Here is a 72089-nt window from a genome sequence, read left to right as displayed (position 1 = left end):
GTGGATTTTGAGGCTAGTGTGATACATACACACTTTTGCACACCATGCTACGACTTCAGATCCACATAATTACAATGACCCTCATTATATGTATGTCACTTATGCATGGCTACGTTTGTTTCATATTTTCATAGAGACTGCTTGTAAGTAGCACCCATACACACTTTCGTGGTTGTCATAAATAATGTTGTGTTCTATTGTGTTTGTAGGAGCTGTGCTTGCTTGCTTTTGGTGTGAGTTTACTAGGTATACTGTTTCCTTATGGCAGTTGCATCTGTGTGTTGTGTAGTGTGTGTGTGCTTTTCTCATGTTTATAACAACTTTCTCTGGGTAATTTGCTTTTCATTTTTAGGTCTCGGACTAGGCAGCGCATGCGCTGCATCATCGAGAGATGCTGTATACAGTATAGTGGGGGAAGCTCCGCCCACTTTCCGTCCATGTTTATAATTGGCTTTAATCAGAAATGCTGTATTCTGATTTTTTTCTGGCTTGTTTGTCCCTCCTCCTGTTGGCCATGTCGTCATTTTAAACCTTATATTACTATCAGCCCCTTTACTTTGCAAACTCTTTAGTTTCTCTGCCCCCCCTTCCCTCCCACAGTCTGTAACTTCTCTGGCCACCCCACCTCACCCACTCCCGCTCATGCCGTCTTGGAGTCACGCACTTTTGTTTATAATGCAATAGGGCTCGCGTAATACGAGTCCTATTGCATTTAGAAATGCTTGTTTTCTCTTCTGATTGGCTGGCTGAGTCCGCACTTTATTTTGCCTGACCTGTCCAGCCGGCTAGATTGTGCATGCGTCGTCCAGCAGACGCTAAACAGCAAGTTAGATTGTCAGATACTCGTCCTGAGGCACCGACATCTGTGCACAACAGCACCAACTCAAATACATGTGATGACATGACAATGTAGTCATGTCCAAGCTAAGACCAAAGTAACCAGCAATCTATATCGACATGCATACTTTTATGGACGACTCCAAATACCATGTGAGCATTAGCAAAGGCATATTCCATATATGCATTGATTGCTGTCCTAATGAGTACACGCATGAAGGTGCAGTTACTCCCACAGACATGCATGCACTCATGCGCTTGAGCAGACATCTGAAGCTAACACATGGGAGAGACAGGGAAAGAAGAACACAAGTGTGCAAACATGACGCCAGGGTCCTGTTTGCCGCTCTTCCACTCATTCTCAAGTGCACGCAGAATAACGCACACACAGGGCAGCCTGGACAGACCCGCTCAGGTACTCGCTTCACCGTACCTGAGGTAGCCATGTCACACAAGCACTGTCATTGCGCATACCTGAGTCTAGCATTGCCTTGGTGGCTGCTCAGTGGACTCTGAATGAGTCCAGTCTACCCTCGACGTACATGAAGTATATCTAAAGCGTGGTGCCCGGGTCGAGACAGGGATGAGGGGCAGCAAGCAGTGGGCTCCATTGTTGACTGTGTTGATTGATTTGGGCGTGCTGCACATAACAAAAGAAATGCGTAGCCGCCATTCTGGAACCTGAGACATGCCTTGTGCTTGAAAAAATAACACAAAGCGTGTCTTAAAATGAAGGTGCTTTAAAGAGTATATATTATGGCGTGAGCAGCGTTAATAGCGCGGCCATCATTCTTGAATCAAAAAACATAACATAAGTTAAAGCGCGGCCGCGCAGCGTAAAAAAATATATGCGATTGCAGGAAAGCATGTTGCAGGATAGTTAAAGCAGGGTAAATGAGTTTCTAATGCTGGCTACAGATTATGTTAGAGGTATTGGTATATATTGGCACCTAAGAAGCAAGAGCAGCTTTAGAACATGTGTGCTAGAGGTAGCATAGCATGTTGCTCCTATGTGGGAGACTGTGACCTGCATTGGTAATTGGGAGAAGTCTGTGGTTGGCTTTTGTGCAGGTGCAGAAACACTGCTCAATAGTATGCATTCTACCCCTGGAGTGCGACAGATAGTGCAAATCCTATGCAAGAAGGCACTTGGTGGAAACAAGGCTACATTTACATGCTTACTTCAAATTTAAGGGGTGCCTCATTTAATTCAGCCATCCCGCTTACATTCTAAAACCTGTCTTCAGGTTTGGGTTTAACATGTCTTTATGGTACAGGAATTCTGGAGGCACCACTTTCATAGCATAATTCTGCATACTAGAATAGGACGTTCGGGGCCGAAATTGAAAGCAAAATCAGCAATACCAAAAATGTTCAAACCAGACACAGGCCGCAAGAGGACAGAGGTGTCTTGAATCAAGCCTTAGCTGGGAGAAGCTGACAAGAAGCCTAACTTGCGAACCCCTGAACAGTAAAGTGCAGCCACATTCTAGGAAATGTTTCACTGAGCAGAAATGGGGGCAATGAGGTTTCGTCACAGTTGCCCCCTTCAGTGGAGGGTCCTAGGAGTACAGCTCTTGCGACACGCTTCTTCTTCCCATCTATGACACGTGAACCTTGGAGGCCTCCAATCCTTAATAAACAGCAAGCAGGTGCTGTGGGTGCTGTGCAGTGCTTAATTTGAGCCTGCGGTTTCCGGTGCTCAGCACCGGCACTTAATTGGTTTATGGTGCTCGGCACCAGCACTTAATTGATAACACCACACTTAGGACAGTCTGCCATATGGCTGTGCTGCTCACCTTATTTAGAGATGAGCAGAACAATGGTTGTTTATGAATACAGTATACATTAAAATGACTAATATCTGCCTCCTCAGCCATTCTTTTACCTTTGGGGACCTGGAGTAATCTGATCTGTCGCACCTGAAGTAAGAGAGAGATGGTTAGTAGTTGTTTTGGCAGCGATGACAGGGATTTTGGGCGGTGCAAGCTGCAGTGGCCTCCTGGTCAGGGACCTGGCACTTATTAGTTACAAATTAAGCACTGCTGTGAAAAGGTTATTTTAGCATGCTCTTGATGTCAGAAAATACGGTATGAACCTTAAAGACAACGAGTCTTTAGTGCTTCTACTACACACTGGGAATTTGTAGGTAGTTGGCTTCAAAGAGGAACATCATCTTATCCCATTTATAGCGCAGCATCCCACATCCTTTCAAAAATAATTTTCTCAAATTGCATTTCTGGAAATCAAAATAGAGGTACGGCGCTTCATTGTCTTTCATGTGCCACTCTGCTAACTTCTATTTTCCTCCAGTTGTTTGTCTTAAGCATTGAAATATAGGAGATTCTATTCATTTGATTTACTTGCAGAAGATTGAGGAAAACGTGACTTCTGTTGGTGCTGTGATTGGTGTTTATCTGCAATGTTTCTGTCCCTGTGATCCGTTCACAGTGAATTCTCTGATTTAATTCACTGCACTGTGCCTGGTTACCAATGTACTCCACTGTAATAGGACTTCTGTACTTCGCAGCAGTGTGCGTGGTGTCTAATCTACTTGACTGCAGTGTTCATTGTGTCTGGTGTACTTGACTGCAGTGTATTCAGTCCCTATGCTGTTAGCTGCAGTGCTCTGTGCACTCATTGGAGCAAGCTTTGTGCCTAATGAATTACTCTGCAGAATGTTTGCTTTGTGTGACTAATACTCTTCACTGCAGCGTGTTTAATGCTGCACAGTGCTCTATAAGAGCAGGAAGAGGTGTGGCGCCGCGGCCAGGGTGACTGACTCCCGAATCTGGGGATCACGGTTCGATCCCCGGCACCGGCAGCAGATTAGCCCAGCACCATGTGACTCTGGGCAATAGCTTGCTTAATCTTCCCGACGGCCCCCAGCGCCTAGAGACCCTTACGGGTGATTGTGCGCTTTACAAATGTAGATTATTATAATCAATGCCTACTATGCTTATTATACCAGGTGCAGGGCGGATATTTTTTTTCTAGTACACCTGAACGTCAGTTGCTAAGGTTTCAGATTGCTTACGTGAGATCATTTCAAAATTCTATGGGAGCATGTGGCTTGCAGTACTTTTCCTGAATGTTCTCAAGATTTCCGATGTGTGTTAGGAGCACCTGGATGATTTCTTGAAAATGACTGAAACCAGGGGTAATTGGTAGTGAAAATTAGAAAGAGCCCTAAAAGCCTTTACGGGAACAGGGGTTGGTGGGTAAATGCTGCATTCACTAAAAAGTTAGATTAACTGCATCTAACAAAAATGGAATGCAGTGCCAGTCCACTAGTACATGCCTTTTTGTTGTTGGAACATAACGTTTCTGTGACCACAATTGTGCATTCACTGAGCCAATAGCTCTGGCTAAACACTTATAAGATCCCAAAGGCGACGCTGGCACAAAACACATGATGACCCTTGGGCAGGATCTTTACCTGTTTCGCTCCTTATATTAAAACTTCGTTGTCAACACGTTGCATGACATGCTTTCCTGCAACATTCAATGTGCCATGCCGTCTTTTAATTTCCAATCAGCCTGGGAAAATGGTGGCCGCTTCATTGAAAGGAAATAAGTCTCGCATTTACAAGAGTTTGGCCTATCGACATTGTAAATGAAAATGCTTTTTATTTATGTGTTAATTTAAAAAAACATAAATAAAAGGCATTGCCATTTACAATGCCAATAGCTTAAACTCTGATAAATCCGAGACCTATTGCATTGCAAATGCTTGTTATTTTCTGTGTACTGCAGATATAAATGCTGTGAGCTGATTGTTACATGTTTGTTTGTTAGTTATTGTGGTGTCTGCTGCTCCGGACCTTTCTATAGACATGGCTCGTCTAAAGAAAGGGTCATGGCCTCTATTAACGCGAAGCGCAGTATGGGGTGTTTTACCAAAAAAAGCATTTGTTTGTCAATTTGAAAAATATGCTTTTTTTGTAGAAGCGCAAAAGCATTTGTCAATTTGACAAACAAATGCTTTCTTATGTAAAAACGCCCCGTACTGCGCTTTCACTTTAATAGCGGCAGTGGACTTTTCCTTAGAAACGGCTCATCTAAAGAGAGGGGTAGGCCTCTATTAACATGAAAGGGAAGAATGGGCTGCTTGTAAACAACAAGCATTTGCAATGCAATAAGTCTCGCATTTTAGAAACTTTGACCCATCGGTTTTGTAAATGACAATACCTTTTATTTTTGCATGTGTTTTTTAAACACATAAATTAATGCCATTGTCATTTACAATGCCAATAGGTAAAAATCTCGCAAAAGACCTATTGCATTGCAAATGCTTGTTAAGTTGAACTTTTAGGAGGCAAAAAATAACATATTTCACTGTTTTGTTCAATATTTTCTGCGGCCTGTGCTTAAAAATACAGGCCAGGCCAGTTAAAAACAGTAAAGTGGTAATTGCATTCACAGATAGGCACAAATCATGTTCCAATAATAGGAAAGCAGTCTTGTTTTCAGTTAGCTTATATGTGACATTTCCATGTTGGAGGTGGGCTTATACATGACATTACATTGTATGTGTGACATTGTGAGTCAACACTCCCTGTTATACTGCCACAAATAATGGTGGACACAACCTGCATTTATCTTCATGTAAGGGACACCTGTATTGCAAAGAAAAGCTCCTGCTACCGGATGCGGGTAAGTTTTATTTATTTGTCCCAAGCAAAATGTAATATCCTTTCTAACTGACATCCCATTCAAAACATCCACTTATTCTCAACATTTCAAGTTCCATATCGGACACACATAGCACACTACACTCTGCATTCCACAGTCACCACTTCATATACCAACATACCACACATCTTCCCTCTTAACAAATAAAATAATAAATCACACAATTGCATACATTTCCTTTCCACACAAACCAAATTAACACAAAACACAATCTCGTTACTGAACTGCCATTCTATAACATCTTTGCAGTCTACCTCCAACATAAGTTTCATTTTTGTAAGCAATTCACAGAATTACCACCACTGACACGCACCACAGTTCCCTTTATCAAACCTAACTCCTGGTCATCAATGAATGAATGAATGAATGAATGAATGAATGAAAGTATTTGTAAAGCGCGCGATGGCCAAACGGCTTCCTGGCGCTGGGAGCTCTAAAGAACCGGGCAGAACAGAAAAACATTATTCTGCTCATTGCTTCCTCTATGCTCGGTAGGTAACACGTGTAGGAAAGTAGTATCTGCTTCTTATGGTTACCCCCACTTTTTGCTGATGTCACACTATTTTTTACCTACTCTGACTCGGATCCTACTATCCAGGACCCCAGTCTATCTGCTTTTTCCTGTAAATCGATATGCATGTACTTTAGGTACACTCCAGATTGGATTCTGGGGTACCTTTATCAGTCCCTAGTATATGGTACAACATGTACCCAGGGCATAAGTACCCAAGAGACCTCCCATGGGCTGAAGCATGTATTATGCCACCCCTGAGAGTCCATCCAAATTGACACGGCCAGCCCGCTACAGCAGACTGTATAAGCTGGTGCTTGCACCACTTACTTAAGATGTAGGTTCACTATATCTATTTAAATCACTACACTTAAATACCTATCAGTCACCCCTATGGCAGGCCTTAACAGTCCTGAAGGTAGGGTGCTGGGTTTTACGTGAGAGGGTGCCCCAGCATGTGGAGAGCCATTTTGCAGCCTTCGGAGACCATTCTCCGGGGTTGTCTGTGATGCAGCCAAACATATATGTTTAAGTGCATTATAACATCGGTGTAAATGCTAACTTTTAAAAGGCTGCTTAGAAACATGTTGTGTTTGTTGTCAAACACTTTAGAATCATACCTCCATGCCAGTAACTGGAGTGGGAGGTATGATTCCACCCTTCTGAAGGGACATATGTGGGTCTCCGGTATACCCTGTACAAGCTTTCTCGATCTGGGCAGCCCAAAATGGATGCTGCCAGCCACAGACATGATTCTGCTCTCCTGCTGCTGAGCCAAGCTCGTGCAGAGGAAGGCATGACAATAGGCATCCTGTCACAGGGAGGTGTAACCACCTCCAAGACAGGATTTAGTGTATTGGGGCTGGGTGGGTGCACTCTGTGTAACCACCTCCAAGACAGGATTTAGTGTATTGGGGCTGGGTGGGTGCACTCTTAGAGTGCCAGAAAGTCCACACTGGGGGCACATTTGGTGTCCCTCTGCATAGTCCAGCTCATACCAGTTCTAGGAGACATTTGCTCCTGCTCTGGCACAAAACTGGACAAAGGACATGGGTGTAGCCACCCCTCTGTGCTGCCCCTTCCCTAGGAGGGTCCACAGAATCTTTCCAACCTCTTCCCGTGGGTATAAAGTGGGATACCTGGCTACAGGACTTTAGATTTTACCTGGACAAGATTCTGTTAAGAAGAAACCAAGTACTTCGACTGCCTGCATGACACTGGACGACTAAAGAATATCCCTTGGAGTAAAGGAGTTACTTCCCTGCAAAGGCAGGCACCTAAATGCATCTGACCGGTTTGCTTCTCCCGAGCTCCTGAGGACTCCGAAGATTTCAGCAACACAGGAGGTGGGTTTCCGAAGGTCCCTGAGGTCGATCTACCCTCTCAGCGATAATGAGACCAGTATCCCTCGTGGGACCATGCAACTCGAACCCCTGTACAGGTGTACATTTGCAGTTGCAAATGCTTAGTGACTATTCCCGAGCCTGTGCTTTGGACTCCTTGTAGTCCTGACCCCGAGCAACAATTTCACCAAAGATGTCTGGCCTCCACTCCACGAGTGTCCTGTGGGCTGCTGCTTTGCCGGCTTGCTTGAGGTCTCCTCGCAATCCCTGGACCGGTGACCTGTGGGTCATGGCGAGGGTCACCTTGCTCATTCTTGGGCTTACCTGGTTGCTCCAGACGTGCCCTGTTTCTCCATCGCTTGGGGAGTCCCCTGGACCTTGCTGGTCCACATCGTAACCTGTTTCCTCTGATCGCATGGGTTGAATTTTTCATGGTTTCTTGGTGCTTCAGCCGGACATCGACTCCTCAGCTCTCGACATTCTTCATGGGGCAGCTCACCTCCAGACTCTGATTGTCCTCGATTTCTCCAGGTCCCCGTGGCTGCAGAGTCAAGCAACCCTTCTTCAGTCCTGAAGCACTTGACATTGTTGGGCATTCGACTACCGAGCCCCTGGTCCCCTGAAGTGACCACGACTCTGTCCCCTCTGCTTTCAGGTTCTTCTCACCTTGAATACAGGCTTGGATTCCACCAGACTTTCTTCACCCTCCTGGCAGCAGGACTTCTTTGCAGCTCTCCATTGAAAACGACAAAGGTTTATGACACCACTTGACCCCTATGCACCCGGCTCCTCTGGAATAGGTAACATGGGTACTTCGGTACTCACTGGTGGGTTGGCCTTAGAACCTCCTAAGTTCCAAAGGGTTTGCTTGAAGTCCTCTTAGAAGTGTCCTTAACTTGCAAATTTCCAACTGTGACTTTCCCACAGAGTTGTACGGAGCACGGGTCTGTGTTTCCTCACTGCACCCATCCTCCTTGGGCTTCCTGTGTCACTCCTCTGGGCGGTTCCTTGGGGTCTCTGCGATTCTACGTGCATTAGGCACTGTGTCTAGTTAAGACGTTGTTGTTATACCATTTGTTTAGTAGATGGTTCAGTCTCCCCCTGGATCCCGCTGTTTGTGTCGCTATTCACAAATGTTCTATTGATTTAGTATTGTGTGCTTATGCCCTAGTCCTGTGTAGAGACTAGTAGAGAGTGTTATATTAATAAATACATATTTTTATATAAACACTGTGTGGTTCTTTCATTTAATCATTTATGAGGTGATATTCTGGTAAAACAAGCAGCTTTACATTCCTTCGAGATTAAGCTGGACGGCTACTCTCCATAGCTACCACTAGGATATTCTTTGACCTCAGACATCATAAGGGTCGTGTGGCCTGGTACAAGGTGCCCACTTAACTAGTGGACAGCATATACCAACCCACCTTCTCACAACACCTCCTTCTCTTGCACACTGAAACTCTAGACAATTTCCAGTCACAACCATCCTGAACTCTAACAGATGATTTCATCACTTCAGTTACGTTTTGAGGATAAGGCCAACTTGAACATCCTTTTGCTACACTAAGTTTCTTAATTCTCACTGACTGTTCAAAGCACACCTTTCTGCCAGTCCTTTGCTCAGCACTGAAACTCTGTTTCATTCTTTCTTGATACCTCGTCATCTCGCTCAAATCCACATCATTAGCAAACTCTTTTTTCCTGTCCTGGCGCTGAATTAACCATTATGGCACCAACTTGGTAACTGGATCTCTTCCTCTCAGTGATTCAAATAGTGCCTTGTCAATCACCACATTAAGAGTCACCATGGAAGACAACAACGTTGCTTGCAAAGTCTTTCAATAGCACAATCTAGAATTCAGTGCCAACTGAATTGACTCCTTTGCTACTTGGTTGAATTGCTGAACTTGACTGTCCAACCGTGTGCAGGCCATAGCTGGTGACCGCGTATGCCAAAGAGTTTCCCCTTGAAGATATTCTCTGCTGCACCGATTAGGCTGTCTGCATGTGAGCTGGCCAGTTGGCAGTCCCATATGAAGATATTTGCTGTTGCACCGATCTACCTGTTCCCCCATGTGCTGCACAAAGTTGCTAACGCTGTTTGTTAGAAGAGGTTGCCGCTGTAATGCACTATATGCCATGGTAGAAGGCCATTGCCTTGCATATTGTGTGACTGAAGATCAGTGCATGCTGACCTGTGCTTCTTGAGCGCCTTCTGAAGCATCAGAAGCAGAGCGACTGACTGTCCGTGATCAGCCAGCGGGATCAGAGGAACTTACTGCATCATCTAAGGAATGCCATGAATGACCAGCCATCTTCCTTGCAGCAACGAAACTAGTGCTCATCATGTTTTGCCTCGCCCTCAAAATACCATCCCACACAATGGCCAAAACACGACAAAGTAGGAGACATGAAACACAACACATAGAAAGGGGTTTCACTTAACAAAATGTAAAGACTCTGGGGCATATTACCAACAACTAGCGATAATTTTTGTCTCTAACTTGTTTAGAGACAAAAATTATCGCCGCACATCGGCTATTTTTATCGCAGATAAACCTTGCTATTAGCAAGGTTTATCGCAAATGCGATAAAAAACGGCCGCAATGCATGAATATCGCTGAAAAGTCAGCGATATTCATGCATTATCGAGCAAATGCTCTTAGCCATGTTATCCACCTCCCATTGGATAACATGGTGAAGAACTGCTCAGGGCAGGTGTTAGCTTTTGGAGATATTCGCGCTTAGCGCGAATATCTCCAAAAGTTGGTAATAGGAGATAGCGATGTTAGCGACTGTTTCCAGTCGCTAACATCTTGGCACGCCCACTTTGCATGTCATTAGTGATAAATATCACTGACATGCAAAGCGGGGCCCAAGATGGTCGCTATCTCCTATTAGCTGTCACTAACTGGTGTTAGCGACAGCTTGGTAATAGGGAGATAATTTTATCTCCGCTTTCTTGGCTTTTAAAGCCAAAAAAGCGGAGATAAACCCCTTGATAATATACCCCTCTATTTTTAGAATAAGGCTAAGGGTTTTATTTATGCAATGCTCTCTGACAGAAAGGCTTTCCCAGATGTCAATGAATAGCATTCAAATGAATATAGAGATATATATTTATATGCAAGCAATAATAACACACTTGGTAAATGCAACAGTTAAATGCAAGGATAACAATATTAATAAATAAGCAGTAAATAGTACTGGACATCCTGCAAGAAATCAGAAAGATATATATATATATATATACATCAAATGATTACTTTGGATGTGCACTCTGACACACTCACACATCACAAAGAAAACACCTCAAATGACTACAGCCACTCAAACCACGCATCACAGTGGCACTAGTCAGAAACAAATCATCTCACCCAGTCGTTCAGTCGACGTCCTTGCCAATTCAAGCTGGAGGAGCCCGTTAACTGCCAGGCAATGGACTCTCGATCGGGACTCAAGTTTTGTTCGTCATATGACAGTATGTCTACTGCAAAAGTGAGCTCCTAAGCTGGCTGCCAAGATTCTCTGGCTTTATACAGACCCTCCAGGATTTCGCGATTTCTCGGTTTCGAAATCGGCACTTTTGTAAAAATGCCGTGACTTTACAAAAGTGCACTTTTTTTTAGTGGACCAGGTTTGATCGGTAAATAAAAGGCGGAAAAGTATTTGAGTGCTGTTGCAGGCTGAAGCACTTCTCTCTGTACTGGCCTGAATCTTCCTCAGCTCTGCCTTGTTCTACCCTTTCCTCTTACTCACACGTTATCCTCACTCTTCCGCTTTCCCGTACAGTGGCTCCACTTCCCTTCCTTATACCATCTCTTATACTTGACAACAGAATGTGAGCCGGGAATTCTGCTCAGATCCACATGCAAATCAGATAAAAGAGCTTTGTGGACTGATTAGTTCTCCTACTATTCAGTTTTATGCAACTTGCAGGTCACTGGTTGTAAACCGCGTTCACGGATGCATTCTCTCCTCTTTTTGTGGTGGGAACATTGAGTGCCACTGATTTGTGATAAGCTATAACATCCATACTACTATTATAAATAGAGAGCTGAAACCTTTGAGGCAGGTAAGCTCAAGAAGTACAGCACCAATCACTACACCCAATACAGCATTGTAAAGGGGAGTTGCAGCAGATGGACATAGGCTATACAGCTGCCCACCATATACATCACAAATGTGAAAGAACCTTAGGGGTAAAGTAGTCCCTTGTGGGCGTTGGCGCTGTGCTGTCAGCGATGGGCGTGTCAAAGAAGACTTCACATTTAGTCCTTTGTGGGCGTCAGCGTTGGGCCTGGCTAAAAAACAACAAAAACAAATGGGCGCGGCTTTCACAAGCGCACCATTCACTGGGCGCGCCATTCACGCTCCATTACGTGTGGGCGTCAGCGTTGTCAGAGGGGCCTGGCTAAATAAAAAAATAAAAATGAGCGCGGCTTCGCCATTCACGTGCCATTACTGCTAGCGGAGGATGAAGCGAGGCAGCGTACCAGCCAAAATAAGACAGTGCACTATTTGGAATTATTCCGGGGCTCAGGCGGGGCATAAAAACTGTCACAATACTAGCGTCAATGACACAAGCCAAGCCCTCGCAAGCACAGCTTTCACAAGCGCACCATTCACTGGGCGCGCCATTCACGCTCCATTACATGTGGGCGTCAGCTTTGTCAGAGGGGCCTGGCTAAATAAAAAATAAAAAATTGGGTGCGGCTTTCGCCATTCACGCGCCATTACTGCCAGCGGAGGATGAAGCGAGGCAGCGTGCCAGCCAAAATAAGAGACTTCACTATTTAAAATTATTCCGGGGCTCAGGCGGGGCATAAAAGCTGCCACAATACTAGCGTCAATTACACACGCCAAGCCCTCGCAAGCACGCTGTCACGCAGGGCACTGGCAGCGTACACAGATTCACGTCTAAGAGAACGATCTTGGCGATTCCATAAGCAAGCCACTCCACAACACCCACAGGCTGCAAAGGTTACCGCTGGGGACGCACCGATCAGGAACGCTCTTCAAATACGGTACAGCTAAGGAGGCACTTATCTCGAAAACGTTCTTACAAACAGTGCAGGCAGAAGAGGACAAACACATTCAACAAACATTACAAATGTGCAAGATCAATGGTAAACAACGCATAAAATTCGTCTTGCCTTTTCCAACACTTAGGTAATGCTGCACAACTTACACTTTGCCTTTCTGCAATAACTACAAAGAAATTGGTTTTACACACACACTTGCTCACCCGTTAATTGAAAATTACGTATGGGACAGGGAGCGGTTTGTACATCATGTGCCTTATGGTGCATAACTGTTGTGCCACTTCAGCCATTCATACCTACGCATTAGCCACTTTCAAACGCTGCCTGCTAAAGCCTTTCATAAACACACTTGCTCACACCTTCATTGAAAATGACGTATAACACACAGAGACGATTGTAAGGGATGTGCCTTATGGATGCATAACTATTGTGACACTTATGCTATTAAAACATCACCATTACACACTTTCAAACGGTGCCTGCTATAAGCTTTCATACACAGACTTTGTCATGTGCCTTATGGATGCATAACTATTGGGACACTTCAGCCATTTCAACGTCAGCATTACCCAGTTTCAAACGCTGCTCCATCCACATTCAAATGAAACAAAAAATGTTGTATACCGTGAAATATTACAATAAATTGTGATTACTATTACAAGCATTGCACACATTACATTTCATCCCTGGACAACGTCGGGACGGGTTGCTAGTTAATTTTATATTCGTATAAAATGGACCATAAATCCCAAAATGTAAACAAAAAAATCATGACCTGGATGAGCTACTTACAAAAAGGACCTGGAAAACCCTGAGAACTCTAACTTTAAAGCGAGCCCCGTGGCAGGACCACTATTTATTTGTGGGTGAGGTAGGTATCTGTGCCCTCCCCCAATGTATACAGACTGTGCGTGAATGAACATATTTAGAGTACCTTGGATAGTTTTGCAGCCAATTATTTCCACCCTTGTGTGTATGCACAATGCGAAAAGTGGTAAGTTAATGTTGCATACTTAACCCAATGTGACAGTTCCGAATGAGTGTATTTTTAGAACCTTAGCATACAGAAGTGAACCATGTCGAGGGTAGTGAGCCAAAATCTATTTTCTAATTTCCATCTATTTCAGAATTCTTGCTATGTTTTTTTTTTTAAACAAAACCAGGAGCCACAATTTCCACCCCTGCAGTAAGACACGTTCTAAGGGAGGAGTGAGATCATGATGGCCCTAAGAACGGGTTAATGTAGAATAGGTAACACCATGAAGAAAGGCATGGATATAGAATGGTGGGAGAGCAGCAACACTGAGTACAACCAGGGACAAACTTGAGCTGAGTGAGGTCGCTGTGGGCTAAAACACCTCCCGGGGGCTGAAGTTAATGTCAGACTCTCCAGGATTTTGCGAGAATGAATGATTATGAGTAAAATAAAGTGCCACAAAAATGCCGCTAAATTTCCATATTTGTGCCGCTAAATTTCCATTTTTGTGCCGCTAAATTTGCTAATCCATGCCGCTAAATCCTGGGGGTCTGTTGAGACTTCAAAACATACTAGATGGTCCGAGAGTCTTTCCTTCCGCGCCAAGGAAACTTACTGGAATTGGCCACATTCCAGACAAGCATCCAGAGGCAAAAGGAGTTCGCACGTTCCCTCTACATTCTCACATGTTCCAGCCTTTATCTTAACAAAGCTTACGAAAGCCTTCTAGAGTACATTAAATAATCTCTCACAAAACAACCTTGAACGTGATTAACCCAAACAACTTGCAAACACTCTGGGGGAATGTCTGTGCTCGCAGAAAAGATCAAGCAAGGCAGAATTCAGGATGACATGAGGCCATGTCACAGCCAATAGTAAGAACTTCATAATACTTCCCAATGTACAACACAATGCACATTTGTGCACCATTGCCTATAGCATCACATACTTCCTCTCTCAATGTACAACACCTTGCACATTTGTGCACCACTGCCTATAGCATCACATACTTCATCTTTCGATGTACAACACAATGCACATGTGTGCACCAGTGCTCATAACACTGCCATTCAAGACAAAAAAGTACATTCCACACTTCTCTCTCTCTTATGCTTTCAAATGCACATCCCACACGTTCTGTTCTTGGAAAGGCTGTTCTATTCAGTGACAGCTCCCACTGTAAGATTGCAAGATTACAAGAAAGAAACCTTCAAGGGAAACAAGGCATGTGCAGGATGCCTTACATTCAGGGTAGGGTAAAATGAAACACCAAAAGACAATTAAAATGATGGTAGTCAAAGGTCATCACGTGGTGCCAAACCATAAGAGTGCCTCTAGCACTATACATCACCGGCATCTGCTCCCGTCCTTTGTGACACTGGAGTTCTGAACATTCCTGGGGTCTTTCATATTGCAACACCACTGGGAGAGGGAAGACTGATTGGGGGCCTTAGAGCCGGGGCGAACTTGTCTGCCTCATAGCACTATGGCGCAAGAACCTCTTGGACTTCTGGAAAGCCATACTAGAACTTCGAAGACTCAGACTTGTAACTGAAGCTAATCTGATTGGGAGTACAGGGTGCAAGTGCTCCATGGGCCATTTCCAATTTACACCAGTAAGAAAATAAGACCAGTTTTTATGCACAAAGCCTGCATGCATAACAATGGAGAACACAGGATTGGGAATAATCCTCATCACCATGCCCATAGATCAGATGAAGGGTCTATGTAGGGACAGAGAGGTCCCTGATGACTTCATTAGGGATCAGTTTGAGACACTGCATGAAAGGGAAGAGGCTGTAGTAGACGCTGGGGAGAGAACCATAGTAGGAATGCAGAAGAGCGCTGTGGTGTCAGGTTCTCGTGTCCCCTTAGCACAAGTCTGTCGCAGAGCGTGTCCCCTTTCCAGAATGTCCCCCACTCACACTCTTTAATTTCTAGGGTACCACTGTCACTGTTTCCAGGAGTAAATTCCTTTGGCAGGTTAAGTATAGCACAGACCCTGAACTTGCTATTGGCTCTTCAGAAGGAAGCTAAAGCTAATTAGCAGGAGAAGGCCAGGGAGTTTGAGTGGGAGAGGCTGAGGTTAGCTCACTGAAACATGAGGAGTGGAGGCTGGAGAGCCAGGAGGAATGGGCTCTGAAATAGAAATTAAAAGAAAGAGAATAGAGCAGGAGGAAAGGGAAAAATAAAGGGAAAGAGCTGGAGAGGGAAAGAATAGCCCTTGAGAAGGAGAAGTGACTCTAGCTCCAGTTTAAGCCAGGTTGTGGTCAAAAATCCAGGAGAGCTTGTTCACGTGTATGAGAAAGGCCAGCAGATCTTGGAATGGTTTGTGAGCTTTGAGATTGTTTGTAAGGTGCAGGCCTTGAATGAGATGTCTAAGGCAGCGGCCTTAAAGGGGTGCATGCCTCTGGATGTGACAGCCATCATTGGAAGGATACCTGTGGCAGACTAGATGGTCTATGAGTGAAAGAAGGAAGCTCTGATTCAAAGGTTTTGTCTGGAGGCAGCTCAGTCCCTTCACAGGCTCAAAGAGTGCGGATGTGGTTCCATATGACACCTGGATAAATGGTGTATTATGGGATTGGAATAGATCGGTGAGTGGGATGGAGGCCAAAGATTTTCAGTCCCATAGCCAGTTGATGGTGACAGAGCCACTCAAACAGGAGTGCTCTTCCCTATTTAAGCAATACCTGTCACATATAACAGGGATCCAGAGCACCTTGCAATGTTGACTGACAAGTAATTAGCTAAGAGTGGATCACAAGGACCTAGAACAGACAATTTCTAAACCCAAGGCAGAGAACTCTTCACAGACTGTTCCAAACCGGAGGGTAAGGTCTAGGGTAATCGCATGGAACCCTAGGATGGCCCAGAAGCATGGGACTGGTAATGGTGTGCCAGAGAAGAAGCATCATGAAAAGGGAGGAGTGGAAGTCTTGCTATAAGTGCCACCTTGTGGGACACTAGAAGAGGGACTGTCAGGTGAAAAATCCTGTACCAGCTGCATCCATGATAGCAAATTTGCTACACATGAGTAAAGGAACCCAAAAAGGCCTAGTTGCCCTCAACCTAGTGGCTATGGATATCTAGGAAAGGGACTCAGATGTTCTGAAGCACATTCATCTTAACACAATGGGGTTTGTGAAAGATGTTAGTATAAATAGGAGGAAAGTACTTCCCTGAGAGGTACTGAGCTTTCCGCACTATGGTGGAACGGAAGTATCTTAAGCCTGAGGAGATTCTCCATAATATCAAGGATACAAGTGTGGTAGCCAGTGGGAAGGACATGGAGTACCCACTTGCCCGCGTTTAGATTGAGCTCAAGGACAAGGCATCCATGGTCATTTCTGGGATAAAGGAAAAGCAAGTTGCTGGATATCTCTTGGGCAATGATTTGCTTGCCACTGGCTTGGGCCAGGATCAGAAGCCTATATGGCTTGGACCATTTCAGCTGTGTTGACCAAAGAACAGGCTGCACATCAGTCTCACAATGATGCTGGATCCGTTCTCGATTTACATGGACCATGACAAGGTAGTTTGCATGAAAGGGCAGACTTCAGTAAGGCAGGGGATCTGGAGGTCATTGCTTCTGCATCAAAAAACAAAGAGCCAGAGGGTGTACATAACACACAACAAAAAACAGTTCATCGCTGAGAACCTCACGCAGCCCTTGGCGCTATTTCGGCGCGGCATGAAACATTGGCGCTCATTACCGCTCACATTACTAGGGAGGCCAGCCCTCTTTAAAATGATGGCACTCCCTAGATTCTTATATGCACTCCAGAATACACCGTTCCCAGTCGCTCCAGCGTATTTTGCAGCGGTAAACGCTGAAGTGAACAGTCTGCTGTGGGACAGAAAAACAGCCCGTTTAGCCATGCATAAACTTACAAAGAGCTGGTACGACGGCGCCATCGTCCTCCCCAATATAAAAATATATTATTGGGCTTCGCAGCTCATCGTAATAAATCAATGCCTTCATGCACCTCAAGACGACCCAGCATACCGCATGGATAGACACCTCCTCGAGACTGAAGGGATTATGGGGGCACTATATAACAAGGTCAAAAGGAACACTCTCACAGGTCCAACTGCACACACTATCCAAATCTGGTTCGAGGTGCAGCGTGCGCTGGGCTGGCAGGGGGTAATAACGCAGGCCACGCCATTATGGGACACAAAAAGGTTAGGTACACTATGCAAAACCAAAGGATTTTGGGAGTGGAATCTGATGGGAATCTCAAAGTTGGGAGACATGTGAAAAGAAAGGCGAAATAGTCACATTTGCCCAGCTACATGTCACATATGGACTGACGCAGACAGAAACCTTCCGTTACATGGAGATGAGACATGCACTCATGGCAATAATTCCACCGGGTACGCAACTCGTAGAAGTGTCACCGCTGGAGAAAAGACTCCTGGCAGATCATCTGAACAAAAATAGCCATCTCCCAAACCTACTGAAAAAAATATATATTCAACCGGACACCACTGCAGCCATTAAGGCCAAATGGGAATCAGATGTGGGCGAGTTAGACGACACAGATTGGCAAGAGGCATTAGCGTCCCCAAAGGAGGTAGCGATATCGTCCAAACTCAAGTTGGTACAATTAAAAATCTTACATCGCACTTACTATACACAAACACTTCTACACAACTTTGCCAGGACAGCACACCGCTCTGCCTAAGGCAGTGTGGCGCATCAGGCACACTCCTCCAGATGCTATAGCTGTGTAAAGAGATTGCGCATTACTGGAGGGCGGTTATCTCGCAAGTTACGACTGTTACGGTTCTACCAGAACCAAAAAGATGCCTCCTTAATGTATTTGAGCCCACGGATCTCAACCACACGACACAGGACTGGGTGACACTAGGCATGATGTTGGCCACGCGGAATATTGCTCAATGCTGGGGATCCCGACAGACTCCTACCCTTCACCAATGGTTTCAAGACATGGACAATGCAATGATAGTGGAGAAATCAGTCTATATTCACAGAGGATGCCCCAAAAACCGGACGCGGGTGTTGGGAAGGTGAAATACTTACCGAGGGAATGTATGTGAACCCCCGCACGAGGGATCATTGTCAGGGAATAACGAGACCAAAACAGAAAGAAGATGCAAGGTACCGTGAATCTTTGTTGCCCGCTAGCTAGAAACAGCGCAGAACATTCACTGCTGTTGATGTCAGCTATTCAACTACCATATAGCTTTTTGGAACTTTGTGTATGCACCACCAAATCCTACTGTACTGTACTAAATTGTTTTTGTTACTCACAAAATGTCAATAAAAACGTTAAAAAAACAAAAACAAAGACCCGCTGCTACTAATGTAGGTTCCTAGGGCATGGAAATACCACAAATGAGAAAACAGCCCCTAGGCAACTATAGGTCTATGAGAACTTTCAAACCTAGCGAAACAGCAACATGATATTAGGGACTCAGTGTACACAAAAACACTGTTAAAAGTTCATTCATTTAATACAAAATTCTTTAGAAATCATTCTGGTACATTTAACACCAGTTTCCAAATGTAGACCCATGACAATATTTTAACGTGAATGACAAAATACAAAAGCAAATATTGACATGTAAAGGAAAATCAAGGGAAGGATAACATTGATGTATTTTCAAAGAACATTTTGCATCTATGAAATAAGAAGAATAATCAAATAACTATATGGTGGATTTTATAATACATGCTCAAAAACTGATTTATATCCAGGGAATGGGCAGGATAATCAGGTGGCTACGTGATGGATCTTCTACGCGCGCGTCATCATTATCAACAGAGCAGTCATTGTTGCAACATGCTTGCCGCATATAACACAAACCGGGACGGCCACGTTTATATGCAAAAGATTTCAACAGCAGTATATACACAGCATGTTCACAAAGAATTTGGGACCCTCTCTATGGTTACTTAAATTGACCGGGGATAAGAGAGGACAGGATATAGATTCAAGTAAAATTTAAAAAAAATGAAAAATACTTTTGATACAAATATGAAAAAAGAAATAAAATGCAAAAATGAAATAAGAAAAATACTTCTGTCGTACCTGTAATCATTTTGAAGGGTTTTGATTTAATGTTGTGAGATTATGCCATATGAAGATTTATAATTTGACCACGGGGGATCCCTACTAGTATTAGTATACACAGCATGTTGCCTACAACCCCTTTGGGCTGGCCACATTTATTCTCAAGTGTCAGATGGCAAGGGCGGTGAGCAGTGATGCATTCTCATGCTGGCAGCCCATAGAAAGACTAAGGGCCCGATGTAGGTAACACCTTTTTACCGATTCTTAAATACCGATTTTTACCGAATCGGTATATAAGAAAAGAGAGATGATATGTAGGTAAAAAATCGGAAATACACATTCAAACCTATGGGCCCGGATGCCCATAGGAATGAATTGAAGTTACCGAATCGGTATTTACCGAATCAGTAAATACCGAATCGGTAAATACCGAGTCGGGGATACAAAATATCAGGCAGTTGAAGTATCAACCAATCAGGTGCCTCCACTACGCCCCTCAGCCAACCAACAAAGCAATCTACCAATCCTGTGCATCCACCCTACCCCACAACCAGGAAGTGGCCACACCCATGCAGGTGCAGAGTACCTGATCACACAGGAGAGCAGTTACACAGAGACAGGCTGTTGTGAAACTGAGCTCTGCAGGACAAACAAATGGATCCCCAAGACTCCCAGAGGGAAGGTGGAGATAGGAAGAGGAAGATGAAGTTTAGCACAGGTGAACTTCAGGTGCTGGTGGAGGAGGTTGTCAAGCACTACCCCAAAATCTTCGGAAAGCAGTCTCTGCAGGTACCTGAGGCTGTGAAGAGGAACACCTGGCTGGGGATCCAAACCAAAGTCAATGCTATAGGAGTGACAACCAGGGAAGTGGACGATCTCAAGAAGAGATGGTATGATCTAAGGATCATAACCAAGAAAAAATTGGCAGCAAGGAGTAAAGAGGCCAATGCTACAGGTGGAGGGAAGAACAGGGCACCTGCTCTCACGGATCTGGAAGAGCTGGTGGAGTCCACACTGGAGCCAGAGTGCGTTGTGGGGATTGGTGATGCAGACAGCTCAGCCCGAGCTGCATCAAAGAAAGGTAAGGGACATGTCCATCATTCCTCACCCCTTGCCTGTGTCCCTCCCCCAATGTGGCTATGTGTGTTGAGGAAATCCAGTACAGACTTCAGTATTCACCTGCAATGCATTGTGGGAGTTGTAGGCATAAGAATACCCATCAGAGCAGTAAACATGAAATAATGTCAGGTCTGCCACACAATACAAATAGAGACATGGGAGGAGCAGGAAATAGTGATATTATCATGTGATTTAATAGTGATTTACACGGTGAAAGCACCACTAAGACACTGTCCATATCTGTCCACAGGAGAAACATCACGCAAGTCAATGCAGGAGAGGGAGAAGACACATCCCCACAGGGATAGGAGTGAGCAAGAAGGCAGGGATGCAGGGCCCAGCACTGCAACACCTACAGCATCCTGCACACAAGCACCTGCCACACCAGAGGCAGACACCATGCTACTTGAAGCATCTCCTGTGCTCCTAGACTCTTCACAAAATGAGTCACAACTACTTGACACACCAGCAGACACAGAGGTGTCAGACATCTGCAGGCCCAGGAGGCATGACGTTCCCCCGCTAAGGATCCTTCAAACATCCTCCGATGGGAGGGTGTGGAGTCAAGTGAGGCAATTGCAGGAAATGCACCCGTTCTTACATCCACTTCTGTCAGTCGATCTTGTGGCACAAGACATCGTAGGGTCCGGGAGGCAAGCGTGAGTCGCCGTGATGAGAGTGTATTCCGTGGTCTTGAGACCACAATGGTCAAGGTGCAGCGTCTGCAAGCAAAAGGTATTAGTGCAGTGCACAGACAAATGCGCTATGTGAACACAAATCTGGACAACATGAACAAGGGAATAACAGCAATGGCGGTCAGCATGAGGGACATGGCCGAAGGAGTCAGGGACATGTGACAGTGTGTGATGTCACTCTGTGAGGAACTACGTGAGGACCGCGTCCAAAGGCGCAGGGCGAGGCATTGCATGCAACAGCAGACAAGGGGTATGCACCGTCTTGAAACTACGACTTCACTGCTGTGTCGCCGTTCAGTTGCGATGCAGGAGGGGCTGGTGCTATGGAGGTGATGCTGACAAACCAGGCAGCCACCACAGGGGCAGAAGGTCTGGCGGAGACAGATATTTCCAGTAGCAGGAGCAGCACCACTATCCCAGAAATTAGGAGGAGCAGCAGACGCCAGACTACTGGCGCTGCTACGGCAGACTTGGAACTAAGCCAACCTCACGCATCACGCAGTGCTGGTCATGGGCGCAAGCAGTGAGTCAGCCACATTCAGTTGGACATGTGAGGGTGAGGTAACCCCCGCCCACCCAGTAGTGCTAGGCACACTAGTATGTTACAATTGTGTCTTCAGAAATTTAACGTAGTGCCAAATAAACTACGTGCATTGCAGTACAACACGTGGTTTGTCTCTATACTTACTCAAAAGTAGTTGTGTGTGATCTCTGCCCGTCTCTGTCTTCCGTCTGTGGGTGTAGGTACTCCTACTGTGTTGGCTGCTGGTAATGCCTGCTCATCGCCATGGTCTTCATAGTCCTCCAATTCCACCTCTGTGCCTTTCTTAGTTGCGAGGTTGTGCAACATTGCACAGGTTGTAATGATCTTACAGCATGTTACTGGTGAGTACTGCCGTGCCCCACCACTTTTGTGGAGGCAGCGGAACCGGCTCTTCAGGAGCCCAAAGGTGCGCTCCACGATGGTCCGGGTGGATTTATGTGCCACATTGTATCGTCTCTGGCTTGGGGTTGTGGGGTTGAGGTAGGGTGTCAGGACAAAGGAACGGAGTGCATATGCACTATCCCCTAATGTGAGAGAGAAAAATACATTACTCACAGGCACACATTGACATACGTCTGCATCATCTATCAAGGGAGTGTTACACAGTTATTTACCTAGCAGGTATCCTTCCCCGAATTCACCCGCTGTCAGGCGGGTGTAGATCCCACTGTTTTGGAATATATATGAGTCGTGCTTCCTGGGTACCTGGCCACTACATCTGTGATCATGTACTTGGCATCACAGATTACTTGTACATTAATTGTGTGTGATGACTTCCTGTTCCTGTATATGTGCTCAGTGGCAGCTGGGGGGCATATTGGGATGTGGTCCCATCAATGCCGCCAATTACGTGTGGGAAATTTGCCATGAGGTAAAAGTCAGTCTTGATCCTGAGCAAGTCCGCATCAGTGTCTGGGAAGTGGATGTAATGCTCCATTCTTTGCATCATGGCATTCAGGAACTTTCTGAAGATACGCGACAGGCAGCTCTGGGACACCCCACCTACCACTGCAACACTCTGGTAACTCCCAGATGCAAGCAGGTGTATGTTACAGAGGACCTGCACATGGGGTGGGATGGTGTGGGCCCTTGGTTTTGGGTGGTCCAGGAGTGGGTGCAGGTCCCTGATCAGGTCCATGATGGTTTGGGGGTGCAGTCTGTATCTTTGCAGTATCTCTGGCTCTGATTAAACGAAAAGGGGTGACCCTGTGTCCCTCAGAACCTGGGTAAGTACGTAAATTACACAAAAGGTGGTTCTGTCGGGTTTTAGCGAACAACAGCGTTGGTAACACAGCTATAAATGCAGTTTAAGGTTCAAAGCCTCTGACACAAAAACACCAAGCTTAATAAATAAAGCATGCAGGCATCGATTGTTTCAACGTACTTAATAAATAAGATATGGGTAAACCAAAATTGCATTAATCAAATGTTTATCCCAAAATTACTTCATTCATTAGTACATAAAGTATCTTAATACGGACTGTCAATAATAATGTAAATGTAGTTGAGCTTATATAGCGCACAGCTACCCGCAGTGGGTTTCCCGGCGCTTGCTTAGGGAACCCTTCCTGGTATTCCCCTGTGAGATAGCAGGGTATTCACAAGGTGAAAGTCAGGCATCCCGCCGCGAGGGGCCGTTGTGGAGATTAAGCAAGCTATTGCCCAGAGTCGCAGAGTGTGAACCCATGAGTCGAGGAGGCACTGGGGCGAGAATTATCGAGTCCGTGGAATTTTTAGCCCAAGACCCGCCGAGGCGGGGAATTGAACCCTGGTCCAGGACCGATCTCAGCTTCCGGGTCTGCTGCCTCTAACCCCTGAGCCACACTTCTCCACTTCTCCAATAATACAGAATGAGGAAGGTGACACAAATGCAAAGAATTCAGGTAGTGAATATTATATACAGTGCAGACATACATATATGTACAGGTGGTGAAATAAAATACAAAATAGGCCAGAAACATGTTACACAAACAAGAAGTTCTATCTATCAAAGTATAGAGTCTTGTCGATGCTGGACCTAATATAAAGCGTCAACGTTTCGACCCTGAAGTGCCCCAGTTGGAGGTCACGGCGGGTCTTTCTCAAGACAGGTGGGGGGGATGACAGTCTGAAAATAAATTAAGCAATGTGTCAAAGAGGCGCTAGATGCAGCATGATAAATGGATGCATCTGTAGGGTTATCAATACTCACCCTACTGAAGGCCGGTTACTTAGCCAGGACGGGATGGGAGTGGCACAATGGCCTGAAATCTGTGGAACAGGAGCAGTCCCAGATTAATCACTTCAAGTGTTTATGCGTGCCCATTGCCAGAATGGCAAGTGTGAGTACACCATTCCGTGAAAGCCAGGGATTTGTATACCGTGTGTGGGTGCCTGTTCCCTGAATGGTACAGTTCAGTGATCTGGAGTTAAAATAAGTTTAAGTACGTACCGTCGAGTGACTCGGTGAGGCAGGGTAATTAATATACGAGCAATCGACTGACTCAGGCAGGGGGGGTGAAAAACTGGCGTGCTTTTAGTTGTGGCCGGTGCAGATGGAAACTCGGATAGACGTCGTGCATGACCATAAAGTGACTAGAGAAAAACGTCCAGGTGTTGGCGATTTAAGGGTGCCATACAGTGATCTGTAGTAATATCGAAAGGAGCTTAAAAAGTGATCGCGGTGGATCCGTTTTAAGAAACGAAACGTGAGACGATTGCTGTCGTGACACGAAAAAGATGCACGGCACTAACTTTTTCGTGTCACGACAGCAATCGTCTCGGCTCACGTTTCGTTTCTTAAAACGGATCCACCGCGATCACTTTTTAAGCTCATTAAAAGCTAGTTGCTCTTGCAGGATGTGTGTATGTACGTGTCTTGAGAGGAGTTTGGGGCATAGAGGCTGAGTAGTGTTAGTTTGTGTTTTCCCTTGAGTAGTTGTAGTGCTAAGTAACGACCCTCCTTATCCATAATCTCTTTTACTAGAGGGATGTAAAAACTAGCCTTGCATAGGATGTCCACTCCCAGTGTTCTGGTAGCTGTGTAAGCCTAGTGTTGCTTAGGGTATTTCAGGTTTGACATACGGTGAAGATCAGCCCTCATCAGATGGGTCTATTGGAGCATAAGAACATTAGGGTTGTGTTGCAGTACATATCACCAAATCTATTTGTGCTTGTTTGGGGAGTTTAAGCCCCACAATTTAGTGCGTGTAGTATAGGATCACTTATGTTAGGTGGATGGCCGGGGGAGGCGCTGGGGGGGCGCTGAGGGAGGCGCATGCCTGAAAGGGCAGTCAGACATAAGTGTATAGCCTGTCTGGGGGGAGAAAGGACATTCCTGCATCCTGATGTCTCATCACCTATCCTGCCTAGAAACCCGTACTAAGCCCTCACTTGGGTGTAGAGAGAGCCAGGTGACAGATTTCCACCACCTCCCCATCCACCCAAAAGCACACGCACTAACTGCCTCATAATACACACGGTGCGATCTGTAAGAGAGAACAGAATATTACAGGTAACAAAGAGGGGCCAACACGGCCCAACTAGGACTTCTTCATGATGTGGAGGTTGGCACCGAAGTGCTCCAATCCAGTTCACAGTCAACCCCCTGGAAGAGTGAGTCTGGGGGGGCGGCCATGAGGTGCTCGACGAGCACAGTGGAATAAAGACAATGAGGCTCTCCCTCATCCCACAGGCCCATCGCCCTCGGCTGTAGAGCAAGAGGAGGGGCATGCGGTGGCAGTTCCTTTCCATGAACATAAGGGTGTGCGCAGACCCTTTGCGGTCATATGGAGTCAGCGGTGGAGCGGGTAGGAAATGCTCCCCACTGAGAATATGGAGGTGCTGGATGATGTCTTTCTTTGTGGCTTGCGAGAACTACTCTGCCTGTCGCTTGTAAGGCCGTGCTGGGGAACCATGGCCCATTGAGTTTGAGGCCTCACCCGAGGAGCCCAGTTGAGAGGAAGTGTTGTCTTTTTGAGAGTCATCTGGGAGTCCCAGCAGCGTCTTGGCTTCCACCAGTGAGCACAGTGTGCATCACTTGCCTTCCCTTTGAAAGAAGAGGACAAAAAGGTGGCCCCACTGAGAGCAAATTCCCAAGTTACGCAGCTAATCAGTAATGGGCTTGAAATCTCAGCGCTTCCCTAAAGTAATGGGGGAGGGATCCTGGTAGAGTTGGATTGAGTAGCCTTGAAATTTTAGTTCTGTCTTGCCCCTAGCAGCTTGCATGATCGCCTCCTTTTCTGTGAAAAAGTGTACTCTCCTGAAGATATCTGGGATGCTTTCTGCTCGACCAGACACCTGAACGACTCGATGTGCCCTTTCCAGGATGGGCGGGTAGGCATTTTTGTCGCCACGTACCGCCTGGAGCAGTTCCGCAGTGTAGGACATAACATCTGCGTCTTCTGCCCTCCAGGGGACACTTTCTATGCGGATTTGTCTCGGCGGCTCCTATTTTCCAAATTTCTTGTTTGGTCTGCAGGTTAATGTGCTGATCTTCCACAACATCTTGTGGTCTTCAGATCCGGCATTGACAGTCCATTCGAGGTCATCCACCCTGTCCCCAATTTCCTATACTGCTCTCCGAATGTCGAGCAGACCAGTTTTTAACTCTGTGAGCAAAGAGATGTCTGTTCGGATTTCTTGGAGAAAGCAGTGCATATATCCCTGAGGGATTGGTGCGGAGGAGTCGCCCTCTGCTTTTGCGGGTGGCTGTACGGAGGAGTGGTCCGCCGCATCTAGCTGTGGTGTCTTGTTCCAAAGAGACATCACCGAGTTGTCTTTGGCTGCTTTGGAATGCGGCATTGCCAGGTGGTTAGGGTGCCACAGGCGCCGAAGTTTACCCTTCCCCTGAGTAATTGCTGTCATGGGGGGCCGTCATGGCAGGGGCTATGTCCAGGCCAAGCCAAGAATATGCAATACAACCCTTTGACATGCACTGCCACTGGGATAGTGTCATACAGTATCCGCTTGCATGGGTCACTGGGGTTCTTCCATTCTAGAAGACAAAAGAGGTACGGTGTTCCTGGGTGGCAAGTTGGCCACCTGGTGAGTACTCAGAGTGGTGGGGAGGTGGGGAATACCTCCTTTCGGAACTAGGACCCTCACACACCCAGCAAGCTAGGTGCCATGCTTCATCATATGGGTCTGCTCCTCATCAAGCCGGCACTGCAATGCTCGACGGGCACCCATAAAGGGGCTCTTTATCGGAGATCTTTTGTTCCTTGCCTTATAGGTGCCGTGGGTGTGAGGGGCCTGGTAAGATATAGATGTGGTGTGTGGGTTAAAACAGGTAAAGGAATCCTCTATAATTATTTTTATTCTGGAGAGGTCACAACCTGATTAAAACGTAAAAAGAAGAAGGAGGGCAACTATTTTGTTTTAATCTGACAAAAATTACGCTCTACCCCTTAGTGGTCAACATGTTTCTCGCCTATAAAATGTCTCTAATAGATGTTTTGTCTTGACTGTTGTGGGTCACGGCTGTGCCCACTTGTTATCTTTTTGGTTCTTAAAATTCACTTTATCAACCAGAACATTTAAAATAAATGTTCTTGTCCGGCTGGACAAAAGACATACTACTTATCAGGTGTATGAATAATGATTTTTGTATGTTATCTTGTCCACATGTAGGGACCACTGTTTTTTGTAAATTGATACTGCCCAAGGTCCCTATGGCATACCTTTCGGGTTCCCTTGTCTTTGTGAAAACAATCTAATAGATCAGTTGGCGATTTCTCAGGACCTAGTGACTAAATGAAAACTATCTACAATGTGTGGTGTGGTTCTACATACCACTTCTTCTCTCGGTAGGACGTTGCCACGGAGAAAAGCAGTCAACCTAGAGTACAAACAAAAAGGATCAAAAAACCAAATGGAGATATCGGAACATGGTCCTATTAATTCCAGTGGGTGTGTTTCACCGTACACAACCTCTTTGAATTTATACAAGAGATAAAAACAACGTGATTTCCTGCCTATCACATTCTAAGTGTGCCTTAATTTGTATTTAGAATATAAAACCTCTGTGTAACCAGTTAGAGTAATTGAACATCTTGGTGAGTGTGTATCAGCTCACCTCTTAAGGATTCAAGTGCTGCTTCATCAGACAGCAGCGGAGTATATAGACACTCAAAGTAGTGTCACTGTTTATTAAAAGGAAAAACAAACAACAAAATATGCTGGGTATGGGCTTGTAGGCACAACGTTTAGTTGCTAAGGCCATGACTCTAGAGCATTAAAAGTGAAAGTGGGCATGGTTCAGGTTAAAGTAGGCCCACAGTCGTGAAATTGGTATCATCGACAAGGTTATTCAACAGACTCAAAAGTGCCCCAGTCCTGCCTGCGTAGCTGCTGGCACCTTCACCATGCGCTCCGACATTATGCCAATCGCGGGGTGTGTTAAGAGCGCCTACAGCGCCCAAGCTAGTCTTAGAGAACAATAGAGTCAGCGTACCCTTCTCAAAGGCCAGCGGTAACTTGTCTGCAATTCCCAGCACCTCTTACCTCTCTTAAAAGCTTGTGATCAGGCATAGTGTCAAGGCATAATCCATACTCACCTGCTCCCGCTCAGAGCAGTCCAGCTCCCCTACCAGCTCCACTGCATCAGGAAGGAAAAGACAGGTAGCCGGTTCCTGTCTTAAATACCCTCATCCTGATGCCGTTAAGCATGGTAAATCAGCCGCACCTGGTGTGTGGTGTGATGGTGTCGGCATGACATCATCTACAGCAGCGTTTCCCAAACTGTGGTCCGCGGACCCCCAGGGGTCCGTGAGACATTCCCAGTGGGTCCCCTGGACTCGAGTGCACAGCGACTGGGGAAACGAGCAGAAGGCAAAAGGGGCACAAAAACAAGGAAAAAACGAGTGGCGCAGAAGGGCACAAAAACGAGTGGAACAGAGGGCAGAAGGGCACAAAAAACGAGGGGGCAACGAAGTGGAACAGAGGGCAGAAAGGTACAAAAAAACGAGTGGAACAGAGGGCAGAAGGGCACAAAAAAACGAGTGGAAAACAAGTGGAACAGAGGGCAGAAAGGCACAAAAAACAAGTGGAACAGAGGGCAGAATGGCACAAAAATCGAGAGGAAAACGAAGTGGAACAGAGGGCAGAAAGGCACAAAAAACGAGTGGGACAGAGGGCAGAAGGGCACAAAAACGAGGGAAAAACAAGTGGAACAGAGGGCAGAAAGGCACAAAAGAAGAGTGGAACAGAGGGCATGAAGGCACAAAAAACGAGAGGAACAGAGGGCAGAACGACACAAAAAACAAGGGGAACAGACGGCAGAAGGGCACAAAAAACGAGTGGAACAGAGGGCAGAAAGGGACAAAAAACGAGTGGAACAGAGGGCAGAAGGGCACAAAAAACGAGTGGAACAGAGGGCAAAAGGGCACAAAAACGAGGGGAAAACAAGTGGAACAGAGGGCAGAAAGGCACAAAAGAAGAGTGGAACAGAGGGCATGAAGGCACAAAAAACGAGAGGAACAGAGGGCAGAACGACACAAAAAACAAGGGGAACAGACGGCAGAAGGGCACAAAAAACGAGTGGAACAGAGGGCAGAAAGGGACAAAAAACGAGTGCAACAGAGGGCAGAAAGGCACAAAAAACGAGTGGAAAACGAAGTGGAACAGAGGGCAGAAAGACACAAAAAAACAAGTTGGACAGAGGGCAGAAGGGCACAAAAATGAGGGAAAAACGAGTGGAACAGAGGGCAGAAAGGCACAAAAAAAAGAGTGGAACAGGGGGCAGAAAGGCACAAAAACTAGTGGAACAGAGGGCAGAAAGACACAAAAAACGAGGGGAACAGAGGGCAGAAGGGCACAAAAAACGAGTGGAAAAGAGGGCAGAAGGGCACAAAAAACAAGGGAAAAACGAGTGGAACAGAGGGCAGAAAGGCCCAAAAAACGAGTGGAACAGAGGGCAGAAGGGCACAAAAAATGAGGGAAAAATGAGTGGAACAGAAGGCAAAAGGGGCAAAAAAACGAGGGAAAAACGAGTGGCACAGAGGGCAGACGGGCACAAAAAAAGAATGGCACAGAGGCAAAATATAGAATACAGAAATATGGGGGCAGCTAAGAACAGAAGGCAGAACGGGCAGAAAGGCACGGGGGCAGCGAGGGGAACAGAAGGGAAAACCGGGCAGAGACACGGGGCAGCGAGGGGTACAGAAGGAAAGACCGGACAGAGAGACCACGGGTACAGCGAAGGGAACAGAGGGAAGAAAAAGGGGCACGGCCCACCTAGAGGCAGCGGGGGAAGACAGACAACAGCAGTCACAGACACAACAATGAAAGTACAGGCAAAACAATAAAAGCAATAAAACGTTGAAAGGCACATGTGTATAGGTTACCGTTACTTGGCAGGCGGGTAAAAATAGATGCAGCCAGGATCAGCAGTAGGATTTTCGTGCTGCTGTCTGATTGCTCACTTTCCACAAGCCCTTGGGTTCCACTAAATAATACACTGCTGTATGCATACATGTCCATGCCAATAGACCCAATTCAGGCTGTCTCCCTCTTGAAATTGCCTCTGCTTCAAAAGGCGTTTTGAAAAAGAAATGTAAATTGTACAAATTGCTTGGGTGTCCCGGGCTTCCAGTAGTGATTCAGTGGGGGTCTTCAGGAGTCAAAAGTTTGGGAACCACTGATCTACAGTGTAACCATGGAGGCCATCTTTGAATGTGGTTACAGTCTATAGTTCTGGCTATTACCTTGATGTGAACGCGCATCAATGACTTCAAATTTGGCATTGAGTGGCGCGGTTTTATCAACAATGTGAACAAGAATTTATACAGTGCAAAAGTGCTTGCGTCACTGCGCTGAATTCGTGCATAAGTTGCTGGCGACTGCCGATTGTGTGTAGTATTGTACTCTATTGTTAGTTATTAGATATATCGTCCTAACATAGCCTAATCTCCATATCTGACTAGCCTGATGTCGATATCATGTGGCAGAGAAGTATTAAGAGGTGAGAGACTAGCGTGGAGTCCTAAGCTGAAATAATCATTTGTTACATTTGCGGACAATGGTTGTATATAGCAGATTAATTAATGGTGCTCCAGGGAATGGCATCATTCAGGCCGTCATTTGCTAAGTCAAGACGGAACACCCACCTTTGTTCAATCCTGAACAAAGCAGTCTGTGTTATTTGTTGGTGGGATTCTAGGATGACCCAGCGTAGACTCTCTGGGGGGTGTCCGAGTTCAGAGAAGTGGGTGTATAGTTTGGTGGTAGTTTTATGGCAACAAATATTGCTCTTGTGCTCAGTGATTCTGACCTCATGGTCATGCCAACATACCTCTTGTCACAAGAGCAGGTCAGCATGTACACACAACGTGGGGTGTTACAGTTAGTGTGTTTGATTAGCATCCATGTAAATGTGTCTGATAGAACCAATTGTTTGGTGTGTCTGGTCTGTGGGCACACAGTACAAGAGCCGCAGGGATAGTGTCCTGTCACGGATGGGAAATCCCACAGTTGCCTCTGGTTAGGGATGTTGCTCTTCTTGGGTCTAGTGTGCACCAACATATCTTTCAAATTGTTGGTACGTTTAAACGCAAACCTTGGTTTGGGTATTGACAGTGTGCCCGTGTTCAGAATTGCCCAGTGTTTGTTCACTGCCTTCTTTATTAGATTGGATCTAGGTGTGTATGTGGTCACACAGGTCAAAATGTCAGTGGGTTCTTTCTCATGTACCTCTAGGAGGCTTTCATGATTATTGTTTCTTGCTCGTTTCATGCAAGAGTGAACCTGTTTCTTAGGGCAGTGTCTCTTCAGCAGATTGTTAACCAGTATCTCTGCTTCAATTTTGTAGTCCTCTGTAGAACCACAATTTCTTCAAATTCTTAGAAATTGGCTGAAGGGAAGGTTATTTCTCAGTGTAGCAGGATGATAGCTGCTGTACAGTAGCAAGCTGTTTCTGTTGGCAGGCTTTTTGTATAGTGATGTCGTTATTCTACCCTCTTGTAATCTGATGGTGAGATCTAGGAAGGCAATGTTCGTGGCAGATATAGTGTGGGTGTATTTCAAGTGCTGTTTTTATGTGTTAATCCACTCGCAAAATTCAGCGCATCTCCATATGTCACCCTGCCAAACGATGAGGATGTCATCTATGTACCTCTTCCACAGTCTCAGCTTAGCTCCGAAGGGGTTACTGGCACGTTGAATGGTCTCTTGTTCAAACGCCGCCATATACAAACATGCCACACTAGGGGCAAAGGTACACCCCATTGAAGTACCCTGAGACTGGTGGAAGAGTTGGCTGTCAAACTCAAAAACGTTTTCTGTTAAGGCCAGGGTGGCACATTGCATGATGAACAAAATGGGTGTTGCTGCTGTCCATTCACTCCCACTTAGTGCAGATCCTAATACTGCCACTGTCTCCCTCTGTGAGATATTGGTATACAGTTGTTCCACATCCAAGATGACCGGGAGGTCAATATCGCCTGTGTTTTCTATTTCACCTATAACACAGAGGATATCTGTCGTGTCCCTGATGTATGATGGTGTCTGTTTGACCAAAGGTTGTAGGTAATGGTCACAGAATTTTGAGAGCGGCTCTAAGAGTGAGACGATTCCTGAAACTATAGGTCTGCCCGGGACAGGGGTGGTCCCCTTATGTATTTTCGGCAGAGTGTAGTAATAGGGTGGGATGTTTGGAAATCAAGAAATCAGCTTCTTTATCACTGATCCACCCATTACTCTCTGCCTCATAGACCATGGTGGTTATCTCGGTCGTTATTCGAGTTGTGGGGTTTGTTGTTATCGGAGTATAGAATTTACTATTCTGTAGTTGGCGTTGGCACTCGGTGTTGTAATCCGAAGTGGATTGTATGACCGTGGGGCCCCCTTTGTCAGCTTGCTTTATTGTAATGCTTTTGTTCTCAGTCAATGATCTAATCACTGCATGTTCTTGATTAGAGAGATTATGGAAAGGAACTCTGGTATCATGGTTCTTCAGTTCTTTTAAGACAGCTTTCTCAAAGTTAACTACCTCCACAGGTACCATGCCAATGGTAGGTGTGAAGGCCACCTTACCCCAATCCCAACAACCCTTATGGTGATTTTGATGGTCTTAGACAACTTTAGAAAGCTCTCTAATTGATTGCTGTGGAGAGCAGCCTTGAGGCTTAGTCTAGTAGGAGTGTAAAGCAGCTTGTTTTACCAGAACATAATCTTATTGATATAGATTAAGTGAATTTACAAAAATATGTATTATATAACACTCACTAACATATCCAGGTAGCTCCTAGCCAGAGATACACTCAATGCACACAAAACCTTTCAATAGAAATAGGTGAGTAGCACGTAATACACAGTGGTCACCAGGGGGGGGGGCACAACCATATACTAAATTAGTGGAATGCGGACCACGACTCGAGTCAAGACTGTGCCCAGAAGACATAGAATTGCCGGAGACCCAAGGAACCACCCGAGGTAAGTAACTAGGAGCTGATTCTAATGGAGGACTTCAGTAAGATGCTGCTGCTGGAGAAGGTGAAAGTGTCTGGTGGAACCCAAAGGTGGAATCAAGATGTGAAGAACCTGCAAGCAGAAGGGACAGAGTCTATGCCACTCAGGAGTGACCAGGAGGCACAGAAAATGAATGCCCACCAATGTCGCTTGCTGCAGGGATTGCAAAGGCCTGCTGTAGGGGTTACTTAAAGGTTTTATGTGCAGTGACCTTATATATAGGGAAATCTATATATTTTGTAAGTGGTGCTAGCACCAGCTGACACAGGCTGCAATGGCATTCCTGGAGTTACAAATTGAGTTGTACCCCATGGGTGGTATACTATATGCTTCAGCCCATGGGGGACCCCTGGTGTACCTATGCCCTGGGTACCTTAGTACCACATGCTAGGGACTGATAAGGTTGCACCAGTGTCCAATTTGAGATGGACCCAAGTACTTCCCAAACCAATTTTGGGGAGAAAGCACATCGACTGGGGTCCTGATTAGCAGGATCCCAGTTAGACTAGTCAGAAACAGCTTTACATCAAGCAAAAAGTGGGGATAACCATAAAAGGAGATTCTGCTTTCCTACAATATTGAAGCCTGATGTTTCCGAATTGGAAACCCAGGGCCTTGGAAAGGCATGTGGAGGTGGATGAGTTGGCCAGATAGATTTATAGATTGCTACATCCCTAGGAGCAGGGTTCGACACACACTGGAGAAAGGGAGAGACTGCTCTCCTGTGCTGCAAAAGGGCTCCTTGATTCTGAAAAAATCACTGGTCAGTGGGGCCAGGCACATCTTAGGAAGGAGATGAGGCTGATAAGGGAATCCCAAAGAGTAGCTTTGGGGGCCTTTTTAACTTTTGCTAGGGATATATGTAGAATCGTGTGCTTGTTTATGGAATCAGCCTGGCCTAGATTCTCACTGTGTGGGAGTTCTGTGTCAGGTATTCCAACATTGTTAGTTGGCGTCTCCTTCATGTTCCTGATGGCAGCTCTGCTTGTGGCTTAGCATTTATATTAATAAATACCTGTTAAACCTACCTGGTGTTCTCGCTTTGTCACCCGCATCTCTTTTGGGGACGAGGCTGGGCCACACAATCAAATCCACGACCACGAGCGGAAGTTTAATCGGCTACCACGGCGAACGGCTTAAGGGAGAGTATATGACAGTCGCTCCCAAGATCCAGATTCTGGTCATTGCAAAAGGATCCAGATCCACGCTGTGTTTCATACTTCCCGACTTCAAATTTTGATGGAAAGTAATTGTAAGCGTATCACCTCAGGAATCAGGTCAGTGACTGGTGGAACGCACATTCAGTGACGTGCGTTCCAGCAAGGAGTTACGCGGTATGCGTTGTACACGTTTGTACGTCAGCACGGTTTGCATTCCAATAGTGTAACACAAGAAGGCATTTCCGAGTCAGAGCGGCACAGTGCGTTATGACGTCACAGTGGGCTATTGTAGTTCGCTGAGCAGTCTTCACTCAAGGGATTCCTTTTCATCTGTTTGTGCGTCACAATTCAATAAAGGGAGCGGCAGATGAAGAGGACTGAGGACTGCAGGTATTGTTGATTTTTTTTTGCCTCACATGTGGTCAGACTTTGAAACAAGTTCTTTATACGTCGTACAAGATCAGGAATAGTGTGCAGTGTCCAACATCCAACGCATGTATCCTGTGCAGTAGATATGTGTATCGTGTCAGCAGACCGAAATATACTTCCGGCTTTTTATTTAAATTAAAAGTTCGCAGTGTGTCGTCTGATTCCCCTAAAAGTACAAAAGTCTTCATTTTTCAGACTCTATTTTGATGCTACTTTGACTTTTCAACATGCAAGCGGTCAGTCCTCCTCCACCTTTCCTCGAAACGCCAGGTATTCCATCCATCAATTGGAAACAATGGTTTGATGGGTTTGAAACTTATTTAGGTGCCATAAGTGCTAACAGGTTCAGAGCTGAACGCAGAAAGTATCTACTTTTGCACTCTTTAGGATTTGAGGGGAGGGCTATCCTAAAAACACCATCCACCGCCTGTCATTGTTGGTGAGGAAATTCTTGATGAGTATCAAGATACAATTAAGAGACTTCAAACAAGATTTGACGTTCAGCCTAGCATTGTTGTACTGCGCCATAAAAAATTTTACGCACACAAAACATGAGGGAAGATGTCGACACCCATATCACTGCTCTGAGGAGACTTTTGGCAGAGTGCCAGTTTGAGAACTTTGCCGACCAACTAGTGCTCGGTCAATTTATTTGCCACTGTGCTGATAAGGCAATTAAACAAAAGCTTCTCTCTATGGGGAATCCTAATTTGGAGGAAACTATCAAGATGGCAAAGAGCATTGAAACTTCGGTCTTGTCTGCCAAAGAATTGGAGAATAAGGGCAATGAAACAGTATCTGCAGTCAAAGTGAACGACAGTAAAGACAAAGACAGCAAGCCCCCTGACAAACAGCGTGCAAACTTTTGGGAAAAGCAGAATACTTTCTTTTCTCAATGCAATATCTGCCATAAATGCAGATACAAGAATCACATGAAAGGCAATAAGTGTCCTGCTAGATTTGTGTCTTGCAATATTTGTAACAAGACTGGTCATTTTGCTAAGGTCTGCCAATCCAGCAAAGGAAGAACTTCTCTCCTTCCACTGTCAAATGTGTTGTTGATGGGAGAATGCCTGGTGATGATGATGAATCGGTCCAAGAGATCTCAGTGAGATGGTCCTTGGTGTACATGATGATGGGTTCAGTGTTGGTAATCCCGAAATGTGTAATGCTCCTTTTTTTAAAATTTTTGTTGGGGATCGTATTCTGAAATTACTAGCGGATTCTGGGGCTCGCATCTCTATGATTACTTTAGAGTTATACAATGCCACATGGCCTAAAAGGCCTTTACTTCCTCCTGATCAAAAAGCTGTCTCCTATGAAGGTCGAGAAATAAACTTATCAGGGTACATTGAGGACATTTTGGAATTCAAAGGGAGAAGGGTAGCTAGAAAACTGTATGTAGCTCACAAAGGGTTTGGGATGGTACTCAGACCTGGCACTACAGAACAGGTCCTTGCTGTGAGGGATAATCTTGATCTTAAAAGCCTTATCAACCAGTTTCCACGTGTCTTTTCTGGGGAACTAGGTACTATCAACGATTTCCAACACAGGATTATTGTGAAGGACAGTGCCAAGCCTGTCAAACACAAACTTAGAAATGTCCCTTTCAGTGTCCGAATGCCATTTGGACTCTCTTCAGCAGCTTCTGTATTTCAGCGAATCGTGTCTGTTATGCTGAAGGGTATTGAGGGAATATCCGTTTTCCAGAATGATGTCCTTGTTTTTGCACCTGACTGTGTTACCCATGACACAGTTCTTAAGGAGGTTCTGTCTAGGTTCCAGGCAAATGGTGTCCTGTGCATAGGGACAAATGTGTGTTTAGGACCAAGGAGGTTGAATACTTAGGACATATTGTCAATGAAAACGGTATCCTTCCTAAGACCAGTCTAGTTGACTCCATTGTCAAGTCAAAGGCTCCTTCTGACAAAGCGGGTCTCAAGTCTTTTCTTGGACTTTGCGAATTCTATTAGCATTTTATAACAGATTTTGCAAGCAGGCTAAGATTGTTGTCAAGAATGCTGATGAAAGGTGTTGCGTTTGAGTGGAGTGATGAATGCCGGAGTGTTTTCGAATGGGTCAAACAACAACTTACTTCATCAAAAGTACTTAAACGTTATGATTCATCCCTTACAGTTGATGCCAGCAATGTTGGTTTGGGTGCTGTTCTATCTCAGAAGAAGGAGGGGAATGTTGGAACGATTGGGTTTGCCTCCAGGGTATTATCTCCATCCGAGAGTAAGTACTCTGTTATTGAAAAGGAGTTGTTGGCATGTTGGTGGGCTGTAATGAAGTTTAGAAACTTCATTTGGGGGATTTTTTTTGTCTCCAGACAGATCACAAGCCCCTGGTCTTTATCCTTAGTGGGAATAATGTTAGGAGTTTTACACAGAGCATTCCACGCCTTTCCTCTAAATTACTTCAGTTTGACTTTTGTGCTGAATATATACCTGGCAACAAAAATGGGTGTGCAGATTTCCTTTCCCGTTCCTCTGACACTGTTGAAAGAGAATTATACACAGGGGAGGAGGACAAGGAAGAGTTTATTGTAGCAGCTGTGGATCTCCCTCAATTATGTGCTGTTTCAGAAAATGATTGGCGTCAGGCGCTCTGTATTGATCCTTCCACAACTCAGTTTATGACGTACATGGAGAAGGAATGGCCTAAAGAGAGGAATCTAAATTTTGAGTTCAAAGCTTTCCTCCAGGTCGCTGATGAACTCACCATTGAAGATGGGTTGTTGCTCAGAGAGGACAAACATGTACCTCCTCTTTCTTTGAGAACTGCACTTGTGAAACATCCCCATGAAGGACATTTAAGTGCCACTATGACAAAGAAAAGAGTGCGTCTCTCCTTCTGGTGGCCTTCCATGGACAGAGATGTTGATGTAATTGTGAGGTCTTGTGTAATCTGTGCCAAAGCTGCCAAGTTGCGCACCTCTCCTCTTTCTCCCATTGAGTTGCCGTCTGCACCATGGGTGAAACTTGGGCTTGACATTGTAGGTCCTTTTCATGACCTTGACACTTCATCTAGGTTTGCCTTGGTCCTCATAGGCTACTATTCTAAGTGGCCCGAAGTTAAGTTTGTGAGGGAAGTGTCTTCAAGACCTGTGGTTGAGTTTCTTAATGAGATTTTCACTGAAATCTCAGTAACGGAAAACGGCACACAGTTCATTGCAGCTCAGGTGGAGGATTTTCTGCACACCTGTGGTGTAAAGCACCTCAAAAGTTCATTGTACCACCCCAGACCAATGGTCTAGTCGAACGTATGAACAGGATGCTTGGGGAGTGCATACAGTGGGCTCTTGCTAATAAATGTATTGTGTCCAATTCTGTGAGAAGTATGCTCTGGTTTTATCGCACCACTCCACATTCAACAACTGGTGTTTCACCTTTCGAGCTATTATGTGGTCGGAGAGTGACAACTGTTTTCTGCCCTAGTTGGATGAGCAAGTGGATCAAAGGTAAACAATGGTCGGATGCTAGTGTCAGGAGTCATGTAGAGCTGACTCAAAGTAAGCAGAAAACTTACTTTGACTCTACAAAGAAGGTCAAAGGTATTGAGATAAGTTTGGGCGATTGGGTCTGTTCCAAATTCAGTTCACCAGCAAAGGTTGTGGATGTGAGAAGGGATTCTGTAAAGCTTGTGAATTGGCAGTGGTGGAACTTGCTTGCAAAAGACCATTCCATTGGGATGGGTTATGGTTGTGGTGACACCAGTGAAGTGATGTTTTACATTCAGATTGTGCGGGCCAGCCTACCTTGAGGCGCAGCGCTCGAGTTAGGAATGTTCTTTTTCGTTATAGAGAATAGATATTTTGTTTTTGCTTAGTAGGTTTAGCTCAGTATTTTATTTATCTTTTATCTTTTTCTCTCCTCTTGGTCCCACTCTCATTCTTCTTTCCTTATTTCTTGGCCCATCTTTTCCTTCTTCTGCTTTGGTTCTATGCTCTGCCTTTTTCTACTTTGTATTTCCTTTATTTTTCGGGAAGACGAATGTAGTATCTTGTGCTTGTTTAGGGAAACTCCCTGGCCTAGAATCTCACTGAGTGGGAGTTCTATGCCAGGGATTCCAACATTGTCAGTTGGCGTCTCCTTGATGTTCCTGATGGCTGCTCTGCCTGTGGTTCAGCATTTATATGAATAAATACCTGTTAAACCTTCCTGGTGTTCTCGCTTCCTCACAACAATATATCAGTGAGGCTAATAGTCAGGTGTGATCCACAAGTAACTCCCATAGCCAGTGGTCTGTACTGCTATCAGGGTTGGAGTTGCTCATGCTATGATAGAATGCTACCTGAACAAAGGACAAGACAGAGGAGTGGGCACTTCATGGAAGCCACACCCTGTAACAAACTTCAGAGCAAGAGACACTAAATAACATCAGTGTCTGGAAATGGATGATCATAAAGGAATCTTGAGTCTCCCAAATTGTAAACTGTCAAGGAGTCAGCTGTGGTTGTACCTCAATTTGGAGAAGTTCAGTAAGGCTTCTGCCTTGTGTGACCAAGACTGGGGATCAAAGACTGCTAGACTCCCAGCTGGACGAGGGGACATTCCCTAGGAAAATCAAGACCACTTGTCAAGGAGCCTGGAGCACCAGCAGCTGCCCGACTGCAGAGACCAGAGGACCCTGTGAGGAGAAGGAGAGTGCCTGGAAGGAGCAAGGTCCAATGGTGAATCCTCACATGTGTATCCATGATGAAAGGTTTGAGATAATTGCGCTGCACCGATCGGGCAGTTTGCCAGTGTGCTTCCCAAGTTGACGACCTTATATGTAAAAGGGGACTGCCATGAAGATAAAAGCTACTGCACTGATATGGTCGTCCGGCACACTCTTCCCGTATGCTGGCCAAAGTTGGTGACCCTTTATCTGAGAGGGGGCCATTGTGAAGATATTTGCTTCACATTGATCAGGCTATCTGCCCGAGTGCTGGCCAGTGTTGCTGACCCTGTATGCCAGAGGGGACCGCCGTCAGGAAACAACAGATGTTACACCGATCCGGCCATGTGCCCCTGTGTTGGCCAAACACAGAGACACTGTATTCCAGAGGAGGCCACCTTGAACATATTTGCTGCCGCACACATCAGGTCATCCACCTATCTGCTGATCAAAGGTCAGTGACCCTGTAGGCAATAGGGGACTGCTGTAAAGAGCAAGGGCCATCGCCCTGGTTCACCGGTGCCAAGAGGTAGAGCCACCACTGTGTGCAGCATGTGAATGAAGAGCAGCGGGTGCGGACATGTGCAACCGGAGCCACAACTGAAGCATCAGAAGCTGAGCGACTGCCCCCGATCAGACAGCAGTATCAAAGACTCTTATCACCTCATCTGACGAATGCAGCAGATGGCTAGTCACTTTGCCTACATTGACAAGACTACCGCACATCGCCTTTATCGCTTCCATTCCATCACCACACCAGTGTGCTCAACACTTCTGGGGTCTTCCTTATCACAAGACCATTGGACCAACAGAGCATCCAATCCATAACCTCTTGAATTCACAACTACAACCCATTTTCCTTATAATAAAGCTTTAAACGTGTTGCTTTGTCCATTTCAATGTTGATTCTTTCCAAACACTCAATCTGCTCCTTCCCCCAGGCACATTTCATATTTTTTTAACAAGCTACACAAAGGTTTCCATCTCACTCAAGTTATTTTCAATAAACCTTGCGTCAGGCCTAAAAAATACACAAATTGCTCCTTTTCAGGCACAGGTGATTTTACCATAGCATTTACATTGTCAATTGTTGGCACCACTCCATGTTTGATAATTTATGTCTCGAATACACAACTTCACCATGCCCAAATTTACACTTTTCCTGTTTGACAGTAAGACCAACATCTTGTAAAATCGTCAATACTTTTCTTAAATTCACATCATGCTCCTCTATATCTTTGTCAAAAATAAAAATGTCATCTTTGGAACACGCCCTCCACCACCACCTGCATTCATTAGCCTTTAGGAAACAGCTGAGGCACTGGCTAAACCAACAGGTACTTTTTCAGGCTTGAATGTTTCCTCCAGGGTGATGAATGCTGTAAAAGCTTAGATTCCTTATCAAACTCCACCTGGTGACAAACTCTTGTAAAGTCAATAGTGGAAAGTACTGTATCTCCAGCCACAAACAGCAGTAGTTCTTGCAGATTCGGTAGTGGGAAGCTGTCAATCCAAATGGCTTAATTTAGGCATCCTAGGTCTACACATACGGCCTGATTTAGATCTTGACTGATGGAATACTCCAACACAAACTTGACGGATAACCCATCTGCCATATTACAAGTACATTATACCCTATGGCACTTGTAATACAGCGGACAGGAAATCCATCACTTTTTTTGAGGTATTATCCCATCAGGCAAGATGTGAAACAGGCCCACAGTCTCTGTTTGTTGGGACTGGTTATTCCCTCTAGTGATTTCATTGAATAGTTCCACACTCAGTAGGTTCTATTATGTCTTTCTCTCAGAAATCCTATAATAATTTGAGATTTCCTCTATAGTTTAATGGAGGACTTCTTAATTTCTGCCATACTTAACTTGGGTTACAAGCCTATGTTTATACATTCCCCCAATCTTTGTTCAAAAACTTCCCGGAATTTTCCCCCAAGCGTATTGAACCTCACACATCATGGAATCTTCTGTCAGTTCCTACTGGGGGGGGTTTGTTCTAGGGTTCAAAAGCTTTCCTAATATTTCGTGATGATGCCTACTCAACATAAGCTTCTCCAGACCGCGCAACACACCAGTTATGTTTTGTCCTTAACATTTTATCTCAGACTAAAAATAAAACTTAATTTCAATCCTGTCTTAAATAACTTCCTAGACATACCGTTGTGGACTCCAGCCTACTACCTGCCCATAATTACTCAAACTGAAAACTGCTCACAACAGTGTACCATGCACAAGAGTCCACCATAACATTTACTGACATTCCACCCACAAGCACATCACATCTGGGCAGTCCCTTACTCTCACTCTTTGTTTTCTCAAGATCACACAAGACCACATTTTCAAATTCAATTATACTAACCTCCTTAACCTCCCAAATAAGACAATTTACCCGTCTGCTCAAATCTTTCAGCATTCTTCCAACGTGATCCCTCTCTGTACACAGATTGCAAACATTGTAAATAGCAGAACAATGCTTAGCATAAGCCAACAATGCAACACGCTCCCAAACCTTTAACAACTCCTTTTGATCGGTCTTACCACCCTCTCTATAATCACTTTTATTTAAAAAAAATAATTACCAGGGACTTCAGTCTTAAACACTCCACTTACTCCCTCTCAACATAGCTACGAACCTCCTGTAAACACTTCTCTGATAATTCTATACTTCTTGCAGCTTCAATAGCACCTTTCAATGAGGCATCGTTAGAGCCTATAATCTCACTTTTTTATTTAGATTTATTCTTCATTAATATCTGATCATTCAATACTTGTTCAAATGTCAGGTACTTAGTTCAAACTTTATTTGGCTAATTAATTTTGTAATAGCTGCAACGTTGTGTACTTAATAGAATGCACCTGTAATAAACGTTACGTTGGAATGACGACAAGAAAGATTAAACAGAGAATCTGTGAACATTGCAGCACCATCTGCTGCAAAAAAAACGCCACAAGGCTTACGGACCATTTCCTTGAAAACAATCATACGCCCAACGATATGAAGTGGACAGTGATTGAGCAAATCACCCCTGGTCCGAACCTGCAGAAACGCCTGTTTGAGAAAGAACAAAGATGGATATACAGGCTATCCACTCATATCACAGGATTGAACGATAATATTCCATGGGCCAGTGTCATGTAATCTACTGTATATTAATCACACTTCTTATTAATTACACTTCTGATTGAGCAGCACCATCTCACTCCCTGCTTGTGATTCAATGGTGACCAATGTCATGTATCCAGTTGTACATGATTCATATGCTCCCTTGTAACCCATCAGGTCCCCCCCTTTTTTCTGCCCGGAGGTCTAGGTAGTGAAGGTGTAATACCTTTAGTTGCTCCTCATACGTGTCAGAAAGAGAGGACCCTCACCCGACTTTCCGGTATAATTTTGAGTGCCTCTGAACTGTATTTCCGCCACCAAGTTCGGCGGGAATCTAATTCATTGTAACTATACCCATAGCAGTCCTGGCAGCTACTATTATTTATTTGTTATCTTCAATTATCAGGATAATAATTTCTGACCGTAGTTGCCTGGCAACACTAGCCTGATCCTAACGTTAAGTCCCTTAACTATTTCCAGGATAATATTTTCACAACATAGTTGCCTGGCAACACTAGCCTTTCCTAACTCTAAGTCCTCCAACTATTTCCTTACCTCCGTATTGCGTCACCACGCTTACGTGCAATCCCCGCCCACCCCGGAAGTCAACCCGACTCTACTAATCTCTGCCGGCCGCACTACTACAGTAGCGGGGAGGCACGGAGAGGCGAGTAGGTACCTGGCAATCAATCCACGCAGTAACTGTAAGTTTGCTCAACCCCTTTTCCTTTGACCCCAACATCGTTTGATCGTCAATCAACAACCGGTGAGCCCCACTTATGAGACGATCTTTTTTCTCCTCAACAGAATACGTTACTTTTTTCCTTCCCTCCACCCCGTGAAGCCCTAAAGATCCATAACAGGAGTAAGCCCTGTTGACCATGTGGCTTTTAAATGTGTGGTGTTTGTCTGTTTGTTAAATGTGAATGTATGTACTAGTGTATATTGTTGTCACGCCGTTATTATTCACGCTAATATTGCAGTGAGAAGTCGAGCCACGCACAAAAAAACGCTGAGTGCTGTCGACTGTTGGTTTAATGGTTTATTGATCACTGAGCACGCCGATATTGATAAAGTGTGCGTGTTCCAGCCCCAGGCAGGCTTTATTGTAAATTTATATTTACTGTAGGCACCATCACTGATTTCAGTGACGAGCAATCCTACATATACACAAACCGTCAATTACGAGTTCTGAATGGGATGCACAGTAAGCAAGCAGACACGTGAGAATCAGCACGGCACGACGTTACAGGCTTGTAACATGCATATTCGTGACCCTTCTTGTTTTTCCTCCGCAGGTCTTTTTGCTTTTCTCACCCCCAATTGAGTGTGAGTATTCGACTGTGACAGATTTTTTGTCAACAGTCCAAAGGAATTTAGGACTGGCAGGTCGTTAGTGTGTCCTGACCACCCACCTTCCTTCTTTTGGTCCTGATGAAAACCCGATACTTCCCTATAACGGGTTGAAACATGTAGACCTGACCCACACATAGTGATACACACGGTCATAATATACCTCTCTGTATCCACACACTTGATTTTAATATTGTCCAGTAACTTGCAAATAAAATTCTTTTTCACACAAGGATACCAGGACAATTTTTAACATATTTTTTGTTCACTTCACACACAAAATACCCGCTCCACTGTAATTCAGGTGTCGCAGCACACCCTGATGGCATTCGGCTGTCAGGGTGGACCCCGATGATGAAGCATGTCACCAACTAGGTTGGTGAGTGAGGGGTTTTTAAACAAAAGAAGGACTCTCTTCCTTTTGTAGTCATCTCACTCAGTCCGTATTTTCAGCCTTAGATGGTACTCCTCTTTTGTTTTTGTATAATTAAAAATACAGCCATAAAAGTACATAAATCATCATTAAAAACGTCACAATATAACAGAATAAAAATAAAGTGCATATTTCAGAATAGCACATAATTCAAGTACATAATTCACTAATGTGACACAACCAGGACAATCTACTACATAATACTCTTCTTCAAAAACAGCCACATTAAAACACACTAAATGATTGTTTAAAAATAACAGAAAATGCAAGGCCATTTTGTAATTCCTGATATTCTGTGAAGCAAAAATTGGTTTAAGACGATGCCTATAGCCAGAATAAAATCTACAAAATAGTATAGCGTGCATCATGCTCTGCTTACTTACAGAATCACACGGGCAAAGAATCGACACAGGTGGACACAACTTCATTAAGGGTATTTCTCATTGGGGTATTCCTTCGCCAAAGAAAGAGACATATACATGTCGACTGGTGATTTAATCAGTTCCAAACTCATTCTAAAATCCCCTTTACCTAAAAAAAGTAACTTTAATCAGCCTATTGGTAAGTATCAGGACGTTAAAAGGATCGTCCCACATTGACAGTTTAAAAAGGGTACTAAAAGAAGAATTAATATACGACAACCACAAAATGCGTGAAGCATTATCCAAGGTCAAACAAACTAAAATGTTCGATTTAGTAAAATTAGTCTCCGCTTTTGACCAGATAGAAAACCAAAAGAGTAGAGATTTAATCAAAAGCAGATTCTCTAAGTATTGTGGTCCAAGCTCTTGTTGAGCAATACAATTAGAAGCAGAGGTGGGTAAACAAAGTAAGCATTTGATAAAGCAATTTTCCTCTAGTTGTAATTGTTTACTAGAGGTATAACCCCCAAAGGCCGACCCTGTAGGTAGCAGTAGCTACTTCTCTGGCCTTATATATCTCTACCATTTCTTTAATTGGCCTGCTACCCAACTTGGATGAAAACTTAAACATTTCATTGGTGTTTCTAGCCATTTTAGATTTGGCAAGATGAACGTGTTGGATCCAGCAGCCACTGCTCGTGATTAGGACTTCCAAGTAACAGAAAGAGTTTACACTAACAATTGGCGTATTATCAATAAAAAAGATCTACTTTTTTTTGGTTTGTGATCACAGATCATTACAACAGCATGACTATGGGGGCATCTCTTACGGATCAGGACGTACTCCAGCAGCAGGCCTCTTGCAGGTGGAGTTATGCTGGTCAGCAGGCAGTTTCAACGAGGCCTCTGGAACTTTATTGTGTCCCTGTTGCTCACACAGGAGGTCAGCCAACTGACTCTTGGAGTCACTCTGTGCAGATTTGCATCAAGGTATGTAGGTCTAGTTTTCCTTCTTCTGGCAGCAGGGCAGCCCTTCTAGCAGCAGGGCATTCCTTCGTCTGTATCTTTCACAGGTCCAGAACTGTTCTCATGATTGGTTCTGAGGGTCGCAATTTTATACATGGTGCAAGCATTCTTGGGGGCAACTCCCTGACCTACCCACAAAACTGGTTATGGTCAATTCTCCCCCTCTCCACTGGTTCTGGCTCCAAACTGTGCAGGGTGACAAAAGGCAGGCCAGGCCTGGTGTCAGGTTCCTTTCGTGTGTGCTGCACGCAGGGCCCCTTGAAATGTAATCATGGCAGGGGTTAGCTCCTCGCCAGCCATCCTGTCAGCAAGACCCTACCCGCTCACACCTAAATGTATTTTGACTAATTGTCTGGAAGCAATACACAAACCCCTACAGCAAAGCCATTCACAGTCATGTGACCCAGAACACTGGTAAAAAGACAGTTGGTGTGGCACAAGAAAATGTAACTTAAAGTCTGACCACCATTAAAGATGATTTTAAATTACAAAGACAGACTATCTACTCCACATCTGAAGTTAGCATCCATTCAATGTGATAAAGTAATCCAGTGTTAGCTTATTGGAAAGATAGGCCTTGCAACTGTGAAAAATGACTTTATGTTTTTTCACTCTCAGGACATGCAAACCTTCACACACACATCCTACTTTTTAACTTTTGTGCACCGTGTCCTATTAGCCTTTACGTCCTACCTTAGGAGTGACTTGTAAGTATTAGAGAGGAAGGTTTAGACTTAGAAACATGTTTATTTTTCCAGTGCAAAATGGTAGTTTACAACTGCACTACAGGCTGCAGTCGCAATCACAAGACATGTTTTAAGAGGCTACAGTCCCCTAGTAGCATTTCATTTACAGGCCCTAGGCACACGTAGTACAATTTACCAGGGGCCTACAAGTAAATTAAATGTACCAATCTGTTTTAGGGCAATTTTACGATGTTTAAGAGAGAGCGCATAAGCACTACAGCACTGGTAAGCATGAGCAAAGTGCACAGAGTCCTAATGCCAACAAAAACATGTTCAGCAGAAAATCAGGGAGTGAAGGGAAAAGGTTTGGGGGAATACCATGCCAAGGGTGTCAGGTCCAACACCCATATTCTCTAAAGAAGGTAAATTCTTACAACCCACCATCTCTAAAGATAATTTCACTAATGATAATTGCATTTGTGGAGTACATTCACCATCCTCTAATGTCTCAACACATGCTTGAAATAGATCAACCCACATGCCCCTCTCAATGGGCGAGTGTCCTGGCATAGCCAGAAATGAGGGAGGTGGGTGCACACTTGAAGTCCTAAAAATATAACTCAATCATTAACATTAATGTCATAAAAATAATCCATTCTTTTTCCCCAAAAAATATTCTTTATGCTTTCAAAATTCAGTAAAGTAAAACCAAAAGCAATGGCACATTTATAATATATTCCATGTTAGACAGTAGTATCCAAGAAGTTATCTTCCAGTTGATGCCATCAATGTAAATATTGGTAATTTAGGACGTCTTTTCTCTCATAGCTAGTTAATCTTTCTCTAAAGGGGCAGTAATACTCCAATAATCAGAAATGTTCCACATAGATGCAATCCAATTCCTTCCTTCACAATATGTTCCTCTCCTCAATGTACTGCAATGCAACTTGATCCAAAGCAATAAGCTGGCCACCACGTCAGGTCTGTCCTGCATGATTTTGTAAGGCAGGCATCCTTTTCTCACACTAGCTGTCACCAACATCTCACTTCAATATGGAGGAACCTTCCTCCCCCCACACGTCACCACCAACCCAATCTATAAATGCCAAAAGCTGAGCTTTACTAACCATTGACTGTCTAATACAGTTCTTTTTTAAGTTAGTGGGCTTGTTCCGCCATTGGGCTAATTCATAAAATCACCCTTAGCATTCCACGTTCCATATCCACTACGCACAGCACACTACACTCACCGTTCCATACACCAGCACAACAAACACTGCCAGTCCTCTAGTCATTTAACTATTACTATTAACAAACCCTCACCTGTTTCTACTGAGACTTCAGTACCAAGCCCCAAGTGCCTGGGCATAGAAAACCCTATGTGAAGTTCCTCTCTAGTTAGTAGAGTCTGTCTTCCCTATCTTCTATCTAGCCTGACGCAACCGAACCAGCAACTGTGAACATGTAAAGTGACTGCAGGCAGTACAAGCATCGATGATAATAGAATCTAAAGGGCAATATGGACCCGAGAGAGCATATACATAAATGGCCCCATGATATAACAGACTTGAAAACTCTGCCAATAAATTAGTATATATTGTCTCATTCACTTGATGGTCTCCAAGCACTACAGATTATAGATGAGCAACTATAGCCCAAGGATGCAAAATGTGTGTCTCATGATTCAAAGTCCATCAAGACTAAGGATGGAACATTATTTAATGGCGCCACATTAAAATTCACAATTATCTCCAGTTCTGCTTCATCCCTACCTGCATTCCATTCATGCATTTTGATCACAAAATATCTTAATTTCTCCGACATCTGCACAAGAAAGAGTAGAAAAATCAATGTTTAAAAATATTACATATGAAATACTAGACACTCCACATCAGCACTGTATATTATCCATTTTTAGGTCTTGCCTAGGCATCGCTTGCGCTGCCTCTTCGAGACATGCTGTATTCAGGTATGGACTTTAAGCATCACCCATTGTCCACCTATCCTTTCAATTGGCTCCTGTTACTGTCCTTTTTAAATTGTGTTTTTTGATTCATTAATAAGCTTAGCAGTCCCTCCGTAGTACCTCATTTTCTCCTGTTCTAACCTCCCATAAGGACTGCCCTGTTACATGTGTTGGTACGCTACATGTTTTAATTACACCCTGTGAGAACTATTCATTAAATCACTTTCTCCTGCCTGCTGTTGCAGGACACCGCTGTCCTCCAATACTTTTTTTTTTAAACCAGCGTGGCACGCCTCAGCTGCAATAATGGCTGATGCGCCTTTTAGGTCGAAGGCCTAAAAGGCTGCGCTTGCGCAGTCTTAGGCCGGAGATTTAATGACTCTTAGTAGCGCAGAAGGTCCCGCCTCCCTGCCCTGTCTCTCCTTCATTGGCTGGCTTCCTAAACGGAGGCCAGCCATTGGAGGAGAGATCCGTCACTCCGATGTAGCCCCGTCCTTTTCGGATTTGGGGGCGTAATTTTTGATATTCTTTAGACGGTGGCGTTGTCTGTCACTCAGAACATCAAAACCACGCCCACAAATCCTAAAAATCCGGAAGCTTGTGTCCGCCATTTTGGATCCTTCGCAGTGAAGGTAAGATCGTGTCTGTTTCCCTCCGTGCCTTCTTCCCCCTGTCTGTTTCCCGCCCCCTCCCGCTCTCCGTGTATTTTTGCTGTTCGTTTGTGCCTTCTTTCCCCTGTCTGTTTCGGTGGGCGTCTCTGCGTCTCCCCCTGTCTGTTTCCCGCCCTCCTCCCGCTCTCCGTGTATTTTTGCTGTTCGTTTGTGCCTTCTTTCCCCTGTCTGTTTCGGTGGGCATCTCTGCGTCTCCCCCTGTCTGTTTCCCGCCCCCCTCCCGCCCTCCGTGTATTTTCGCTGTCAGTTTGTGCCTTCTTTCCCCTGTCTGTTTCGGTGGGCGTCTCTGCGTCTCCCCCTGTCTGTTTCCCCCCCCCTCCCGCTCTACGTGTATTTTCGCTGTCTGTTTGGGCGTCTCTGCGTCTCCTCGTCGCGGACAGAATCACCCCGGCGGCCGCCAACTGCACCGCTGAGCTCTCACGGGCCACCGATGACAAATATGGGCAGTCCGGCAGAGTCAGTGTTGGGGCGGGTATAGACCGCCAGCCGCCCCACGCCTCTCCTTTCATTCGGCCCGCTCACCACCCAGGGGCCCCCGGGCAGCCGCGAAACTTGAGGCCCCGGCGTGCCTCGCTACACCAGGCCCCAGAGCCTCTCTCGCAGCCAGCAGGACCGGGGACCGTTCTGGACACTCCGGGACCGGATCGTTCAGCACCCCGCGTCCTCGGCTGCACTGTTGCGGAGGCTGTAAACTGGGAGAGCCGCCGGCTCCAACAAGAGAACTGCCAGCGGAGACCCAGAAATACGGAGGGGCTCCTGCATTGCTTGACTGCCCACGAGGGTAGATTGGCCCACGGAAAAGGAAATGAGCCCGGTTGCACCGTGTTGGGTGGGCCGTGAGGACGGGCCTGGACCTGTGCTGAGCCCAGAGGCTGATTGAGAAAGGGCAAGAGACACCCAGTAGCCCGTCCAAACCGGAACGATTCGGCGATCGCTTTGGGACCACAGACTGGAGGCGGCGAGATCGGTCAGGTGAGCTCGTGTGGGGCTGGGGAGCATGACAAACAAGGTGTGTGTTGTGCTAACATGAGGTTAGAGATGTAAAGCTGTCTCTGGAGGCCTCTCCCTCCGGTCAGTGCCTCCTGCCTCCAGACGCTGCTCCCCGGGACCTTCAGGTGAGCCTGGCCTCTAACCCCTTGTCAGCATCCCCTTGAGGGGGGGAGGGAATCACTTCCGGCCACTGTGGGAGAGTGCTGTGTTGTGCTAACATGAGGTTAGAGATGGAAAGCTGTCTCTGGAGGCCTCTCCCTCCGGTCAGTGCCTCCTGCCTCCAGACGCTGCTCCACGGGACCCTCAGGTGAGCCTGGCCTCTAACCCCTTGCCAGCACCCCATTGGGGGGGGCTCACTTCCGGCCACTGTGGGAGAGTGCCTGGGTGGGATTGGAACTCTGTGAGGGCTGTGAGGGCTGTGAGAGCTGCGTGGGCTGTGAGAGCTGCGTGGGCTGTGAGAGCTTTGTGGGCTGTGAGAGCTTTGTGGGCTGTGAGAGCTGTGTGGGCTGTGAGAGCTGTGTGGGCTGTGAGAGCTGTGTGGGCTGTGAGAGCTGTGTGGGCTGTGAGAGCTGTGAGAGCTGTGTGGGCTGTGAGAGCTGTGTGAGCTGTGTGGGCTGTGTGGGCTGTGTGGGCTGTGTGGGCCGTGAGAGCTGTGAGAGCTGTGTGGGCTGTGTGGGCTGTGAGAGCTGTGTGGGCTGTGAGAGCTGTGTGGGCTGTGAGAGCTGTGTGGGCTGTGAGAGCTGTGTGGGCTGTGAGAGCTGTGTGGGCTGTGAGAGCTGTGAGAGCTGTGTGGGCTGTGAGCTGTGTGGGCTGTGAGAGCTGTGTGGGCTGTGAGAGCTGTGTGGGCTGTGAGAGCTGTGTGGGCTGTGAGAGCTGTGTGGGCTGTGAGAGCTGTGTGGGCTGTGAAAGCTGTGTGGGCTGTGAAAGCTGTGTGGGCTGTGAAAGCTGTGTGGGCTGTGAAAGCTGTGTGGGCTGTGAAAGCTGTGTGTGCGTGGGTGGCTCTGTGTGTGCGTGGGTGGCTCTGTGTGTGCGTGGGTGGCTCTGTGTGTGCGTGGGTGGCTCTGTGTGTGCGTGGGTGGCTCTGTGTGGGTGGCTCTGTGTGTGTGGCTTTGTGTGTGTGTGGCTCTGTGTGGGTGTAAATGCAATAGGTCATGCATATGCGAGCGATTAAGCTATTGGCATTGTAAATGACAATGCCATTATTGAACGATTAAGCTATTGGCAATGTAAATGACAATGCCATTTATTTATGATAAAAAAATTCTCTGTTTATATCTCACTACCTCACAACATCCCTTTCCCTCACTCTTTCACTACCTCACTCTCTATCTACCTCACTCTCACTACATAACTCTCTACCTCACTACTCCACTCCATCTCACTACCTCACTATCTCACAACTTCTCTCTCTCAAAACATCACTACCTCACTCTCTCACAACCTCACTCTCTAGCTCACAACCTCACACCTTCACTCTCTTTCTCTAACTCACTACCTCAATCACTCTCTATCGCACTACCTCACTCTTTCTATCTCACTAACTCACTTTCACTCTCTCTTTCTCTATCTCACTACATCACAACATCACTCTATGCTTATATCTCACTACCTCACAGCATCCCTCTCCCTCACTACCTCACTCTTTACTACCTCAGTCTCTATCTACCTCACTCTCTCTCACTACCTCTCTCTCTATTTCAATACTTCACTCGCTCTCTCTATCTCACTACCTCACTCTCTCTCTGCTAATGCAATAGGTATCACATATGCAAAAAACAAAGCTAATGCCAATACAAATGACAATGCCATATGGCGTATTTTTTTTAGACATTGTATTTTATCGATAGTAGATAATTGCTATTTGTTTCTTTAAGATATATAGATATTGTTTAGCTGTTTTTTTAATTGATTCCTCAGGACAAAAGTGTTTAGGAGATAGTAATGTTTTGCATTTAATATGACTGTGTGTGTACATTTTACATTTCAATTCCATGTAGCGATATCTTTAGTTGACTCTAGACTTCATCGTCTGTGCTGCGAACTACAGGTCAGGGTAAATTGTTTTATATTTCAAGTTCTTTAGACGCGTATGTATGTTGTTGCTGTTTTCGTTCAGAGGTAAGCCATTTTGGTTTTTTTTTCTAATCTTATGTTTATTCTCTCTTTTCTAGGTTCAACATGGCCCGTGGTGATTCCCTTCAGCCATGTGCACCGCTGTGCACGGAGTTGTTCAGACAGGTATGTATGTTGATTTTAGTTTATGTTGGAGGTAAGGCATATTTTTATTTTTACACTGCACTGTCCTTTTACTGCTGCACTCTCTCCTCAGCCTCTCCCTGCGCCATCGCTTCACTGCTCCACTCTCTGCTCAGCCCCCCCCCCCATCCAGGCTGCAGCCCTCACTCCTCCACTGCACCATCACTCACTGCTGCACTCTCTCCTCAGCCTCTCACGGTACCATCGCTTCACTGATGCACTCTCCTCAGCCTCTTACTGCACCATCCCTTCACTCTCTCCTCAGCTCCACTATACCGTCTCTTCACTGTTGCACTCTCCTTAGTCTCTCACTGCACCATCCTTTCACTGCTGCACTCTCTCCTCAGCCTCTCCCTGCACCGTCACTTCACAGATGCACTCTCTGCTCAGCCCCCCATTGCATCGTCCCTTCACTGCTGCACTCTCCTCAGCCTCTCCCTGCACCGTCCCTTCACTGATGCACTCTCTGTTCAGCCCCCCATTGCATCGTCCCTTCACTGCTGCACTTTCCTCAGCCTCTCACTGCACCATCCCTTCACTGATGCACTCTCCTCAACCTATCACTGCACCATCCCTTCACTGCAGCACTCTCTCCTCAGCCTCTCCCTGCGCCATCGCTTCACTGCTGCACTCTCTGCTCAGCCCCCCCAACCAGGCTGCAGACCTCACTCCTCTACTGCACCATCACTCACTGCTGCACTCTCTCCTCAGTCTCTTACGGTACCGTCCCTTCACTGATGCACTCTCCTCAGCCTCTCACTGCACCATCCCTTCACTCTCTCCTCAGCTCCACTATACCGTCCCTTCACTGTTGCACTCTGCACCCTCCCTTCACTGCTGCACTCTCTGCTCAGCCTCTCCCTGCACCGTCCATTCACTGATGCACTCTCTGCTCAGCCTCCCATTGCATCGTCCCTTCACTGCTGCACTCTCCTCAGCCTCTCCCTGCACTGTCCCTTCACTCATGCACTCTCTGCTCAGCCCCCCATTGCATAGTCCCTTCACTGCTGCACTTTCCTCAGCCTCTCACTGCACCATCCCTTCACTGCTGCACTCTCCTCAACCTCCCACTGCACCATCGCTTCACTGCTGTACTCTCTGCTCAGCCCCCATCCACGCTGCAGCCCTCACTCCTCCACTGCACCATCACTCACTGCTGCACTCTCTCTCAGCCTCTCACGGTACTATCCCTTCACTGCTGCACTCTCTCCTCAGCCTCTCCCTGCACCATCCCTTCACTGATGCACTCTCTCCTCAGCCTCTCCTTGCACCGTCCCTTCACTGCTGTACTCTCCTCCGCCTCTCACTGCACCGTCACTTCACTGCTGCACTCACTCCTCATCCCCACTGCACCGTCCCTTCACTGCTGCACTCTCTGCTCAGCCCCCCACTGCACCATCCTTTTACTGCTGCACTCTCCTCAGCCTCTCCCTGCACCATCCCTTCACTGCTGCACTCTCTGCTCAGCCTCTCCCTGCACTGTCCCTTCACTGATGCACTCTCTCCTCAGCCTCTCCCTGCACTGTACCTGCACTGATGCACTCTCTGCTCAGCCCCCCATTGCATCGTCCCTTCACTGCTGCACTCTCCTCAGCCTCTCCCTGCACTATCCCTTCACTGACGAGCTCTCTGCTCAGCCCCCCATTGCATCGTCCCTTCATTGCTGCACTCTCTGCTCAGCCCTCCCTCCCCCATCCAGGCTGCAGCCCTCACTCCTCCACTGCACCATCACTCACTGCTGCACTCTCTCCTCAGCCTCTTACGGTACCGTCCCTTCACTGTTGCACTCTGCACCCTCCCTTCACTGCTGCACTCTCTGCTCAGCCTCTCCCTGCACCGTCCATTCACTGATGCACTCTCTGCTCAGCCTCCCATTGCATCGTCCCTTCACTGCTGCACTCTCCTCAGCCTCTCCCTGCACTGTCCCTTCACTCATGCACTTTCTGTTCAGCCCCCCATTGCATCGTCCCTTCACTGCTGCACTCTCCTCAGCCTCTCCCTGCACCGTCCCTTCACTGGTGCACTCTCCTCAGTCTCTCACTGCACCATCCCTTCACTGCTGCACTCTCTCCTCAGCCTCTCCCTGCACCATCCCTTCACTGATGCACTCTCTCCTCAGCCTCTCCCTGCACCGGCCCTTCACTGATGCACTCTCTCCTCAGCCTCTCCCTGCACCGTCCCTTTATTGCTGCACTCTCTCCTTAGCCTCTCCTTGCACCGTCCCTTCACTGCTGCACTCTCCTCAGCCTCTCATTGCACCGTCACTTCGCTGCTGCACTCACTCCTCATCCCCACTGCACCGTCCCTTCACTGCTGCACTCTCCTCAGCCTCTCACTGCACCATCCCTTCACTCTCTCCTCAGCTCCACTATACCGTCCCTTCGAACTCTCTCTCTCACTACCTCACTCTCTCTCACTACCTCACTCTCTCTTTCACTAACTCACTATCTCTCTCACTACCTCACTATCTCTCACACTACTACACTATCTCTCATTCACTCTCTCTCTACCTCAATCTCTACCTCACTACTCAACTCTCTTTCTCACAGCATCACAATATCTCTACCACAGTAACTATCTCTCTAACACACTACTTCACAACTTCACTCTCTCTATCTCACTACCTCACTCTCTCTACATCACTACCTCACTCTATCTATTACTATCTCACTATCTCACTCTCACTGCCTCACTATATCACGACACACTCTCTCAAAAATTCACTAGAACACTCTCACTACGTCACAACTTCACTCTCTCTAACTCACTGCTTCACTCTCTCTTTATCTCACTACCTCACACTCTCTCTATATACTACCTCACTCTATTTCTATCCCACTATCTCTCTCTCACTATATCACGACACACTCTCTCTAAAATTCACTACATCACTCTCTCACTACCACACAACTTCACTCTCTCTCTAACTCACTACTTCACTCTCTCTCTATCTCACTACCGCACTCTCTCTCTCTCTCTCTCTCAAATACACTCTCACTTTCACTCTCTCATACACTACCTCACTCTCTCTCTAGCTCACTACTTCACAACATCGCTCTGTTTCTATCTCAATACAGCACAACAACTCTCACCCTCACTACCTCATTCTTTCACTACCTCACTCTCTCTATCTCTCACTACCTCACTCTATATCTACTTCACTCTCCCACAAAACAAAAATAACTACATCACTACTCAAATTATATTTATAACACTATCTCACTCTCTCTCTCACTAACTCTCTCCATAACATCACTCTATCTATTTCGATATCACTCTCACTACCTAACTATAACACAAGTCACTCACTCAAAAAATAACTACAACACTCTCTCGGTGACTCACTCTCTCTCACTAGCTCACAAGTTCACTCTCTCTCTCTCCAACTCACTACGTCACTCTCTATCTCACTAACTCTCTCTTTCTATCTCACTAAGTCACTTTCACTCTCTCTTACACTACCTCAATCCTTCTCTATCTCACTACGTCACAACATCACTCATTGTTTCTATCTCACTACCACCAAAAATCACTCTCCATCACTAACTCACTCTTTCACTACCTCACTCTGTCTCACTACCTCACTCTATCTACCTCACTCTCTCTCTCACTACCTCACTCTCTCTTTCTATCTCACTAAGTCACTTTCACTCTCTTTCACTACCTCACTCTCTCTATCTCACTACCTCACAAACTCACTCACTGTTTGTATCTCACTACCTCAGAACATCCCTCTACCTCACTCTTTCACTACCTCACTTTCTCTGTCTCTCACTACCTCACTCTCTATCTACCTATCTCTCACTACATAACTCTCTACCTCACTACTCCACTCTATCTCACTACCTCACTATCTCACAATTTCTCTCTCAAAACATCACTACCTCACTCTCTCACTACCTCACTCTCTAGCTCACAACCTCACAACTTCACTCTCTTTCTCTAACTCACTACCTCAATCACTCTCTATCTCACTACCTCACTCTTTCTGTCTCACTAACTCACTTTCACTCTCTTTCACGACCTCTTTCTCTATCTCACTACATCACAACATCACTCTATGCTTATATCTCACTACCTCACAACATCCCTCTCCCTCACTACCTCACTCTTTACTACCTCACTCTCTATCTCACTACCTCACTCTCTATCTACCTAACTCTCTCCACTACCTCACTCTCTCCACTACCTCACTCTCTCTCTATTTCAATACCTCACTCGCTCTCTCTATCTCACTACCTCACTCTCTCTCTGCTAATGCAATAGTTATCACATATGCAAAAAACAAAGCTAATGCCATTTATTTAGGGATACAAAAAAGATACAAAAATAATGAGCAATACCAATAGCTCTACCTATAATATTGCCGAGACGATTCCATTGTAAATGCTTGTTTTTTTCTGCTGTTGTAAACAGGACCGCTCTCCCGCAAAGCTATTTTATTTTTTAACCTGTGCAGCACGCCACAGCTGCAATAATGGAAGCCGTGCCTTTCTTTTCTTTTTTGTGGCTCACTAAACTTGCCCGCACACCCTTTTTTTCTATTTCTTTTTTTTGTTACAATTGTTGCATGCCCCACTTTATCTTTAAACTTCCTAAGCTAAAGCACGGGTGCCACAATTGCTTCAAAAGTAAATGAATAGAAAAAGAAATGCATCCGGCACCTTTTTTTTCTATTTCTTTACTTTTTTTGCCATCGCGGCACCACGCTTTAGCTTTAAACATTTTAAGCTAAAGTGCAGGTGCTGCAATTGCTTCAAAAGCAAATAAATAGGGGAAAAAAGCATGCAGACATTCTTTTCCAATTGTTTACTTTTCTAGCAATGGCGGCACCCACACTTTAGCTTTAAACATCTTAAGCAAAGGCAGGGGTTCCACTACTCCTTCAAAAGTCAATGAATAGGGGAAAAAAATGCACCAGCACACCTTTTTTTGTATTTCTTTACTTTTTTTACAATTGCGGCACCCGCACTTTGGATTTAAACATCATAACTAAAGCACAGGTGCTGTAATTGCTTCAAAAGGAAATAAATAGAAAAAATACATTTGCATTGCAATAGGTCTCGCATTACTGAAAGTTTGAGCTATTAGCGTTGCATTAATATTAACAATACCAATAGCTCAAACTTTCAGTAATGCTAGACATATTGCATTGCAAATGCTTGTTATAAAACATATCATGAAGGTTCTAGTCAGGACATCGAAGCTAACTGCATAAGGAAAGGTAAAGAAAGGATAACAATTTCTCCAATGCGGCTGCCCTTAACCAGGACATAATTAAATTCCATATAGGCACCAAAGACTGAGGCTGACCGATTATGGTGATCAGTATAATCTGCAGGTATGTCATGGCTATATTTAAGTAGCTTTTAATAGCCATAATTGTATCATAGAGTTTCTAATAAATTTGGGTGCAACCCCCACTTCACAAAACAAACTTTAATTTCTTACATTGACTGATATATGTATAGATGCTCATAGTAAAATGGGTGTGATCAATGTAGGACTAGGAGGGCCAGATACCCTGCCTGATTTTCAGAGTAATTATTGACTTTGTAAAATATTTCTATTTTGATTCACTTCATGCAAATGTATACAAAACATGAAAATATGTCATATATCTGCCCCTCCTGGACACACGGTGGATACCCCGCATTAGAACAGGGAAGTTGATGATTGTTACCTTGCCCAACAGTTGCAAATTGTTTTTGAAAGGGAGGAGTACTACTACAGATGCCAAAGATAGAATATACTATTATCAATAATATTTTAGATACACCTATTGTTGTGTGCCTTGTTGGGGTACTCTATTTGATTAGGTTAGATTTAATAAAATGTTTGCAATCAATAGGCGCACTGATTCTCTGAACTGAAGACATCACATACTGAGGGGCAGCAGAGATGCCATGGGCCCTACTGTACTCAAGAAAAATATCCCCGCACAATTATTTGAATAGTAAGAAACATAATAGGGGTGGACTGGATGCTCTCATCCCGGAACCTTGGTGTCATTGCACTTGCTGCACCAATGATGGATACGCCTTTGATCACAGAACACATTTGACATCTCTAGAGACACTATATCCACCAGCATTGGACGGAAGATTAAAAGGCGTACCACTGAGATGGAAGCTCAAATGTCAGTGAGATCTTACTTTTACGGTACCAGTTGTTGTCCAGGCCTGACTGTAAACCTATGTTATGTACTGCCTGTCAGCAGCAGAAACAGCAGCTGTGCATACTATCTGAAAGCTCCCCAACACAGAGCCTCTGAGTTAATGAGGTTCGACTAAATGCGAGAGGGATTCTTGACCTCACAACTACTCACATTCTAGGTACACTTAGGTACATCTAGATAGGCATCGTAGGAGCACACACACTTTTATCATGCATTTTATATTCATGTATTTATTTATGCTTATTGCAAGATAGTAGAACTGTACTATCCTTTTATATTCACTGTACTGCTAATCATATATCTCTGCTACTGTCTAATGGTTGTTGCAGCTCATATATTTTACACAAGAATAACAACTGTTCAATAAACCCTTATTAAAATGCCCAGACTGTTTATTCTGTGTATCTCTGAGATAAACTAAAAGAGCACGAGTGACTGAGTGAAAAGTAGTACATTGTTTCCACAATTTGAGGGATCAGGGTTGTCATGTTCTGAGGTTGCCAAAAAACGAATCTCTCCCCGATAAGAGGAGACACTAATGGTACTGTGAGCTAGCTAAATGCAAATAGGCTAACATTTCCCATTGGGGGTGTAGGGAACCAGTCTGCTACTAATCCCACCGTTTATGTTATCCAAATGTGCAAGTCCTGCATGAGTACTATATGAACTACCTGACATGGCACCACCAAAGTTGGTTGGGTACTCATTTAACAGTAGAATCTGAGTAGTTCAGTCGTGCTTATTCTCAGAGATCCCTACTCACAAACACCAGAGACGTCTGGAATGGGTTGGTAGAAACTCCGCCACAGCTGAGTAGGGGAACTATCCGATTTATTGGCTGCTGGTTAATCAAGCTTGACAGGACATAGTGTTCCTAAATTGTGCATAACACCTTATCTTAGTTCCCTTGAAGTGGATCTGTACCTCGCAGGAGAAGAGGTGGATGGAATTTTCATTCCACCTAAATTCAGACGTACTATCACTCTGAAACTACTAGAACATGGTTTATCAGCAAGGGGTGGACTAATAGCCTTTGTGATTGAGGGACACAAATCAAACAAAACGGAGGTATGCTATTTGTGGGTTACATTCCCAGAAGTATATGCTAGAACACACACACACATTTCACTCTTACACAGAGGGAGATGCACCAGTGGAATATGGTCCTTGCGAGGACATAGAATTTCCACTAATGTACCAGGAATATTTTAACTGGTTTAAAGGTGCCCTACCCCACTTAAGAAACAGAGTCAGATTAGGCCCTCTCGGAGGAGACGGGGCAACATGGCCAATTTTAGCAGCCTACACACCACGTCCTGACATGGATACAATGCCACAACCAGAATTGCACATACAACACAAAGATTTAATTAGAATCTACAGAAACCTAACGCAATACGTCATGAGGACTTTCACAGTCCAACCAACAACAGTTGCAACAAATATAACTCAATCTCAGGGTCCAACAACTAAAATAACTCCACAAACATTACAGGCGGTAATGGGCAAAATGTCCAGGAAATGTGAACAAAAACCATCTGGGTATCTCAGAAAAAAACTCAGCTGTATTCCCAAATACTATCACATTTGAAAAACACAGAATGCTACCAATCTGCTTGCCCATGGGGATAACACCATAGTTAGAGGATTGTACCACTTGGGGTACAGTCTTTGCTGCCATATATACCAGAACTCATGTTGTTCCTTCATTAGCGATGATACCCAATGTATTAAGACAAATACAGAATGAGTACGGAGCAGAGCCTGCTCTGAACTTAGGGATGAAGTTACTAAGTAACTATGACCAGGTATCAGCCATAATATTAGCTAATATTAAAGGGGAAGCAGCGTCAGAGGCAATCTGCCAATGCCTAGGGGAGTTCGGTCTATTGGATCAACAACACGAACTGGCCAAAATAATCGAACTGCATATGCAGAATTAGGCAGAGTTTGGGTGGGAAAGCTTTAAAAACTCAACTGATGGGCAGTCTTGAAAGGGACACGTCTAAGCAGATACCTGCTTCTTCTTCTAAAAAGAAGTGGGATAATAAAAAACAACATAACTCTACAGAAAAAAGATCTCAACCCTGAGGTAGAACTCCTCCACAGGAGCACTCTGAAAAGAGGTATAATCTCAGGAATATGGATAACATTATGAAACCTGACAGGTATCAAGATACTGATGCACGTTCCTCTCGTTTCTTTCAGGGCTCGATGAAAACCTCCAAGAGAGAAGGACGGTCAGAACACAAAGAAGAGCGTACAAAGACCAGAGACATGCAGCAGGCAAAAGAATATACTTCCAAAGAAAAAGACAAGCCAAAATCAAACCCTCAATTTAAGAAAAAGAAAGTTGCAGGTCTGAAGATCAGACATGCCCAGAATTCTGAGTACAGAGCTTCCAAACGGGTAATGGGCTCAGACCATGCTAGTAGTGTGGCAGAAGTAACAAAAGCTCGCCAGAACCTGAAGGAATTTCTGGTGACAGTGGACTTGAAGGATTACATAATGGTGGAAACACCAAACACAAGGGTGAGCGTCGCACATTAGTTACACGTGATGACACCCCAAATGGAGGAGGACAAGCCCAGGAAAGTTAATGGTCTCTTTTGGGAAAATCTGTCTTCTGGGTATGACATCCTATTAGCAGAACAAGATTGGCCATCAACATTCATTATGGAGTGCCCTAGGGGGGAAAACTTAATTTTTCCCGTATTCTCAGACCTTTTTCCCATACATCTTAAACATGCATATGCATGGGAGTGGACAATAGCCCTAGCGCCAGCATTATATAAAAAACCATGCAGGGTTGGCTGAGGAGTCGACCCACCATGTGAACCTGTTAATAGTTTCACCAAATGCTCAGAGGCAATACCCTATAAAGAAAGAAGCTAAACAACAAGTCAGGAAGATCTTAGATCAACTTGAATATCAGGGGGTGATCAAAAATTGCACCTCACCAATGAACAATCCTTTGTTTCCAGTATCAAAACCAGATAATACATATCGTCTAGTTTTAGATTACAGACATTTAAACATTTGCACAAAGGCATTCGCTGTCCAAAACGCACACAGTGCCACATTAATTAATAACATTGTGCGGAAAAAACACTTGATATCTCAAATGGATTTTTCTGCCAAAATATAGTATCTGAAAGCAGGTATTCGACCGCATTCTCAGCGTTAGGGTCTCAGCGACAATTTTATCAACTCCCTCAGGGGTATAAGAACAGCCCGGGGGTATTCTCAGCAAGAGTAACTGAGTTACTCCAAAATTTTGATGAAGAAGCTTTGCCCTATGTGGATGATATTTATCTGACAGACGACGACTTAAAGAGGCACTTGACCAGGGTGAGCACCATTATTATGGGATTTGCCTCTGAGGGCTACAAGTTAGACTTAAAAAAATCGAAAATAGCCCACCTCAATGTCCTGTTTCTAGGATACGGGCTTTCAAGTGAAAGAAAAATCCTGGCAGCTAACTGGTTGGAAAAATGTGCGCTGCTCCAACCTCCAAAAGCATTAAAAAACCTACAATCAATACTGGGATTCCTAAATTTTAGCAGAACATACATTTTAGATTACGCAGAAAGAGTAAAACCTTTCTACGACTTAATAAAACCTGACTTTTCAGTTAGACATTAGACACAGGAACATTCCAATATCCTACATTCATTACAAGAAGACATGAGTGCTTCCAAACAGTTACAGACACGTGTGAATGTACGTAACTTGGTGATCCGTGTAATAGTGGGACAATGCGGGTACACCTACTTAACCTTAAATGAAGGCGAAACAGTACCAGTCGCATATAAATCACACCTGTTCACAAACACAGAAATGTGTATCACTTCAACAGAAAAAATCCTGACAGCTGGTTAGACCACTGTAGCAAGAGAAAGAGCACTGGCTCAGGGGAAACGCATAATTGTCGTAACCCCAGTACCTGCATTAGAAGCTGTTACCAAGGCTAGCATACCGAATGCAAAAGCCTTGCATCCGAGATGGATACTATGGGCTAATTCTCTTACTGCAACAGACGTTGAATACAGATTTGATCCAAATCTAAAAACACAAGCATTCCTGCAATAAAAACAAGAATATCCTCCACCAAATGAACTCTCTAGATCAGTATGAATATATTATTTACACTTGACGGATCTGCTCAACCGGCCATAGCAAGTAAGCAACAATACAACGTAGCATGAGCTATCGTTAAAGGTCGCATGCAGGATGTAAAATTCTATCCTAGTTGCACCAAAAACGCAGTCTCTAGGAGACTGCACAGCACAGTTGGCAGAGCTAAAAGCATTAATACTGGCACTGGTGAATACGGATCACGAATTTCCCACACTAATCGTGTGTGATTCCTTTTACTGTGTGCAATCATATAATGAATACTTATACCATTGAGAACAAAACGGGTTCAGAGATACAAAAGGTGGCACAATTAAGCATAAAATGCTATGGGAACAGGTAGTAGAGTTGAAAAACGAACTACCAAGGGCTCATGTGATTAATACACTGAGTCATCAGCGTCATGGCGTTCACATTGAAGGGAATTCATTGACTGATAAAGGCGCGAAGGGGGCCGTACGCACGGCTTCCGTAGCTGCAATCACTCATTCAAAAACAAGAATAGACGGTGATATTATGGTGGCTGTCATTGCTTCTCGCAAAGACAGCTCAGCAGTACCTAACACATTTCCACTCAGGTACTCCTACAAGTTAGATGCACAAAACATTCCATATGCTCAGATTCCTGGAGTGGAGGATAGAGTAATACCAAATATGGGTCGTAGGCAAGGTTTAATACTAGCAGCACACTAGAGTTTGGGCTCTGCGCACACAGGCATTACAGCGACTATTTCTTTATTGAAACAGCACTATTGGTGGCCAGGTCTAACAATACAAACTAACAACTATGTCTTGAAATGAGAGATCTGCCAGCAGATCAAGGGGTTCACTATAGCACGCCTGGCACAGACACCACTATCAAAATCAGGCAAACCTCCTGCATGTGTGTATTTGGATCACTACAGCCCCTTACAATCTGATGGGGCTAAAAAGCATATCATGGTTGCAGTGGATTCATGCTCCAGATTCCTATGGGTTTGGCCTCAGCGCTCGGCTGACGCTTGAACTTTTATAAAAGATTTGCGAGTCTTTATATGGACATACGTAGTTGGCATGCAACATCCTGACTGTGGCCCAGCGTTTAGCTCTTGGGCTTACAAAGAGGCCATGGAAAGTATGGGCGTAGCATTGGAGTACCCCTGTCCGTACCATCCTCAGGGAAATTCGGGTGTGGAGAGGAAAAACCGGGACTTAATGCAATCTTTAACAGCTAGGCTATTAGGCAAGGGTGGTAGTTGGGTCAATCACTTATATGGGGCATAGAGAGCCCTCAATAACCAGCCAAGAAGTTGTCTAAGGGGTTTCACTCCATTTGAGGTCCTATTTAGGATGAGAATGTGGGTACCAGATCTTGATTGTGAAGGCGCATTGGCGGATGGGAAACCATTTGATATCCATGATCATTTGGCTGTTTTACAGGATCTAAATGAAACCAGGACAAGACAAAGTAACGTCCTCTCAAAACAGACCGCCACTGGGGAAGTCAAGGCAGTCATGGCAAGACCTGTCTGGATCCCAAAGGCCAGGGATCTGATCAGAGAAAAAATAGAGGACAAGAAAGAATTCGGGCCATCCTACAGAAAGCCTGTACCGGTCCTAGCAGTACAAGGAACAAGAACTGTACTTTTGCCACCTCTTGCCAGGAAAAAGGAGAAAATATTTGTCTCAATTGACTTAATCAAACCACACTATGTGGCCGATACTAAACATCAGGCCTATGGATTCCACAGTAGCAGACGCAATCCTCACGCTACAATCTAAGAAGTTCAAACAGAAAGACTCATCACGTTTGAAGAGCCTCCTGTACGGAATGATGGACTATGTAACAATGCTATGGCACTCGTTCCTCTTGAACCCTAAGTTCAACTTCAAAATTCAACTCAATGCAACACCCAAATTGCAATTAGACCAAATACAGGCACCAATATCAACATGCCTCAACGAGAGCAGAATGTGATTTCAACAAATCCCAATACAATTCCAACAATTGTTCGAACTGCTTCTGGTTACTTCATGAACTTTGATACGTTTTCCTTGGATCCAAGTGAACCGGAAACGACGCCAGCCCAACAATCACACATGCAATGGATAAAGAACTTTCTGCACTTTCTTCAAAAGATATTCCTGGTATCACCTAACTCTGGGTAATTACTGGCATACTGTTTTTTTCTTTTCTGTCTAGGCTTAGTAATCACATTTAGCATGCCTATTTATGAGAGATAACTTCAGCAAACCTCTACAGCCCAAAAGGTCAACTTAATCCTGAAGCCGCATCAAGCATCACATCATGAACAAAGAGTCTTGTCATCAGTGAACATTATAGCATTTCCTATACCTGACGGTATAGTTTGGGACAAGGTTGATTTCGATATGTTCGGTCCGACCAAACCTTTAAAGATTTCTCATTTATTTAAAATTTCATTAAGTGATATCATTACCTCCAGTACGTTTTCTGATGATTGGGACACTGGAACTTTTAATAACATGTTGTTTGATTTAGAAAAAACTGCTGCGTTTCCGAATACTGAAATGTTAGAAGATAATTCAGACTATGACGCTTTTTACTGTTATCAACATTATGGTCATCATTTTCTGCACAAATCTATTTCACCTAGAAATGTTTTTGAGTACCATCAGTGGGAACATTGCCCTACACCACCAAAGAGTAGTTTGCATACCTTTGCACAGTAATTCTCATATTTTTCAGGTTTTAACACCACAGACCCTACCTCATATTATTATAAGGTTACACCGACATCGGCACTGAAAAAGATGCTGACTAACACTAAACAAATTTACTCTGCTTCCATTTTTGCCCAATCGTCTGAACAGGGTTTTGACCTATGGAAGGACACAATAGACTTAAAATCAGACTGAGGTTCTCGAGACTGGCATGTCCAGGGAACAGAAGCGCTATTTAGAGCATGCCTCACTCCACAGTAGATGGTATTTCTAAATGAAACTATGCAACAGACATCCTGTCTTGGAACAGCAAAGATAAAGGACCTGACTACACCTCGGTTTCCAACACCATCACAGGGGTGGCAAAATTCAACTACAAAGGAAGAGGCAACAGCAGATGACATTTCACAGTACAATAGAACAGACCCAAATTGGAAAGAATGGATGGTTTGGCCCCTAGATACGAGCATATGTCATAAGACATTCTTGGGTATTACCGAAGGCTGGAACCACGCTATGTACAAAGAGAACACCCAGGGGTAATGACATCCTACAATGTTGGGAGGTTGTGCCTTGATTGGCTAGAAACCTCAACACTTACAGAAGTGAAACAACACTTATCTTTACTCTCACAAGACATGGACCTTAGGGATTTTTTATTAGGTCCCAGAAAGACACGTCAGAAACGTTTCATATATGCTGGCATTTGTGCTACCTATAATGAAATCTGGAAAATATCTCAACAAAAAAAATCAGTAGCTGTGGTAGACAATGGGTTAACCACGTTATCCTCCAGAATATATTCTTTAGACAACATTGTGTCTTCAGTGATAGAAATCCTAGAACAAGATTTGGCCATATTATAACACGGGCAATCTCAATTACGTTCTATCATGTTATTGACCTGGACGCTGCAATCATTGCATGGAGGCTTTGTGCCTTGGCGTTTTATAAACAGCACGTCTCAGTTTGCTGAATATAATCTAACAGATAAACAGGTTGAAATGGCACAAAGGGGAGCTAAGTATACAATGCTGCATATTGATAAACTGGACCGACTACCATTTACAGTAGCGGAAGCTCCATCTATGGAATGGCATATCCATGTCCACATAACTCTACTGGTCACTTCTTTTCAGTTTCAATATTGCCTTGAACAGAGGCAGGTGGGCAAATATGAAAATTTGGGTAAGGACTACATTAAGGAATCCTGGGATTTACCATATAGATTTCGATGTCGGAGTGGGGATCGAGAAGTGTTTCTAAGTGGTACAAACTGCAAGAACGCTTTGAGCGATTCTCTCATGTGCCAGGACATTTCATTGGACGAGGCTTGTAATGGGTCGGTAGCAAACTTGTCCTGCCACATAAAAGGGACTCCATCTGCCGTGATTAAACCGGTGTTCGAGCTGCTCTCGAATGGGAGTTGCTTGATGCTGAACGATCAAGGTTGCTGTGGTATGCTTCCGGGCATTGTCTATCTGGTCACTGTGAACTCCAGGGTTACTTGCTGTATGCAAGTATTGTTTCCCCCAAAAAGTACAGTCAGGGAGGTGCCATTATGGCCTTTGTTGAATGTTTCTTTTTATACAATTTTATACTTTGAGTATACTGATAGCCATGTGTTAGAAATGGGATCCCTGGCTGGCCAGGGCTTGCGCCAAAGTCCGTCAGAGACCACCACTTCCACGTCAGGGCAAGGGAGTTACACGCCAAGATAACCCCTGCTCACCCACTTGGTAACGTGCCACGAGCAGTAAGGCTAAACTCGGAGGCAATGTGAGTTAAGTGTTTGCGCGCGCACCCCCAGCGACAACACCCAAGGCCCACCACAAGGTTATATAAAAATAGCCTTTGTATTGTACAAAAACACATTAGATAATAAATACACACTTTACAATGTGTCATAGTCACGGGCAGAATTTGCAGGGGATAAGGTACATGGGACAGGGCCACAGGCACCACTGTCAGGAATAAACACTTTTAGAACTAGCACTTGGTAGAATTAGCACTTTGTAGGGATAACCCTTAACACACAGAACAATTGTAGAACCAAATAAAAAATAAAGCACACAACCAGTAACCATTGGTAAGAGGTAAGTACCACCTACGCAACCCTAACCACATTAGGAGAATATTACGCAGGGAACCTGGGCTTCACTAGCACACCTGTACTAGAAAGAACAACCACCTAAGTATCACCATACATTTAGAGGTATAAGCAAGAACATATTACACATGATGCATCAACATTCAGAGGTGTAGGAACAAGGCACATGACGCATCAAGACACATTCAGAGGTGCAGGAAGAACAATTGCGCAGAAATCACATAAGGTCCCAACCTGTGGCTGTCCCTAGGTAAACTGACCTCTCAGGGGGCTAGGACACCCTGTGTCCCAATGTCAGGGGTGCCTAAATATACAGGGAAAGAAAGATTGCTCACAACCTAAACGGAGCAGCTGCCCACTAAGTGCTGGCCAGCTGTAACGAAGTCTGGCACCAGCGTGCCTCCTGGCTCTCTTCTGAGGGCCTTGAGGACCAATAGGGCCACAGCCATGTGTGAACCTTGCAGGCTCTGATCAATAAAATGTCCGGGTGAGCCTCGTGGGCTCTGATCAATTAAATGGCCATCGTTGGAGTCCCTCCCTGGGGGACTCGAGGTCAACAACTGTGCCCTGAGCCTCTCTGGGCTCTGATGAAACAAATATGCCCCCTTCGAGCCTCTCTGGGCTCGCCAAACAAGGAAATGCCCCGGAGCCTCTCAGGGCTCGTAAACAACTTTCCCCGTCGGTAGAGCCTCGGGGCTCCAACACAAAAATGCCCCCAATCGTCAGAGTCCCTCTCGGGGGACTTGAAATCTAATATAGGCCCCCAGAGCCTTCTAGGCTCTAACACAAATATGCGCCACAAATTGGAGTCCCTCCACGGGGGACTCAAAACACCAAAATGCCCCCGGTCGATGGAGCGGCCCTCTGCCAACTGAGGCCGCTCAAAGTGAAAGGACACTGCCCCCGGAGCTGCAAGACCGGAGCAACACTCAACGGCTGCTCAGGGACGCTGTACGGGAGCTCCCGCTCCTCGGGGCTCTGGCGATGTCCTGGTGCTCGGGCGGCTCTCTCTCTCACACGGGCCCTCACACGGAGAACACACTGGGGGGGGGCACCGGCAATGTGCTCCGACGCCCTCCTTTGCAAATACAAACACCGGGCCCCACTCACCGGCACGGTAGGACTCCTCAGCCGGTCACAGGACTGCTCCACCCGGTCTCTTCCTCCGGCTCGGCTCCGCAGGCGTGGGCTGCTCGGTCTCCTCTGCAGCTTCCAGAGAAGGCGGGGTGGGCACCTGGCCTCTTCCTGCTGTCCCGCAGTCCCGCCCCCGGCCCGCCTGACTTCCGGTTCAGGGCCGCCAATGGCAGCGTGGCCCTGGAGGTGTGGAGGCAGGCATAGTGCCTCCCAGGAGATCCCCGGGCCAACCGCGGTAATTCTAGCGCAAAATGAGGGGTGGGCACCCTCAAAATAAATAATACAGCGGGCACAAATGGCGGCAAATAAGCAGGGTGGGCACCTGCCTGGAAAACGAGCAAAACAAGGGGGATCCCCACGCCGGGGGATCCCTTGATCTAGGGATTGCAGCGATGGGCTGCAAATGAGGATAGCAGCACTCCTGGGCAGGGAAATCCAGTGCTGCCCAGGCACTTTTTAGGGACAAAGTTTTCCAGGCAGAAAGAAGTCCAGCAAAAGTCTTTTAGGAGGTGGGGGGGGGGGGGGAAGGCTGGGCCTGCCAGGTGCCAGCTCACAGGGTCCTCCTAGGCAGGGAGGCAATCCCCCATGGGCGGTCCTCCTGGCGCCCAGGAGCAGCCCCCCTCAGGAAACAGGATCCAGGAAGAGAACAAATTGCAAGGGGACACAGCCCCTTTTCATACATCAAATCCCTTTGTCTCAGGGTGCAGGGTGGGGGAGAAACCAGTCGCAGCTGGTTTTGGAGTACTTTGTTTTCCCCAGCCACCCTTTCCATTCACCAAGCAGGCTAGGGTCATCAGTCGCACCAAAGGGGGGCAGAGCCAGCATTGTGTGGGGAAAGCCCAGCCCTATTCAGGTCCCAGGTGCACCACTCCCTCACATCACACATGCTAATCTCAACACTCACCACCGGGGCAGACCCATCCAGACTCCTGGAGCCAGGCTCACCAGCCAGCTCCAGCCAATCACACGCCAGCACACTCACTGCACACGCACACCCATGTCTAGAAGTGGCACTTCCACACTAGACACATACACACCGCATACATCATTGCGCAGCATTCAATCACACGAGTCCGCACATACAAGACTCGAGCCTGTACACCCCACGCATCAGGAACTACCAGGGACACATACATTCCCCATGCATTCCTATGGGCGGGCAGGCCTAGCTCAGCACATGCACTCAGAGTGCGCACGCACTTTCCACTGGGACACAGTGAAAGTGCGCAGAAACCAAAAATCACCATCACCAGGTCACGATTAAAAGCAAAAAGTTTAGGGGTGAACCTGCCAGAAGGGCCAAGTCCAACACCATGCTTTTACAGCAAATTGTACCCTCGCGAGACATTTGATCTTCAAACCGCAAGGACCTCGATTGAGATACAGGCGCTGATACGTACAAACTGCCCCACTCATTTTGCAGAAATGGTGGACCGTATCTTAAATATGTCTGATACAAGTGGTATTGTACACCTATTTAAGACCATAGGGTCAGAATTTCTTAGCACCTTTGAGACAATCCTCGGAGTTATTCCAACTTTATACACTCCATATTTGGAGGTCTACCTCTGATCCTGCTGTCAATATGGAGAATCCTGATTGTCATTTACCTGCTACGCAATGGACGGCAAATCACCAACGAGATGGCGAAAGCGCTCCTGGAGAGGAAATACCGTGAACTCATGGTACAGCATCTAGGAACTATAACAAAGAGAGTATCCACGGGTCTACAAAGAAAAATATATCCAATCTGTTGTACAACATGAAACAAACCACTCTGAATATAAAAAGAGATAGTCTATCCTCTTTGGATACCCATCAGTCACCAAACCTGGTGATATTCTTCCTCATCTGGGTTTCCACACACACATCACTCTGGAGATTATACGGGCTATAGAATAGCTTGCAGCCCAAAATACACCCGTGTGTGTTCTCTCTAAGCTAGAGTGAGTTCTTACCAGATGAGTCAAATGGCGGTCAGTGGGATTTATAGTGCAGTGCTCAAGTGGAAAAAAGTGAGAAATGTTTAAATTGATCTATGAGACACCTAACTTTATTGATGTGTCTCATAGTACAAGCTAAAAAACAGTGCAAAGATAGTGTTTAACAAATACTTATCTAGGATCTTAACATGGTCAACATGTTTCAGCACAATTGGTTAACAACATCTAACCGTGCTTTCTTCAGGACCTAATCTTGAGATGCTACTGCTATGAACAAATTGTAAGTGTATATAAAAACAAATAACCAAATGGTTCACATTGATACCACCATAGTCACCCAATTTGTGGTATGAACAAGTCCTTCCTCATGAACCATCCTTTGACAGACGATGTCTACGAGAGAGCAAAATGTCATCTTTCAGTGTGGAATGTACAATATTTACAACAGATACAGATAATATTATAGAAACAAATTTTGAAAAAAGGTGTATTGGCAATTCTGAGCAATATATGCCTACCAACAGCGACCTTTTATCGGACGTCTCATTCAGGGTTCTCACCTTATAGTTCAAAGGGAGCTGCCTCACCCTACCTGGCAACGGCTCAGGATAAACATGAAGCACCGCTCTGGATAGGAGAGAGAAACCAAACATCATATTGAGGTTCCTCCTCCTACCAATACATCTTACAAAGTGCACACTTGCTACACAGACACACCCCGTGCGCCCCACTGCTGTCAGCTCATCATCTCATAGATATCGTATGCTAAGATTGTCTTGTCTTGTTAGGTATTGGAATATCTACTTTATGGCATATTGCATACAATATAACATCTTGGGGAGAAACTACCAAAAAATCTCTATTCACATCGTACCTAGAATCTCCAGTATGAATAGAGTACTGAGCTTTAAACACTCCTAGAGAAAATAGAACTGTCTTCTCATAGAGGAATGTGCCAATATAAACTGCTTTACTTTTATTTATGCCCGATCGGGTCTATTTTTATCTGCTCCTGACAACCGTGCAGGGCAGCAGACAATACCATTAGTAAACTACCAATCGTGGTCTCCATCCGCTCCTGGCCCACAACAAAGCATAACAAATCACCAGCGAAAACTCTCAAAATACCCCTCTCAGGCACCGAGGGCTAGATTGCATTCAATACGAGGATCGGCTACTACCGATTTTCATCCGGAAACAACTCATCCCGCAACAGCCAGTCTCGGGTGAGTCACAGCCATAACACATAAACCCTGCAAGGCTCAGTTAGCTTACCTCTCCGTCGGTACTTCTCGGCGGAAAGCTAAGCCGTCGGGAAGGTGCCGGTAAGCGGTAGCGGCCATGTTGAAATAATGATCTAATTGTTGATGGCGTGACGTCATCCTCACGCGTCGTCTTGACTGCTGGGTAATGTAGTTCTAGTGGGGATTTCTCTAAAAATAGCCCCTTTAATGCGTGGTAAGATGAATAATACCGTATAAAATAGTGAAGAATGCCACAGGCAAACATGTCAGTTTCTTACTTCCTTGAAAGCCAT

This window comes from Lissotriton helveticus, chromosome 6, assembly GCF_964261635.1.
Source record: "Lissotriton helveticus chromosome 6, aLisHel1.1, whole genome shotgun sequence".
Taxonomy (NCBI): domain Eukaryota; kingdom Metazoa; phylum Chordata; class Amphibia; order Caudata; family Salamandridae; genus Lissotriton; species Lissotriton helveticus.
Note: the sequence above shows the minus strand (reverse complement) of the source record.